Raw genomic sequence first — 72089 nt, forward strand, 5'->3', positions numbered from 1 at the left:
CTGGGCTGCACAGACGTGCCTTCTTGGCACAAACGCGCCTGCACATCGCAGACGCGGCCGCAATTGACGCAGACGCGGGTCTAGACATAGACGCGCCTGACACAAACATAGACGCGCCTAGCGAACACAGACGCGCCTGGCACCAATGCAGACGCGCTTGGACATTTTTTGACACTTTTTGGACCCTAGTCTAAGCGCATTTATTACCCTATTCGACATGCATTAATGACAAAATTAAATGCGTCAAAGTACGATGAGGTTTGGTGGTACTTACCGGCTCTCCTGCCTCTGCTGGCCTCTGAAATCAACGAACGCGGTCGAATCTGTGAGTGAAGGCCATCGCTGCTGACTGCTCCTGCTCTATTCTCGCTTTGCAATATGCTCTTGTGGACGTGTGGATGACAATGAGGATGTATTTTCCCCCGTGGTCTATCTTATAGACTACCCCTAGCCCTCGCCTTCGTTTCCCGAGTCAGTCTTCTTTGTCCCATGACTTTGTCACTTTATCCGGTCAGTCCATTCTAGCCTTTCTTTTTTATCGAGAGATTGTCTGAGATCTTTCCAGACATTTTCATCCAATCTCTCGAGGGGGCATATCATTCCCATTCTGGGGTAACTCTGTATCAGTTCATCTTATCTTCTTTGAAACAACGCGACAATCCGCATTGTCTCAAAGAGGGGCAAAATGTAGACACCTAAAATTGTCCAGTCTAATTAAATAAATATTTTATTTATTTAATTATCTAAGCCTAATTCTTCTATTAATTAAATAAATCCTTATTTATTTAATTAATTCATTTATCCTCTTCTAGCCTTATTTCTCATTTAAATAAATACATTTATTTATTTAAATTATCCTTTTCCTAAATTAAATAAATATTCTTATTTATTTAATTATCCCACTTCCTTTATTAATTAAATAAATCTTTATTTATTTAATTAATTCATTAGCCTTTTCTACCTATGACACGTGTCATTCATCTCTTAATTCATACACTACCTACCCCTTTCATTATTTTATTATTTCTTTTACCTACCCTCTAATCATAGCCGACCTCCTTTTACACCTCTCAATCTTATCCCTCCATTTCTTATTGTGTCTTCTATATAAGGAGATGCTTCCTTCATTATCAAACCCTAATGAGCTAATGATCTAATGACTTGATGAATTGACTACACTACGATCCTACTTGCAACCACATTTCGTTCTTTGTTGAGCTCTTGTGCACATAAAATCTGAGAGCAAATATATCAAGCAAGATCAATGGAGATAGGAAGAATGGAGATCAAAACCCTATTGGACATGTGATGGTATAATCTTTGTGATTTCATGTGATTTGCATTGTCTTAGGTAATCTTCATATGTTATGGTGGATCTTTGTTGATTGTTAGGCTAGGGTTTTGTGGTTGGATTCATTTAGCCTTTCAATATTGTTATTATTGTTATCCATTTTCACCATATACAGGAACCAGACCGGTTAAGGTCAGACCAGTTAAAGTCTTACAATGTTCTTTACCAGAACAGATCCTGTTAGGAATCTCAAGCTCTGTTAGGAGATAAGTCCGATTAAAGACTACCTTGCTAGAGGATTTTAGATCCACAGATGTGAACCACCTTGTTAGAGGATTTACAAAAAGCTTTTGGGCCTACCTGGTTAAGGGCTACAGACTTGTCAAAGATGTGAGTAATCAACAAGTGATTGATCTAGCTACTAGCACAGATTGCTTGATTAGATCCTTGATAACTCATTCCTAATGCATTCCAGCATTACTTCAGTCTTCTACACATTCATATTCTCTCCAACTCCTCAACCACCTTAAACCCTAGCAACAACATAAACTTTCGCAACAACAACCTAAAACCCTAGACATGATGTCCTTATAAAGGAATTTGATTTCATGTCGGTCCAATAGGATTACAATCCAATTCCCTAGGTACAATGAACCTGGACATACTTGGTAACACGACACAAAAAGCACCGTTAAAGCGTTGACACCGTCAAGCAATCGGTGGATGGTGACTTATCACAAAATGTCGGTTGGTAACTCATCATAGAGTATTACCGATTCATACAAAATGTCGGTTCAAGCAAAATGTTGGTTGTTGGTTTGACAAAATGAAGACTGGGAAGTATGTGTTCTGCCGCTCTAATCCTTCGTACCGCTTGAGATCCTCGAACCGCTTGGGGTTAACATGTCGCTTCAGACCGGTAAACACATTCTGCAAAACACCAATAGTCTAACGACTATAATACAACATACCGGTTGCAACATATTCCGGTTGAGCTTAGGCTCATACATATAAAGAAGATCTCAATGCAAGTGTGTGTCCATCAATGACAATCACATCATGAACATCAAAAATGCCAACAATCTCCCCCTTTGGCATTGATGGCAACACTTAGGAAAATAAAATTTTGACATCTAAGTGTTTTACAAAAAAATCATGCCATCAGCAAACTTGCTCCCCCTAAGCATATACACTATCCCTTTAACAATACAATGTATAACTATTTTGCACATAGAGATATCAGAGTATACAGCAAAATTTTTAAATACCAGATACTTCTCCTTCTTAGAATACTTCTCCCCCTTTGCCAGCAATGACAAAGTACAACTGAACAACCCCTGTTTTCATTTGGTATTAAAATAATAAAAGTTTATGACAATAAGGAATAAAACTTGTCAAAAACAGATTTAAAGTCCTGCAAGAATTGTTTCATAGATAAAGACTGGGACTCAAGTAGGGAGGTGGCTACTTCTTTCTCTGTCTGCATCTGGGAGACCTGTTCTTCCATGGCATCAATTGTGCTCATCCCCTGTGTCACTATTAAGGCATCCAGATTTAGATAGCACTTCTGAAGAATTTGCAGACATGGGACTAGAACCAGTTGTAGCTCCTGCAAATCTCGAGACCGGGTGCTGATCTCATGCTCCATTTTTGCTGTCTGGATGTGAAACCGGTGAACGGTTTGCCCATAGGCTGTAAAGGAGTCATAAGGCGGCTTGAATGTGCTCATGTAGGACTGCAAGTTAGATTGAAGCTTTTGCTTCTATGCAAGCACATCGTCACAGAACATATGGGGTTGGCAAATCTTGCTGAGTAGAAGATTCCCCTCATCCAGAGCATCCCTTATATCCTTTTGTGCTTTTTGGAGTTCAGTCCGGAGCCCATTTAACTTCTTCACCAGAGCAATATTTAGAGCCTTTTGATGCTCTTTCTTAGCATTTGCCTCTGCTACCTCTTCTAAGCTCTGCACTTGATCATCTACTACTATGCATAGGAGCTTTAGTTGTGCCAATGATGATCCAGTACTGGGGAGGTTTGTACCGGGTAACAAACCGGTAAGAGTGTCCACCGCAACTTGGATCACATCTTCCTCCTTCTTCCTCCTTAACACCTCAAGGTGTTCTTGAGCAACCTTGATGCTCTACAGTAGCTAAATTTCACTTGCAGACTGGAGTTCAATGGGACTGGTAAGGTCAACCGGTTTCGCTTGACTACCAGTTGCCTTAGGTGTCTCCATCTGTGTGCTCTTTTCCGCTTCTCCTACCTTGTCCTCCTCTGTTTTCTTCTTTGCCGCTTCTCTTCTTTTTTCCTCTTCCTTCTCTTCCTCTTCCTTCTTCCTTTTCTCTATTTCCTTCCGCTTTTCCTCTTCCTTATCTTCCTCTTCCTTCTTCTTCACTGCTTCCTTTCGCTTCTCTTCTTCCTTTCTCTTTTTCTCATCCTCTTCCTCTTTCTTCTTCCTTGCATCTTCTTGTTTCTTTTTCTCTTCTTCCTCTTCTTTTCTTTTCTTCTCTTCTTCTTTTCTCTTTTCTTCTTGTTTCCGTTTCTCCTCATCTTCTTCCTTTTTCTTCTTCTCCTCTTCATCTTTCTTCTTCTTCTTCTCCTCTTCATCTTTCTTCTCCTCCACTTGCTTCTTCGCTTCCTCCTTTTTGTCCTCTGTTTCCTTTAGCTTTACTTCCTTTTCTACCTGCTTCTCCTATCCTATAACTTCCGATGGTGTAACCTGAGCAGCTTCTTCTTCATCCAGAGCATTGACATCAATAGTGTCGATAGGTTCAACAACCGGGTTTCCTTCATCATCAAATGCTTCATCCGGTTTTGTTATTACTGGTTCTTGCTCAGCCTTCCGGTTGGCTTCAACCACTCGATGCATTTTCAGAGCTTCTAGAGCAAGGGTGTGTGTATTCTTGAGCACTTCTTTACCCTTCCCTTCAAGTAATAGGAGTCTTCTTCTTCTCATGAAGAAGAGGCCTTTGTATTTGTTCATCACTTCGAATAGTTCCGAATTTGATACATCAGGAAAATGTTCAGCAAAATTTTTTTCTCTCATTTCCTGTTCCTGCTCTATGGCAATGCACCATTTATTGTCTAAGGATTTATACAAAGAATCTGGTGCCTCAGATCTAATTTATGAAGGCGACCAGTCATTAACACATAAATACTAAATTATTTCTTTTTCCACCGCTTCCTTTTTATCATCATTAAAGTCATCAAAACAATCAATTAAATCATTCAATACTTTTCTCCTAATGTTTTTTATAGTTCTTTGACAATGTGTCAAAGGTTTGTAAGAGGATATGTCAATATTTATTGGTGTTGATGATGCCGGTTCATTCTTTGTCTTTTTCTTTGCTTGACGTGTCTTCTTTGGTTTTTCCTCAGACATAGTTTCTTCTGAGTCTGGAGAGGTATTCCTTGTCTTCCTCTTTCTCTCGAACACTTTAGCAGGTGCTTTTTCAGGTTTCTTTTTAGCCGGTGACCACTTGGTCACTATAGGACTAGCTATAGTAGCCGGTACCGATGCTGAAGGCACTGTTTTTACCTTCTTCACTGAAGGTTCTTTTCCTTTCTTTGCAGAGGGTTCCTCAACCGGTGTTATCCTTTCTAGGTAGGTGCCGGTTCTTTTTGCCTTTGGATCAAGCGGTGAGGCAATAAGGGTAGAGGCATATCCTTCCAGCATATCATTCATTACCTCATAGCCCATAGGCTTCACTTCCTCCTGTCTGGGCTCAACAGCCTCCATTATGCATTGATCCACTTTAATGGTGAAACAGATATCATCTTCATATTTCTTGACAATATCACCTGATATTCTCACCCTCTGACTCATTTTGTGTCTGAACTCATCAAAGTACTTGTTTAGAACTTCAGGGTAACCGGTTCCAACTACTTTAATGCTTTCCTTGATTTATTTGGTTACCGGTTGGTCAGCAGATCACTAGACATCACCTACTCCTGGAAAGTAGCCTTGGAAGTAAAAGAATAGACCAACCAGTAGTTGTCCAAACTCGAACCTTAATGCATTATCCTGTTTGATTGATTTCAGATTCAATAGGAGTTGCCTTTGCATACCGGTGCATAGGTCAAATGATGCATCCTCCTTGATCATCCGGTAAGCGGCATTTACCGCTGCAGCAGATACATAGTTGATTTTATTGGCTAAGAACGTCCGGTATCCAATCACCATACATGCATATTTCACCAGATCGTCCTTGATAGAATTGACGGTCATACCTCGTGAGTCGCTCACTGAACCAGTGAGCTTGGACATTTTAGTTTTGCTTACCGTCCTTAGGGCTAGCACTTCCCTTGTATTGCAGAAACCGGTGACGACATGAATTGCTTGTGGTGTTATATCATGCATTCTTTCCAGGTACATCTTGTCACCATGAACTCTGCTCAGAATGATCCTAATGTGATCATCTGTGAAATCCTCTAGGAAATAAACAACATTGTAGAGCTTTTTCTTCTCCAAGATACTACACTCCAGTTTGATCTTTTTATCTTGTCCACAGAACAAACCTAGCTGCGAGTGAATTGCTAGAGACCCTAGGTCTTCTATTTTACAATCTATGTAATCTAAGATTCCCTCTTCTACTATCACACCAAATGGAACTTGTGATAGGGCATTATATCTAGACTTGCGTTGAATAAAGCTTGCTGAATCTACAGATGTACTAGAGCTAGTATGGGATGCAAAAGCCATGATAGAAATTGAAAACTCAAAAAATACCTTTCGAAAAACGTGAATTTAGGGCTTTCAGATTCTTCTCCACCTCGCACTCCATCGGTTGCAGAATCACCGCTTTGCGTTCTTCACTTAACCGTTTGCAATTTGAATTTGAATCTCCTTCAAGGTTTCTTAAATTCTCAGAATCGCAGCACAAATCGCTTTGTCATCGCTCTGCACTCGAAAACCTCCTTCGCTTCGAAAACTAATAGTGAGAAATGATTTGAAAAATCCTTTTAAACATATTCCTCACCTACCGCAATTAATGCTCCATAATTAGGGCGTAAATCCTAATTTGCCTTTTACCATTTTCGGTCTTCCGCCTATTGATAGGTATCGTATACCGGTTAAGGTCTTTTACTGGTGTAAATAGGGGGTTTGAAACATTTCGCTGTTTGCTCCCCCTAAGCTTTTCTGAAGCTTAGTTTGTCGGTTCCGTGATTTCCACACTAGGTGCAAAAACCGGTTCCTCTTGTAACACCGGTAGTTTCTTCTTCCAGGTTTTGTTCATGTCCGCTTGAACAGTGTCAACATCAATGTTTCCCTCCGGAGTGACCAGTATATCATCAGATATGTTCTTTCTTGATCTACAGAATCTGGCAATGTGACCCGGTTTGTTGCAGTGATAGCAGACCAATCCAGGTGCTCTCCAAGGTCCATTATTCATGTTGTCGTTCTTCCTTCTGCATGTTGCAGCAGTGTGACCATGACCATGACAGACCATACAATTTTCTCTCCATCTGGTTGCCACTTGATAGCCACCGCTTCTTGGCTGATGATTGAAAGCATTAAACCGGTTGTGATTCCGGTTCACAAAAGGTTCAGGACCAACTCCTTGGGTCCTCTGAGGATATCTTCCAGTGTTGTTCATAACTGACCTGCATTCAGATGCTCTATGCCCATACTTGTTGCATGCATAACAGTTACCATTAAATCTATAGGATCTAGGCTTATCATTTAGGAAATAAGGAAAATTGTTGTAAGCCTTACTCCTACACACATTTGCAGTATGTCCTTCTTTAAGATAGTTAAAGCAAAGAGGTTTAAACTTTTGCTTACCTTTATCCTTTGATGTCGGTTGTTTCTTTGATGTTCTATCATTTGTACCAGAGGTCTCACCTTCCTCATGACCGGAATAACCAAGTCCATTGGTATTCTTAACCGGTTTGGCAAATTCAAGCTTTTGCTCTAGCTTGATAGTACTCTTGTTGAACTTAGCAAGTATTTCCTTTGACTCAGAGAGTTCTTTGGAAATAGCAGCATTTGTTTCCATCAGGTTTTCATTCTCAGAGATGGCAATGTTCAGTTCACCTTGCATGTCTTCCTTTTTTGCTTTGCTCGCATGGAGTTGAGCAGTTAGGGCACTGATCTCTTGCTTCAGCTTGGAGTTTTCATGATCTTTGTCTTTGACCAGATCTTCAGCTTTCCTCTGGTTCTCAAGCTCTTGGCACATTCGAATAGTCAGTCCTTCCAATTCTTTTCTTAGGTTGGAATTGGATTCATTCAGCTTTTCTACTTCTTGAATCAGGGCTTCCATGTTCACTTCATCAGAGGAACTATTTTCAGATAGCTCCATCAGCTTTTCTGCATGTTCTCTCCTTTTTGCTTGAGATGCCTTGTATTTGAACATAAGTTCATCATAGGCTTGCTCAGACTGAGTGAGCTGATGAGTAAGTTCCCTCAATGTGTATTCCCCCATATCTCTTTCCAAGTGGTTAAACTTATAGAAAGGCTAGCTCTGATACCAATTGATGAATACTAAGAGGGGGGGTGAATTAGTATGCCAAAAATCTTTGCACTTAAACACTTTACAAGACTGATAGTAAACCAGTAAAACCATTTAGCAGACAAACCGGTTAGCACACATGCAAACCAAATAGCAAATAATGCATTCACCCACAAAAGCACAAACACCATAATACATGAGATTTTGACGTGGAAACCCAAATGGGAAAAACCATGGTGAGATGGAACTCACAAGTAACTATCTGCAGAATAGGAACCAGACCGGTTAAGGTCTTACAATGTTCTTTACCAGAATAGATCCTGTTAGGAATCTCAATCTCTGTTAGGAGATAAGTCCGATTAAAGACTACCTTGCTAGAGGATTTTAGATCCACAGATGTGAACCACCTTGTTAGAGGATTTACAAAAGGCTTTTGGGCCTACTCGGTTAAGGGCTACAGACTTGTCAAAGATGTAAGTAATCAACAAGTGATTGATCTAGCTACTAGCACAGATTGCTTGATTAGATCCTTGATAGCTCATTCCTAATGCATTCCAGCATTACTTCAGTCTTCTACACATTCATATTCTCTCCAACTCCTCAACCACCTTAAACCCTAGCAACAACATAAACTTTCGCAACAACAACCTAAAACCCTAGACATGATGTCCTTATAAAGGAATCTGATTTCATGTCGGTCCAATAGGATTACAATCCAATTCCCTAGGTACAATGAACCTGGACATACTTGGTAACACGACACAAAAAGCACCGTTAAAGTGTCGGCACCATCAAACAATCGGTGGATGGTGACTTATCACAAAATGTCGGTTCAAGCAAAATGTCAGTTATCGGTTCGACAAAATGAAGACTGGGAAGTATTTGTTCTGTCACTCTGATCCTTCATACTGCTTGAGATCCTTGAACTACTTGGGGTTAACATGCTGCTTCAGACCGGTAAACACATTCTGCAAAACACCAATAGTCTAACGACTATAATACAACATATCGGTTGCAACATATTCCGGTTGAGCTTAGGCTCATACATATAAAGAAGATCTCAATGCAAGTGTGTGTCCATCAATGACAATCACATCATAAACATCAAAAATGCCAACAATGCCATAATTTCCTTTATCATTCACACCCTCAACGAATATAGTGTTAGAATCAGTAAGATCTTAAATCGCATGTTTCAATTTATAACACTTCTCAGTATCATGACCGACTTGATGATGGTATGGGCAAAAGGTTTTGGGATCAAAGGAGGTTGGTAAAGACTTAGAGGTATGTATGGGTTTGACAAGAGGAAGCTTCATGAACTTAGTATTTATCAAACTAAGTATGATACTATGAAATGATTCAAAAAGATGAGTAAAATTACGACATGTAAAGAATTATGATAAATGGCCCACAACTGATGTTACAATTGCCACTTGTGTATCAATATGATTGGAATTATTATTATTGATCTTGATAAAATTCTTGTTTTGTTTTTAACATTTTTGGAAGAATTATGAGCTTCTTCATTCTTATCAACCAAAGCCATTTACGAAGATGATTGAAATCGAATCACTTGAAGATGAAAGTATGAAGTGATGTGAATAAGTGTGTGAAAGAAGCATAATTATAAAATTAAATCTTATCTCTTATATCCTTTTGTAAATTATTAATGAAAATTCTTTGAACGTCACCATCAAGCACAAGATAAGCAATTTGTGAATGCAAATGCAAATGTTTGTATCTATCAATGAAATTTAATCACTTTTTCTTTAACTCCTTTGCTTATAATGCAAAAAATTAGTTGAAGTAATTTGAGGACCAATATTATTTTGAAAATATTGCACAAATGGATTGGACAATTTATGAAAATAATCAATTGAGTGAGGAGGCAAGGAATACAACCATTGCAAAGCTTTATCTCTTAATGTACGAGTGAATAGTTTTTCTATGAGTCTATGATCATGCAAGATGTCACTACACAATATTTGAAATGTTTTCACATGAGTTTGAGGATCACCTTTTCTATTGCGTGTCTTCAAACATGGAACCTCTATGTATTGTGGCACAAGGATACAAATGATGTCATCAAAAAGTGGGCTAGCGGTATCACATGTAGGAATATTGAATTTGGATCAGGTTATATAAGCCAATAGTTGTTATATAGATGAAACACTTTGGGTTAATTTGTATATAGTGGATTCAATGAATGAATTGGAGTTGGACATATTTGATTGTGATGGAGGTGTAACATTATGATAGGTAGGTAGATTATTGGAGTAAGAAGGTGGAATATTATGATAGGTGGGTAAAGGAGATGGTCGATAAACAAATGAAAGGCTAAAAAAAGCATGCATGCAGGATTATTGATTGATAGGATTCCCCCCATGACTAACATGTGTAGCATTAAAATTTTGTGTAGAGGCAGCCATGATGGAAGATGTATATGCAAGAACATTAGACAAAGATGTAGGAATTGAATGCTCAACTAGATTTGTAGGATTTAAGAATGAAGTACTTCGACACAACTTTTTAACGGAATAATATTAGTGTCTAAAATATAAGAAATGTCATGCAACACATTCACACCATGTTTATCAATTTGAATCAATCTCCTCAAACCCTTAATCAAGGGGACCACCTCTCCATCCAGGTCTTCTTGACTCATACATTATTGATATTTTCAATTTCTTGTCAAGTTTTCCCAATTGTTCAATAGGCACTTGAGTTAAAAAATTCATCCTCATCATCATAATCACGAGGGAAATGAATCTCCTCAATATTAGATATGTCTTGTGTGGGAATAGAGGACTCACCCAAGTCCCCATGAAATAGGCTATTCAACTTAGGCTCAATACCCCTTGGTATTTACACTTTGGAAAGCCATAATTCGATAAATTCTTCTCTGTGGGATATTGGATTAAAAAAAAAGGGTCATGAAACTTATACAAAGAGGGAAAAGCTAATGAAATAGTTTTGTACTTACAATGCCTCTCATACAATTGATTATGCAAGCAAAATAAGTGATTAAACATACAATTTCCCAATAGAAAGATCAATTAACCACTTAATTAAGAAAAATATAAATGATAGATTTGAACAAAAAATGCTTCTCAATCTAAAAATGATATGCAATAACAATCAGATATGAGCATATAAATAAAAAATTATGCAATGCACAAGTAAAATTCATTAAAATATTTAGGGATTTTGTGAGTTAGACTTTTAATATAAGTGCATAAATGATATATTTTAGAAATTATTGCAAATATAAGTCAATAAAATACATTCACATCAGATCCGAGATTAAAAATCAAAATTTAATGCAAGCATAAGACATGTCAGGTTCACCAAAAATGTAATGTTGGGAAAAAAGGGTTCACTAGTTTATGCATGCAAACTTGGGAATTAAACCCATTTCACAACAATCTCATTCAGAAGGAGAATGAACTCAATAGGGTCAACCTCAAACTTATATGGAAAGGGATGAGCATAAGGTGGATTCAGTACTCCTTGATTGAGTGGGCATTGATTACTAAAAATATGTGAGTTGATGCAAGAACTAGGGTTGATGGTGTAAAATTGACAATGATAGGCATGCACACACATTTTAGAATGGATATGTAGACATAAAGTACAGATTTGGAAAAAGTAACTAGAGAGGAACTTGCAAATGAAATCTAGACTCGAGACAAAGATGCTAGGTGTCCATGTCCCAAAATTATTCGATGTAGACAATGAAAACAATTTTGGAATCGAGATGTCACTCTAAGTATCTCCCTAAAATTTTGTTAAAAAAGTGTTAGACATTGATGCTAGGCAGCCTTGACCTAGTGTTTTTACTTCTTCAAAATTATGTCCTATGTGTCTCAGTTTGCTCTTTTCAGATCTATATTTTTCATCTTCAAATCCCGCCCCTTACAAACACAAGAGGGAAAAAAATTGTTGGGTTGATAGGGGTTTTCCTAGGTCAAACCTTGGGTTTGGAACTAACTTTATGATGAATTGAAATGAAAAAGGAAAGTTGTCTCGATAGGGCAAAGGCTAGGTCTAAAATTGAAATTCTTAATTGAAATATTATACCTTTATGAATCTTATTTGTCTTGAAGTATTCATGGAAAGGTTGATATCGTAATGTGGGAATTAATGGATGTATTCATAAGAACTTGATATTGGATGCCATCTTGAATTCTTGAAATTTGAATACTTGACCTCTCCTTCATTGCTCTAATGATGCTTGATTACTTGCTCACTTGAATTTGAAAAATTGTAATTAGAAACTTGTGGAGAGATGATTGAGAGATGTTTCAAAGGAGGGGGTAAGAGTTTCCTTTATACATATCCTCATAAAACATATTGAAAATTATGAAGATGACCAACACGAGAAATAGGTTCCTTCTCAAAATTTATCGATCGTTAGAGGGTTAAGGGCGCTAGGTGTCATTGTCCAAGAGGACAATGGTGCTAGGAACCCTTGTCCAGTCCATTTGGGTTGAACAAAGTTCCAAAGATTAGAGCAGGATATGAGGATTGCAAATTTGGAACTAGTGTGAGCAGAATCAAGGCATAGAAGGTAGAAATGCCAAAGTGAGTATGAAACTGTATACAAACACAATCTATGATGCTACATCTTTGAGTTTCAAAAGTTACATTAAATTTGAAATCATTATATTTCCTTTGATACTCGATTTTTTTCATCAATTTCCTTTTTTGTGATGTTTTAGTTGGAACTAGGTTCTTCTTGATACTTCTATGTTGTAGTTTTTGCTTCAATAGCTTGATCATTTTATTTTAATTCTTTTACAAGTCATTTTCGATCTTCTGTATTTGCATCATTGTATCTAGATAATGATATGCATTGTTTCCTTTTATGAGGGATTTAAAGATTACTTTCAAGTTTAATATTAATAATCTACCTTATAAGTTGGTAAAATCAAAACTATAATACCACTTTGATGGCTTGTAATTGTTAGAAATTGGGATCTTAGGATACTAACCATTATAAACAAGACATAAAATAAATTAAGTGACAACCATACATGCATAAATGTACACATTACACAAGATATACATGGGAAAAACCTTTTGGGTAAAAAACCCCATAAAGCATCATTACGCTGAGAGGCGTAACACTACAAGGGCACCCAAAGATCTTATCCATGTCATTTTTTGAAAGAGGAAAGTTTCTAATTCATTAACGATGTAGTAGATTATTAAGTTGGTAACATTCCATTTTTGAATGATTCTTTTTTATCTATAAGTATGATTAGGCTGGGGTCCCATGGGAGGGGCTTGGGATCTATTTTTATGGAAAAGGCGGTCCCATGGAATTTTTAGTTTTTTTGGCTACAGGATTATTTGGAATCTTCTCCTAAAAAGTAGAAGCTCCTACTTTTTAGATTTTCATTTTTTAGCGGATGCAAATGGGGTGGGGTTGGAATTAGGGCTTAGGGATATTTTATGCCACTTGTCAATTATAATTCAATAAAAAACTTATTGCTAAAATTGCACATTACAAAAATAGACACAATTAATCCTTAAATTTAGGAGCTAAATTTTTTAAGCTGAATTGCACAGTTCATGGGACCACCAGCTTCCTTCAATTTAGGAGCTTAAATTTTTAAGCAGAAGTGCACTACAAATTTTACGGGACCACCCACTTAAAAAAATTCCTAAAAAATCTGTGCAACACCCGCTCTATTTTTTAGGAAGCCCCCCCTCCATGAGACCCCAACCTTATTCTTTAAAAGTAATTCATTCCATATGATTTGGCAATGTTTTTTTATTTATTTTTAAGTTTCTAAAATTAGGACTAAATTCTAAAAAATATATTTTTAAATCTACATTTAAAAGAAACTTCTATTTTTTTTTTATCTTTAAGTATGATTATTCTCATGCATTCAATATGATTTGGCAATATTTTTGTTTTCATTAGTTTCTAAAAATAAGACTAAATTCTAAAAATTATATTTTTAAATCTAGATTTAAAAGAAACTTCTAATTTAAAAAATTATGTTTTTAAATCTAGATTTGAAAGAAACTTATAATCTAGAAAATAATATTTTTAAATCTAAATGTAAAAGAAACTTCGATTTTTTTTTGGCAAATCATCATATTCTAAAATAAGACTAAATTCTAATAAATATTAACCATATGAGATTAATTAATCTCTGCTAAAGGTAAAGATTTCTTAAATTTGATATCTCTCGGCATCTTGTACATAAATTTTATTTATAAAATATAGGTATGCTAGTTTTATTAAAACACTTACAAATGTAGTCTATTATGTAACATAGACTAGAATTTGGGGACACTCCTCCAATACTTCCACATGACCAATAATACCTCTTGTACATAGTGATACAACTCGCCACAAATCTCCAAATTCACACTCCTCCCAATTGAGAGAAAACCTCCTTAAAATATAGGAGGAAGGGAGACTTCACTAATCACAACTATTCAATAACCCCTATTCACAAATAATTAATAATCTAATAATATTAGATTATAATTATTTCAGATGGGATATGCTTGTAAAGCATATAATATATAAGATTTTATAACCTTATATTAGACGATTATACGTAAATGTTATAAGGATGTGACCCTTAATTACATTATGTTCTAACACATCCCCTTAATGTTAATAGGGGATCACATGTCAATTTCCATAAAAGAAAAAAATGAAGTACCCTAGTAACGTAGGTCTTCTTTGATAGTGATAAACAAGGACACAAATATATGCCAACATGAAGATCATGCATTCCAGACTACATAAAATTCATCTTGTCATAATTTATAATCCCAATATTTTAAAAATGATGTTATGAGGTCTTAAAAAATTAGATTGGAGTCGTGGTCCCCCCAAATTAGCCTCTCCTCGGGTTCATTACATAGTGTCATAGGACTTAATAGAATGCTTTTACAATTGGAAGATTTAAAAGGAGAAGAATTTGCAATATGCATGTAGGACTTACTAATGACTACCTGCAATATTTCAAACAAAAAGGACTTACATATGCCTACTGGTAGGCTTACTTACTAATGCCTATATAGGTCTTATTCCATACCTATTAGAACATATGCCTAACCATAGGATTTAAAACTAGGATTTAGCCACTAGATGGTGCCATTGACATGCACACTCCCCTTCAATGGTAGCATCTAAGGCGAAGCATTATTTGAATTTGGAGCATATAATGCCTAAAGGTCATATGCCTATTAGGTCTTACATCTAGGATTTAGCCACTAGGTGGTGTCATCTACACCCCCTCAAATGACATCACCTAAAAACCAATCACTACAAAAAGGATTTCAAAGTGATGGCTATGATTCTGATATATGAAATGTGCCCATAATCTTCAATGTGATTTTATGATGGAACCGGAGAGAACTTTTATGATGAGGTACTTTCACTTTAGTAATGTACCATGATCTTCAATGTTCATTTTGATCTTTAGAATGATATTCTTTGGAAAGATTAAAATATCTTCAAGTGAACCTTTACATGTATCCAACTATAACTTTTCCATAAATCTTCAAGGTCATATTGATTCTTCAAGAGCTACTTCCATATTTCACCCTTTTGATTCAAAGACACATAAAATATAATCTTTTTATTAAAGTATTGCACCATCCATGTAATATCATCTACACCATGTGTTTTGAAGGTATAATCTCACCATAGGAGAAGCACTATAGTTAGTAACGTAGTAATCAATTAAACTTGATTTTTGGTGCAAAGAAAAAACATAATATTATGCATTTTCCATTTGCCAAAGATCATATATTATTCCTCATAAATGTAAAATAAGTCCAATAATTGGTATCAATGAGATCGATATGTATTTTCATGAGAATAAGCATGAATAATTAGTTGTCTTGTTTAAAATAAAAATAGACATGCTACTACATATAGTAATGATCAAAAAAAAATTAGGCAATGAGTGAGCTATCCTTTCTAGGTTTGCTCTCTAGATAGTTTTATAAGGGCAATAGCCACCCATTATATTGATCAATATAAGAGGTTTACTTATCACGACAGTATGGTTTTGATGAAATATAGAGCAACAAATCTCTTTGCAAGTATATGTATACTAAAGTTAGGGTATTCAAAGCTCATCAATAATTTCACTACATTTTGAACAACCATTTGATTAGAGATATGTATATCACAATCTCAACTTATTGATCTCAAAGAAGGGATGATTATATCATTATCATAAGTTATTCCAACACCACCCATGATTTATCAACATATATCATAAAATACTATAATAAAGAATAAATTAAAGTTGATTTTTAATAAGAGTAAAATTTCTTAGGCTCCCATTGGGGACTGAGATGATGCAAGCCTTGCTAGATGCCCATGCTAATGATATTATCAACCATAATATTAATCATAAAGGAGAAAAATGATCCAATTTGTGTGAAACATTTATATAAATTACCCTAAACAATTCGGGGTTTGTTATTGTGTTAGACATGAATAGAAAACTATCACACATACTTTTTTTGAAATTTCAATTCGATTAGAAATGAATAACTATAAAATACTATTTTTATTTAAAAAATTATAAGTCTCCCTTATCTCATGCTTTGTATGAATTGTGATAACCTATAGGGATCTTACATTTAATTTTAATTGGATTAATGTTGTCAAATTTATGGTGTGAGTAAATCGTGGAATCTCAAATTCAAATCTTAGATTAACTTGAATATGTTTTGCTTTTCAAATCCATCTACAATGAAACATCTTCATGTGAAAAATGGATATTATATATTGTCAAAAACAAGACCCTCTTGAAAATACATTAACACTTTCCAAATTGAAGTGAATAAGCATCTAGTCTAAACAACATCCAAACATACCAAGATTATAATGATAATACTTTTAAGAGTTACCATGATTTGCTATAAAAAGTTTGATAAACTATAATTTTTGCTTAGATAATCACTTCATTCAATAGAACAAATATTTATATTTTAACCTAATAAAATCTCTCACAATCCAATCACCATTCTAGAGATTGAGCTCAAGTTGAAGGCCAAACATGAGAATTAGGAGAGTGCCAAGAAAGAGCATAAATGACACAAACAACTATATACAATATGGACCTTCAAAATTCAATCTTTCAATCTCCTCCCTATCATGCAATTGAAGATTTACCACACTTAATCATAGAATTATGGTTGAGGGAGAGAGTGGACAAGAAAGTGGTAATAGATTCGTATCCCATAATTGTGATGATTAGAAAGCATGAAGCCTTTGCTCAACTATAGTTACAATTTTCATCCCAACATATTCTCCTTTCTCAGGTACAATTTTCATTAGACAACCTACCATAAAGCTAAAAGGGTCATCATGTGCTAATTTGATTCACAAAAAGACTCAAAATGGTTACAAATTTCAAGAATAATTTTTTGCAGATTACATCTGAATTAGTAGGTTTGGTCTTTGATAACTTTAATAGAATAATGAAACTTGTTTATTTATTATTAACATTCTAAGGTTGTGAATATTTAGTTTCTCTTTGATGTGTTTAAAAAAAAATGTTCATTCAACTTTTATAAAGACTGTCACAACCCTCCTTTATCACTTTTTGATTTGATACAATTCTATTATATTTTTTGGTTGAGCTATTGAAAATGATTGAATAAATATTATAAAAGAATAAATAATGGACCCACATACACACTTGGAGAATATAATTTAAATAGACATTATTTATTTATTCTTTTTCCCATTCCCAATTATGGCATATGTTGTAGGAGAAATTAGAAGCTTCTAGAGGAATCTTCAATACCTTGCATGTAACTCCCCCACTAGGATATTAATCAATTTTGCATGGGTCCAATATTGGAAAAAGAATCTCATTCTTAATTAATTTCTCTAGATAGTGGAATTAAGGGATTTTTCCTATATATTGTATGCAAGTTTTCAAAAGAGGGAGTTGGTTATTCTTTGAAGAAAGTTTTCTCAAATAGTTTGTTTTTAGTAGTCATATTTTCATTTGGAGAATAGTTAAGGTTGTTTTGAAGAAATTTTTCCAAGCTTGCAAGGAAGGATCAAGGAAGGCTAGGCTTGAAAATTTGGAGAGGATTCAACATCAAGAGATTTGGAGAGGATTCAACATCAAAAGGCTTCTCCAGGTTCCCTCTTTGCATTTGTTAATTCCTTATGTAAATTTTTCTATATTTTCAAGGGAAATATCTCCTCTTAGATTCTTTAGTTTAATATAGCTTTCTAAAGGAAATCTTTTTTTTTAGATAGATTAATTAGAAAGGAAATCTATTTTTCATTTAAGAAATGCATTGATAAAAGTTTCTTTTCTTTTTAAAATGCAAATGCAGATTTCTCTTTTATTTGATCTATTTAAAAGAAAGAAATCAGATTCTACTTTTCTGTTTTTTTTAAAATCTAGAGAAAATCTCGAATCTGGAAATAAAAATAAATAAGTCATGTTTTTCAACACCTCTATCTTTTTTTTGAAAAACTCAAATTCTTTTATCTCTGTAGATAATTTCTCTCTCTATGCATAAAATCACTTGTATTGAGAAATCTCGCTATGAGAAATAGTATATCAAATATGAATTCTTCTTATTATTGTTCTATTATTTATTTATTCCAGAAATCTCTCTCTATGAATATTATTTTCTTGAAAATATCTCAAAGAAAGTTTTGCTTATCTCAACATAAGGGCAAAATTGTTGGATATGCTCACTATGGAATCAAAATTTAAGCATTTACCTATCTCTGTGATAATTTGGTTATATGTATATTGCTGAAACAAATTTCTCTATTTTATTTCATCCCTGTGATTAAATTCTTATTCTCATTTTTATAATAACATTCTTTTGGTACATACATACATATATATGTGTGTGTGTGTGTGTGTGTGTGTGTGTGTGTGTGTGTGTTATTAAAATTTATACAGAAAAAATATATATATGCAAAATAGTACGAAGAAGTCCGAAGAATAAATTTCGTCTTTTTTTATGTTGCATGGATTAATGGGCCAATGCAGGGGGGCGAAGTTATTACTACCGCCGGGAGTGGTACCCTCCACTACCCTGCGGTCACTGTTACGACAGTGGCCGCAGGGGAGTGGAGGGGACCACGACAACCCCCTCATCACTGCGGGCCTGCACCTGCAGGTCCGCAATGGTGATGGGACCCATGGCCCCCACTCCCATTTGGCTTTAAAAAGCCACTACATAACATTTAAATTTTTGGCAATTGGATTTTGTAAAAATAATAATTTTATTTTAGTTTAATAAAATTCAACTTAGGTAAATTTATAATTATCTTTAGTGAATTTATAATTAATTTATCTTTAGCAATTTATAATTGTAAATTAAATTATATCAAATTTTATAATTAGAATATTTCAATCTATTTAAGATGCATTGGGTCACTTAGTTGGCATTTTAGATTCATTAAAAGCAATTAATTCATATTAATATGATTTGAACCAAAATTGTCAAACGTCTAAACTAATTGCTATTTTTGGAACCAGTGACTCTATAAGTGATTATTCTCATGGTAGAAATAAAATATTGCTTAACCTTGCATGTAACCTACACTATTCTTGCATCATGCGAATTACTTTACATTATTTGCATTTATTGATGACAAAGTTACATTTTCTTCATCTTCATGCAAGTTACACATTTAATTATTAATATGCGAGTTTCATAATTGTCATTATTATGCAAGTTATATTTCAAGTTTTGAATATTAAATAATTTAGTTATGGTTTTTATTCCACGTGGTTCATCAAGTAGTTATTTCAGTTAATTAAGCTTTGCAATGTCTAATTATGCACGTTCAATTCATAATTGTTTTCAAGCATGATGTTTTTCATAGCTTCTTAGTTAAGAAAACTAAATAAAGGAAGTCGGAAAACCAAAACCTAGCAGCGTTCGGTATTTACGATGCCTCTGGGTCACGCTTACGGGTAATGTCGTCATGTTGAACTAGTGCACTTAACGCCTAATAAAGTTGCATCAACGACGTCTGTGGCATTGTCCCTATAAATCGTCGGGGAGTAATAAGGGACACTTGGAAGTTAAAATCCAAGGGGGGGTAATACCCCTTGGATCGATAATCTAATAAGATAATTCTTAAATGATTTTACATCCGCTGAGTTAAATCATAGTAAACCCCCTTTAGGGTTGATTGAGTGAAATGCTTTTATGAAATTGATTTAATCTCAAAGAGTTGTTGACGATTGACAATTGGGTCAAGGGTGACGCTTATGATAGGTATTGAGATCTAGTTGTTTTAGGCCACAAGCAATAGGCCATCTTGAGCCTTTGCTTAAGTGCTACCACTGTGGGTAGCAACCACAGAGAAATTGTCTGGGACATTGACCCTAGAAAGGGTTGTGTATCCACTAATCAGTTTACATCAAACCATAGATTAGAAAATAGAACTACATACTTTACGCCTTGATCCCGTGCCGAAATGGGTATGTAGGCAGTCTAGGGACGGAGTTGTCCCTAGTACTCAGGCGTTCGTGGATGAGGTCTAGGTTTTGGTAAGAAGAAGGATTGAGAAGAATCCTAATTTGAAAGATAAGTATAATAAAAGGAAAAAGTAATTCAATGCATACTCGGAAGGAATCCCGTATGGATTCGCTTGACTTCCCGAGGCTTTAAGCCAAATTCCAAGGTGGAATTCAAGCTTGTATTATGTTATTTTGATTTCTCCTAAGGACGATGACCTCGATGCACTCCTATTAGAGGAGTGTAGTACTTAGTGAGTGACTCAAGACCCGAATGGTCCCGATGAGTCTAAGTCTCTGGCCAGAGCACCTCCTATCCCAATTCGATAGATGCCTATCCCGTATTGGATAGATGAAACCTTCTGCTCCGTATGGACATATGCCTAACCCGTATGGTTAGATGCTCATCCTGGATGGATGAATGCCTAATCCTAATGGATGGATGCCCAGAGTATGCGATTGAATCAAACACAAATGATTAAAGTAAACAAACAAAAAAAAAGTGGTCAAATTTTGTTGGGTTAAGTAAAGTGGGTTATTACAAAGACTTAGTGACTGAGTATTTTAACATTTGTGAGAACATGGATAGATATATAGACACTTTATCTAAAGAAGGTTTATATATTAAACTTGTCTTACAAAAATGACTCAAAGTATAGGTTTTATATTAAAAAAATTACTAATTTTTTTAGAGATTTGAATAATTATTTTTAGATAGATTTGATGTAAATGTTTTCATTTTTCATGTGAAAATAAACTATAAAGCTAATTATATATTCATACACTTTTCATGCAATTCTATAAAAGTAAGTTTCATGTCTCTAAATCAACTTAGATGAAATTATAGAAATGGTATTTGATTGACTTTCCATATACAAGTGAACTCCATTTCCCTTTCACTAATTTAAAAAATTATTTTTATAATGACATGAAATTTACTAAAACTTCATGACTTTGAATTTATTAAAAAAAAAAATAGAACCAACAAAATTGTAACCTTAATATCAAGCCCAATAGATTACTTTTGACGAACACAAATCTCACATACCCTTCTAAACAAACATGACATTAAATGTTGTAGACTTGATCTAGTAAAAGAAGCACAACTTGTTATAGAAATGACACTAAAAAAAGGTTTTCTAATAATGTATACTTGGAATTTTATACATATAAAAGAAATCCCCATTTGATTTATTCAAGTCAATGGTTCCTTGCCATCAAACTTGTGCATTCTGTAATACCCTAAAAATGGTCATCTAAACCATGAGCCCCTAATCTCGACAACATCACCAAGGTCCTAACCAAAGGTAATTAAATCAATCTTGAGCACACAATTAATTCTTTAATCATCAAATGTCACATGGCAAAATCAATCACTCAATATTAATTAAATATTTATTTAATTAATTAATCATTCCAAGTAAATCATTTTAAACAATTATCTTATTTATTTTAATTAAATATCCTAGCATATTTAATTAAATAAATCAAATTGCCATAAATCTTCAAAAAAGGAAACAAATCAAGAAAGAGGAATTAATTCAATTAAATAAATCAATTGAGCACAAATCTTCAAAAATAGAAATAAATAAAAAAAAAGGAATTGATTGACCAAGAAAAGAATTAATTGAGAAAAGAAATCAATTGGAAACAATCTTGAAAAAACAAATTAAAAATTGATAGATAATCTCAAAGAAAAGAATTAAAACAATTAAATATTAAAATTGAATGAAATGGATAATAAATCAGTTTTTTCTTGATTTTATCTTAATTTTAGTTCAATTTCCTTTAAATCAGTTTTTTCTTGATTTAATCTTAATTTTAGTTCAATTTCCTTTAAAACTGAGAAAAGCATCCAATCACATCAATTCACTTGGATTGTGCTTCCTCTTGGAAAATCTTGATCGCTCATCATCATTTGATCTCAGCCGTTGGTTTCTTTCTGAATTTTCTATAAATTCAGGCTCATCTCTCATTCAAAGAGAGGTTGGAGAATATATTGTTATTATACTATTTTTGCTCTAGACTCATTGAATATTGCATATTAATTATTTCATATTGATTAAATAATTTAGTTTAATATTGCAAAAATATTGTTAGATTAATATTGCATCCATCTAGCATTCATCATGTTCATATAGATAAAATCCTTCGTCTTGATGTTGTCTAGTCACTGGTATTGCTAAATAATCTTAGAGCAATCTTATACTCGCATCTTTTAGAATGCAATGGGTCGATTTGTTATGGTTTATTTATTCATTGATTATATCTGATTAACCATGCATGTAATGACTTGATTGAAGTGTTGTGTATTGCAGATACAGATACATGTCCACTTTTCACACACCACACATTCTACCTTTGATCTATCAAGTTCTTAGATCCCATATGAGTGTTAAAAATTGGATCTATATTAGTTGACCCAAATGATCTACCTTGGTTGCTTAAAAAATCCATTAGTGATCCCGATTACTTTTGAATATAAACATTGATAATAGAGAATTCACTATGCATGCTTGATATATCTCCTTTCAAGTGATGTATATCACTTGTCTTAGCCAACCATTGCATTCTCTTTATAATAATTAATGAAAATTCATCCTTCATCTTTGTTGGTTTATTTTTTGATTTGTTCATTTATAAATTCATTGTCATTATGAACAATCTCTTAATTTTCACATCCTCATTGTTTGGAGAATTTTTTGTTGTGAATAAATTCTTTTTGCCTCTTAATGTAGGCCCTACCATGATGGAACAAATAATTTTACAATAGATAACACAAAAAAATTCAATGAATCTAAATTTTTTATTGTAACTTACTAATGCCAAGATCTTAGTTCCCCCCCAAAATTCCTTTGAATTCATTGATTGTAACCTTTGGAGTGAATTTAGGTTCCTCCCATAGTTTATTGGTTAAGTGGTGGTGTTGTTGGTGTACCCAACAAGGTTCAAACCTCTGTTGAGCCATTGTAATCATGAGCTTGTGCCTTTGCTAATCCAATGTGCTTGTGGTTTGAGCCTCAACTTTGTTAAATGGGGATGAGGTCCCCCTTTTGTGACCTCACTAGTTCATAGCTTTGGGTTAAAAGTGTTCCACATGGTACCGGAGGATGTATCATGCAAATATCACTGGTCACTTTAAAAAGTTTACTCGATATTTATACAAAAAACCTTGGGAGTGAATTTGTTGGAAAGCCTATTTTCATAATAACTCCTTGAATTTTGCTCCAAATGACCCTATTTTCAAAATAAATCTTGGCTGTAGTAGCATGAATATATTCTTGATAGAGCATCTAATTATCGTATTAAAAAATCGATGATTCCTAGCTTCTAGGAAGAGGGTTAGATGAAAACCTTACGATACTCCTAATTCTTTAATAACTCCTCAAATTTTACTCCAACTTTATATTCAAATGTATATTATAGTAAATTTAATGTGACCTTGAAAATGTTGGAAATATTGCATCATTTATAGGAGGCATATAATAACTATTTCTAAGTTTGTTAAATTTTATTTAACTACCTATCATATTAGTGGTACGAATGTTGAGTTGTTGTTAAAACAACTCAACATAACAAGGAAAGTAGTTCATGAAGTTTCCTATAAAATAGGATTCATGAATCCTATAAACATGTATGAGATTTATTGAGAAAATAAGAGAGATGGAGAACGTACTATCTTGTGCAATATCATTGTATCTTCTGTATGTCTTTGCCCATATTTTTTTTATAGAAAAAACCTTTAAAAATCAAGATATTTTTCCAAAGTCAAAGACATATGTGCTTCCTAAAATGGCCTCCAAAATTTTAAAAAAATGGCTCACCTTCATACTGCCAAAATCATTCTTTGATACCACTTGTAATGAAACAACTTGCATAATAAAATATTATAATAATAAATATGCTACAGATACTTGATAATAATAGAGAACTAGCCACTCCGAGGGAGCAAACATCCAAATATCTTCGACGAGAATACAATTTAGAATCTAATGATCAAATAACGCCCACTACTTCCAATATATACCCTACTTATACCTTAAGTATCACCTAGGCCAACTTAGATACACAATATAACACATAGGCTAGCCTTATTAACTAGATAATAATTAATGATCATATGACTTAATTAAGAGTTAATATAACCATAAGTCATCTACTCATAACCTTGTACAAACTATAAGATTAATGGCATATCATGACCCTTAGTTAAATATATGGCAATATATTTTATAAACAAAAGTGAGATATTCATACACACATGCTGGAACTATTTGTTCAAATATTCTTTTTTTCAAATGATTACAAGGATTATTGAAATATTTTTTGATAATAAAAATTACAAATTGTAGCGTCGTAAATTGTACGCACTTGCTAGGGTGGTACAATTTCACACCTAGTTTAGCACCCGCCTTGGCGCATTTTGCATTTTGCATTACATTTCCCCTTTAGCACTTAATTAATTAAATTAATTAGGTCTAAGGTTCTATTTTATCATCTCCCACATCATAAAGTTGGGCCCTTTCATTAAAGTGTGCCCCTTTCATTTTATTCTTCCAATACATCATTTAATCAAAAACCCTAATTAGGTCCTATTTTGAACTTGGGGGCTTGATTTCGGGGGTCAAAACATCTCGAAATCAGCTGTAACTTCGGGATTCTCTCTAAAATCATCATATCCGACGGCCTTGAAAATTTGGTGAAAAGTTGTCGGGACCATGGCGCCCGGCGTGCACATGGTCCCGGACATTTTTCCTGAAATTTTAGGAGCGCGATCCAATCATAAAATAAAGCTTAACCCCAAGAAATTGGCGGGAGATTCAATCTCTAGGTCGGCCAAAAGTTGAAATTAAGACCTAGGGTTTCATACATAAGAGCTCTCTTTCTTCATTTGAAGGGATCGGAATTTTGGCTTTGGAGGACCTTCTATGCAGCGAAAGAGCAGATCTTTGAAGACTTCAATAACATTCAACATCCATCCATCAAGCATTCATCAATTTCATTCATTTAGGGCTTGGGAGACATTGAAGAACAATAGGAGATTACCGACTGAAGATTGGCTTGTACTCCTCCCTTGAGGGTTGGGTATGATTTCATGTTGTTTTCATGTCTTTGCATAAGCTTCAACATATCCTTTATTCATGCTTTAGATCACTTTGCATCTTGATTTAGAGCATTTACATTATCATTTATGAGCAATTAGGGTTTACTTTCTAGGTTGCTCTAGTTTGCTTACTTGCATCTTAGGACCTTGCACACACACTAGGTCTGCACACACAATACATTTTACAATACAACTTGGCTATTCGTGGAGGTGGAAATCACCGAAGCGGGGGTTTGACTAAGGCAAAACCCTATATAGCCGCCCAAACATCTTTTCAGATATAAGTGCAGGTTTCGGGACTCGGACGACGCCGCAGGTTACAGATCCGGAAGAAGCAGACGGAGACCAAACAACACACCAAATCTCAAAGCAAAAGACCAGGACAGGGGCGTGGGGCGCCCTGGGCGCGCTGGTCCTCCTGACAGACAACATTTTCAGCATTTTTGACAGCTTTTCCAGAGTGCAAAACAGCAGTTTCCGGAGCAGTTTCAGGGGTAGAATCAGGACAGTGGCGCCCGCGCCCCCGTCCCGAACATTTTCATTCATATTTTAACACCAGGTACACATTTACATTCTTGTCTTGTCCTTGTGTTTACAGCTTTCCATCATTTAAGTTCAATTCTGTAATCTTGTTATTAGTTCATACTTGCACTTTGGGGTTAGGGATTGAACTTGCATCATTTCATCTTTCAATTGCAACAAAGGAATAGAAATCCTAATAGGTAGCCCGTGGCTCTCTCTTCCACAAGAAGAAGTAGCCAATTGTGTGATACCTCTAGGCTCTTTCGTATTCCACAAGTGTGTGGTTGAAAGTGAGATTAGGGCATGTTTGCTTAGTGTCACTTTTTCTCCCACACACAAATATATTCTCAAATACCCAAAATGCTAAAATCCTTCAAACTTAAGTGCATATGCATCCTCCATATGAAGTTTCCTTTAATAATTCAAAGGGGTTTCATCTTCCAAATACTGGGAAACCAAAGGGGTTAGATCCATCGATCTTCATAACCTAAGGATTTTTGTCCTCAAACCAAATAGGTGAATACATGTGTTCAACTATGCCCATTTAGGGTTGGAGTTTATTTGATTGAATAATAAAAGATGTAAATTAATGAAGCTACTTGGCTTGAATAGAGTTTGAAATTTAGTTGGAGCCAACATATGCTAAGAAATTTAAAAAAATCATCATTTCAATGCATTCATTTGAGGCCATTAATGGAATCACTAGTCAAGCATGGTGGTAGTTGAAATCCTTTGTATGAATGGTGGGGATTTGAAGAAATACATGCTTAAAGGATACAGTTTGTAAGAGGGATTAATGAATTGTGAGTCAAGATGCCATTTTGATGATTTTCACATGGTATTTTGGTTTCAAAATTTTCAAAGCTTTGAAGTTAGAGACGTGAGGAATGGGATACAAGGGAAGGAAATGCTAACATGTTGAAAAAATAGGAATGCTATGACAACAAGTGGGGATTGAATCCAAGAATTCTTAATGTAGGAAGGAGCAATGACAAGGATTTGGAAATACTTGATTCAAGGAGTAAAGATCAAGATTTAGTGATACCTAATGTAGGTAAGGTTAATGATTGGGATTCAAAGATATCTGATGCAATAAAGAGAATAGGTCAATATTAAAAGATTTGGTGATACCTAGTGTAGGTAATATTTGTTAGGTCCCGGAGACAACTGAGGGGGGGAGGGGTGTTGAATCAGTTGTCAAATAAATTCAAACCAAAACAACTTAACAGACTTCAATGCTTAATACCGGTAAACCAGTGTTTTATGCCAGTAGACAGTTTTACCAGTTAATTACAGTATCGGTAAAGATTAATGCATGAAATAGAAAGACAATAACATCCACAACACATAACACCAATATTTGTATGTGGAAACCCTGTAAGGGGAAAAACCACGGTGGGAAACCTTACCCACAATCAGATGATACTACTGCAGATAGTATGTGTATACAAATGGGGCCTGGACATGCAAAAAGGCCAAGCGACTAGAGCTCACTGCTCAAACACAAATAGGAGTCACACTGACTACAATTGGATGGTTAAATCCAATAAGGATGTACTGCTCAAATTAGCATCTTTTTATGCTGGATTCAGCACCGGTGTAGTTATGATTGTCTTCACAAAAATCCTCCTTCAACCTTCAAATGATGTCTGCATGTATAGCTCTGCTTATTCTCGCATGTACCTTCACACAATTCTTTTTTGCATTCCACACCGATCTTACAAATAAGATCTTACATTTATATCATAACCTAAGACCAATTTTAGTAGGCCGGCTCTAAAGGATATTACAATAAAATTAATTTACAAATAAAACAATGTCCGATGCAATAACTGATTCAACATGTCGGCTTGATGCATTTACAATAATAATAAGACATGTCCATAGCGTGTCGTGCTGATCTGGAATAGAGAAGCTTGTCGGTGAGTGATCTGGACCTATTTGCCGGTAACAACAAATATGCAAATACGAATATGCCAATGAATGAATCTCCAAGACAAAGTGTCCAAACGATGTCTTCGACATAACCAGGTGTTTTCCATGCCATTCCAAGTGCCGGTGAACATTATATCCTGCCAGTGTACTAGATATCGGTGACTGTGCATAAGTCACTTGCTTGCCGATGAATGTTGCTGATTCTTCAAAGTGCTAGAGTTGATAAGTGTTAGTAGGTGTTGACATCAATGACAAAACCATACCAAAATGCCAACAATCTCCCCCTTTGGCATTTTTGCAACACAAGATGGAAAAACCATCAAAGTGCCAAAACAAAAATGCCAAATACCAAAAACCAACAATCTCACAATCTCCCCAAAGTAACAATCTCTCCCCCTGGGAGTGACATGTGTTTTTCTTGTGTTTTTCCATACCAATCTCTCCCCCTTTGACATCAAATGCCAAACTCAATACAAAACCAGATGTAAATACAAAATACCAACCAATTCGGTATACCAACTACTCCCCCTAAGAAGTAGCTTTCTCATCAAAGCTGGAGTAAAAGATTTCTCTATTAATTCTGTCGGTTGATGAGTATCATCAACTGTCTAAGTCTCTACTGGTGGGGGTATGACCCCAAGCTGTTCTCTAAGATATTCAAAAGTCTCCTTAGGCAGAGGTTTAGTGAAAATATCTGCAATTTTTTCTTTAGTATTCACATAAACCAGTTTAATTTCTTTTGCTTCAATATTTTCCCTTAGAAAATTCAGTTTGATAGAAACATGTTTGGTTTTAGAATGTAATACTAGATTCTTAGATATGTCAATTGCTGCAATGTTATCACAATAGATAGTAATAGGTTCCTTGCATTTTACCTTTATATCCTTCAACATTTGCTTAAGCCATAGTACTTGTGTACAGTTAGTTGCTGTTGCAACATATTCTGATTCAGCTGTTGATAAAGATGTACAACTTTATTTCTTACTCAACCAATTAATTAATCTGCTTCCAAGAAAAAATGCTCCGCTGGTGGTGCTTTTTCTGTCATCCACATCTCCTGCCCAATTTGCATCTGTGTATGCACATAATTCAAAGTTTTCATCTCTAGGATACCATAGTCCAAGATTTGTAGTGCCTTGTAAGTACCGGAAAATCCTTTTTACTGTCGATTCATTATTTTCTCTAGGATTACTCTGAAATCTTGAAACAATACATACTGCATTCATGATATCAGGTCTTGTTTGTGTCAAATATAGTAAACCTCCTATCATAGATTTGTACCTAGTTAGATTAATAGGTGTAGATTCATCCCTTAGTGATAATTTGTCATTTGTAGTCATAGGTGTGCTTACCGGTTTAGAGTTCTCCATCCCAAATTTCTTTAATAACTCCTTCAAGTACTTGGATTGACTCAAGAATATACCTTTATCAGTCTGTGAAATCTGCAATCCTAAAAAGAATTTTATTTCTCCAATCATAGACATTTCAAATTCTTGCTTCATTTCAGTAGAAAAGTCTTTGCATAATCCATCTTCTCCTCCAAAGATTATATCATCAACAAAAACTTCTATAACCAAGATGTCATCATTAGTCACTTTGTAATATAAGTTGCTGTCAACATTACCTTTTGAAAATCCAATCTTCAAAAGATACTTATCCAATCTTGCATACCAAGCTCTTGGAGCTTGTTTCAACCCATACAAATCTTTCCTTAACCTGCAAACCATATCTTTGTTATTTGTCAAAGAAAATCCATCAGGTTGTTCAATGTAAACTTCTTCAAGATCTCCATTCAGAAATGCACATTTAATATCCATTTGATATACTTTGTAGTTCTTGTGTGCTGCAAAAGCCAAGAATAGTCTGACTGCCTCAATTCTAGCTACCGTGCAAAGGTTTCATTCTAATCAATTCCTTCTTTCTGAGAATATCCTTTACACACTAGTCTTTATTTATTTTTGATTACCTTACCATCTTCATTAAGTTTGTTTCTGAATACCCATTTGGTTCCAATCACATTTTTGTCTTTAGGCCGAGGAACTAATATCCAAGTGTTGTTTTTCTCAATTTGTTCTAGTTCCTCTTCCATAGCTTTAATCCAGTGGTTATCTTCACATGCCTCATTAATTGATGATGGTTCAATTTGAGAAATAAGACATACCTCTTCATTTGCCAGTCTTCCTCTTGTCATAACTCCTTTATACTTGTTCCCAATTATGTGATTTTCAGAGTGATTTAGTCTTACATACCAGGGTGTCTTCGTTTGCTGTTGTTCCTTAGTTACTGTGGAATTTTCAGATGATACCGGTGTAACTGGATCTTCACTCTGTACCGGTGGGTTTAATGTAGATTCATTTGTCATAATTTCTATTGTCGGTTCAGAGTCTATATACCTTGAAATTCCTCTGAATTGTTCATCAATCTTCACATTTGTACTCTCAACAATTTTCTGCAATCTCTTGTTAAAACATCTATATGCCTTGCTCTTAGATGAATAACCAAGAAATATTCTTTCATCACTTCTAAGATCAAATTTTCCAATATACTCATCTCTTCTAATATAGCATTTGCTTTCAAATATTCTGAAGTATTTAAGAGTAGGAGTAATACCAAACCATAGTTCATGAGGGGTCTTACCGGTTTCTCCTTTGATGTGAACTTTGTTGAAAGTATAGACCGTTGTGCTTACTGCCTCTCTCCGATACACATGTGGTAGATTTGCTTCTGATAACATAATTCTAGCTGCATCCAAAATAGTTCTATTTTTCCTCTCTACAACTCCATTCTGCTGTGGTGTCCGGGGTGCTGATAGCTGTCTTCTGATTCCATTCACTTCACATAATGCATTAAATTCCTTAGATGTAAATTCTCCTCCTTGATCTGATCTCAGGCATTTGATTTTCTTACCGGTTTCATTCTCTACCATTGCTTTGAACAGTTTGAACTTTCCAAGTGTTTCTGATTTTTCTCTGAGAAAAGTAACCCAACACATTCTAGAGTAGTCATCAATGATTAGCATGAAATATCTATCACCTTGCAAACTTTTAGTTCTAGCTGGACCACATAAATCGGTATGAATTAAGTCAAGAGCATTATTTGATTTTTTTGGAACTTTTAAAAGTAGCTCTAACTTGTTTTCCAAATTGACATTCCTTACATACTGTATTGTGAGGTTTGACAATCTTAGGTAAATCTCTAACTGCCTTTGTAGTACTGATTTTTACCATGCAATCAAAATTTGCATGACAGAGTCTCTTATGCCATAGCCAACTTTCATCAATATGTGCAATCAAGCATGTCTTTTCACTGTTATTCAAATGAAAGGTATTACCTTTAGTTTGATTACCGGTTGCAATTTCCAAACCAGTTCTATTCATGATTTTGCATTTTCCATTCTTGAATTGTAACTAAAATCCTTTCTCAACTAATTGACCAACACTCAAAAGATTATGCTTTAAACCTTCCACATAGTAAACATTGTCAGTATTATGCTTACCATCAAGAGATATTGTACCTTTGCCTTTGATCAAACAAGCTTTATCATCTCCAAATCTCACTAAGCCTCCATTATATTCCTGAAAGTTCAAGAATTTGCTTTTATCACCAGTCATATGATGTGAGCATCCTGAATCAATGATCCATTCATCCTTAACTTCAATTTTAGCTACCAAGGCCTATTCTACCGGTTGAATAGTAGGTGTCGGTTGATCTTCTGTTATAGCAACAAAAACCCATCAATTGTCTGTCGGATCTTCATTAGAATCATCAGTCACTCCTTCATCAACAAGATAACAAGATTTATCTTTATTCTTCTTAAATCTGTATCTCTGATATTCAGGGTTAGGCTTGTATGTTCTCCTAGCTTCTTCTCTTAGTCTAGCATGTCTATTAGGGCATCTAGAAGCCATATGACCAATCTTATTACAGTTAAAGCATTTAAAGGGTGCTTTACCTTCATACTTACTTCCAACTGGACCTTTAGGCATTTTCCTTGCAAATAGTGCTTCAAGTTCTTCATTTTCTCTCCTGCTTTCCTCAAGTTCTCTTGCATAAAAGGCTTTCCAATTAGACTTTTCAAATGATGGTGCGGATGATGTTGATGCCTTAAAAGCTAAATCTGTCTTTATAGTAGCAACAGGACCAAATTCCTCAATTTCAAAAGCTGAAAGTTTTCCAATCAATGTATCCCTAGTTACCGATGTATTAGGCATTGTTCCTAACTCATTTATAACAGTAACCTTCATTTTATATGCCAGTGGCAATCCTCTTAAAACTTTTGAAATAATTTCATCTTCACTTAAGGTTCCTCCACAATATTTAATACCCAAAATAATTTCATTAACTCTTTCCATAAAAGCATAAATCCTTTCATCTTCTTCCATTTTCAAATTTTCATACCTGACTCGGAAGCTTTCAAGTTTTGCAATTTTGATTGTGGAATATCCTTCATTCAATGTTTCTAGATGATCCCAAATAGCTTTAGCAGTTGATCTATCTAATAATCCCATGATTTGTTGATCTGTTAATGCGCTCAAAAGTGCTTCTCTTGCTTTGCAATCATTTTCTTCATATTTAGCCAAGTTTGGTGGATTAGGCTGACTGGTTGTAGGAGTTGTATAGTCATTCTTTGTAACATCCTAGATGTCCTTTCCATGCAATTTAGATGTATCTCCATTCTGATCTTCCATATTCCATAGTTGGTTCCATCAAGTTTAGGACTGTCCTTCCTAAAATAGTTAGTAGACATTGGATCTCCTCAAGCTATTAAATTTTTGCAAAAAGAGGACTAGGCTCTAATACCAATTGTTAGGTCTCGAAGACAACTGAGAGGGGGGGGGGGGGTGAATCAGTTGTCAAATAAATTCAAACCAAAAGAACTTAACCAATTTCAATGCTTAATACCGGTAAACCAGACAAAGTGGACATTTAGGGAATGAGGAACTAAGGGAAAGTGCAATAAGGTACCAGAAATCTCAGAAACCCAGAGAAGACAAATGATAAACACAGTGGGGTTATAAGGGATTAAAGAAAGACATGACAACATGATAAAACTTAAAATCCTATCCCAAGCTAGAAAATGATCAAAACACTCAAAAATAAATTAAGTAAAGGGAGAGATTATAGGAAATTGAAATATTAAATGCTAATTATGAAAACTATGTGTGAGGGAGAAAGGTACTTAGCTCTAGATTTGAAGAAGAATAATTTTGATATTGCATTAAAAATTGAATATCTCACAACTAGAAAATAATCCTCCTTGTCATACTCTACCTAGGATTTGAAATAGTGTATAATGTCTAAGGTAGATCAAGGTTGTAGGTTTGGCTCATGTTGTAACACAAATTTGATCTTCATATATGGATTTGAGTTGGTACAGTGCGCACTCCTATTTCTTGTTTCAAATAATTCATTGTTGTCTTAACTACTACGAGAAGTAGGAATATTTAAGAATAACCTAAGATGTTTGTTGGATCACTAGGGTACATGTTCTCCTAGGTCAACCATTAGAAAAGATGGACTTTTTCTCTCATACAAATAATTAAGGACAACCCTAAAAAATGTAGATGCTTTAAGGTGGATCTTGAGATTTTGATTCATTTTAGTGCATCCATAAAATTTTTCCTAGCACACTCCATCCTTAAATGCAAATGATTTTTCCTTGATGTTCCATGCTAATGAATAAATGCAATTAATGCCTTTAAATACAAGTACATAGCAATTAGTTGGGCATATGTTTGCTTAGTTAATTGTAGGTGAGAAACGAATGGTAGGAGTTGACTTAAATTTTATAAAATTAGAGGTTATATCCACATGTGTGGGATAGATCTTGTTGACTTGAGATATCAAATATTTATTGGGATGACTGCAACAATAGATATTATAAACAAGGGATTTATGGAAATATGTGCAACTAAGATTTGAATGAAAGACATATGAATATGTGTAAATAAGTGAATAACAATCTAAAGAAACAAGATCATTGTTTTATTTTTTTGTGATAGGGTCATAGAAAATTGTATTCTTGTATTTATTTAAAATGGCCTTTTCTCCAATTCTTAAGTTCTTAGGGCTTGATGTGTTTGAGATGTCACTCAAATTTCAAATCTCAGAGATAGAGATTGTAACCTTCTTGATCCCTGCATTCAAGTTGTCTCACTTGATATTATTATGACATCAATTATATGAGTGCCTTTGATTTGTCGATATTCTTCTCGATGGTAAATCCCCCTTATTATACAAAGTCTATTATCACAGGCTCAGGTCTCCTCTATAATCTTGTGGGGTTTTATCAATATATATGTAGTCATCATGGATATGATTGAGTACTTTTGCATTCTCTTCAATGGAACCAGGGAAATCCTTTTGTACATTTAGCTTCAAACAAAAGATTTGATAATATCATGGAAGGTATTCTTTGTGCCTTCACATTGATGATGTCTTGTGGGGAGACTCGAAGGAAGTGTAAACAATTTCAATGAGTGAAATTCCTCCATCTTTTAAATATAATATGTTAGCTAGAATGAATGATAATATGCCCTTCTATTTGACCTCATAGACTTGAGTGGGTAAATTTTATACTTAGGGCATGAGTTCTATGTAGCATCAATGTGAGTTAGAGTGACCATCTCTAATTTGCTCTAATTATTTCTTCCGTCTTAGTGTTATCTTGTAATTTTTCTTCCATTAGGTATCACACAATTTACTTTATTTTATCTATGACACAAACTTATAAAATTTCTACAAGTTTTTCCTCACTTTGGTGCTAATTTTATAGATTTTTAACTATTGTTTTCATGCACTTATTTCATCTCACCTACCCAATCCTTCTTGCTAGTTTTACCATTGGAGTAATTTTAAATTCTTTATTTTCATGGTTAAGTTAGAATATAGTACTTTTTCCTAATTATTAGTTCTCAAGTTCCTTTGTGATAACATTTTAATCTTGCATCATTAATGCAAGAGCATCCAAGTGAACGAGTGATCAACATCACAAAATAAAAATGGGTTCTATTTTTTAGTTTTGGTTCAAATTTTATTTGTTTTCGTTGGCTTTGGTTTTTTTGATTTCAAGGAATTTATGGATTGAATTTGGTAATTTGAATACATCACCTTGTAGAGAGGCCAAATGGGTATTTATAGTTCAAATTTGGATGTTATGCCAAATCAGAGGTTTGGACCTCTTCAAGAACTAAAGAGGAGGTAAGGAGGGTCCTCAAAATCCTAGGAACCCTAAAAAAGTTATTGTTCCTATTTTAGTTCATGATGGGTTCCTAAGTTTCAATAATTCTTGTCCTTTGCCTTATTAACAATGGAGAGTTCAATACTTAATATTTTTGTACTTTCAATTGATTCATTATTGTCTTATTTACTACGAGGACTAGTAATATTTAAGAATAGCCTAAGATGGCTATTGGATCACTACAGTGCGTGTTCTCCTAGTTCAACCCTTATAAAAGATTTACTTTTACCATCATACAAATAATTTAGAACAACGTTGAAAAACATAGATGCTTCTAAGATGAATCTCAAGATTTCGATTCATTTTAGTGCATCCATAGAAAAATTCCTAGCATGCTCCATCCTTAAATGCAAGCAATTTTTCCTTAAAGTTACATGCCAATTAGATACAATTAAATGACTTTAAATACACGTACATAACAATTACTTGGGCATGCGCATATTTAGTCAATAGTTGGCGAGAAACAAATAGAGGAGTTGACTAAAATTTGAATTTAAATTTTAGAAAATTAGAGGTTATATCCACATGCATGGGATAGATCTTGTTGACTCGAGAGATCAATCAAATCAAGATGGACAAAAGAATGTATTAGGATGATTGTAACAATAGATATTATAAACGACATATTTATGAAAATATGTGCAATTAAGGTATGAATGAAAGACATATGAATATGTATAAATAAGTGAATAATAATATAAAAAAATAAGATCATTTTTCATTAAAAATACATCATTTATTGATATATAACTACATTAAACCATTTCCTCAAAATAAACACAAATCTAACCATATTCTACCTAATAAAAACTCTATTCTTTAGACCTTATAAAAAATCTTTAATGATCAGCATAAACCTTGGTATGTACACACTAGATATAGAATCTAAAGTGTGGGGATCCACATGTTCCCGCTCTAACCACTATAGAAGATGCCACACTGCCCATTCAAAATTTCATCCCAAATGAATGGTCCTTGTGGGAGTGGAATATCAATCACCACCAAGCCCTTATAAGACAATATTATAAACCAATACCATGATAAAATGATTTTTCCTAGGCTTTTCACCCCCAAGAGAATCTACTTTTCCCTGAACTTTTCACCCCGAGAGAATCTACTTTTCACTGCTAAAAGATAAACTGAGTAGAAGATACCAGACGCTTAGACAGCTCCTTTGGTTTGATTGTCCTTTGGGTTAAATGTGTCCCAAAAGATAGGGGACCATCACATAGCTTTAAGGGCAACCATGTCTCAGACATACAAGGGACCATCACATAGCTTTAAGGGCAACCATGTCTCAGACATACAAATACTATGACAAAGAAGACGTACCTGGTGCTGGTGCTCCTCTAGTAGAAGAATGAAAGTTCTTGCACAAGAACAACAGGGCTTGACATGTGAAGTGACTGGTCACGAAGAGCTCTGACATTATTCTAGGGTGGAATCTCCAATTTATCATTACCCTATATATCACATTCCAGATAACAAATTCAAAAAGACCAATGGTTTGGAGGGCATAATCCTCCCATGTGAATACCAACGAATTCTCTTACTAAGCATAAGAGACAAGGAATAGATTAGAGGACACCTAATAGTTCACTTTTAAGGCCATATCTTTCTTGTATTTTGAATGATGTACATGCTCATACCTGTTCATTGCTCTGACAGATTTGTCCTTTAGTACATCTGCAATTTGTTCCAAAATATGTTATTTTATACCATAGACTAATGCAAGTAGGAATGTATAATAACGCGGACAATTTTTAACTATTGAAAGTTAAGGTAAAACTATAGAATATAAAAACACTTAAGCCTTGATTATGGCGGGCTTAAGTGTTCTACATGTGACTCTTCGTATGACAGTCAAGGAGTTGGAAACCGTTTTGAATGACACGAGTAGTGTGTGCTTTGGGTGTGTGGGTCTGGAGTCCATTTGTGACTTTTGAGAACCTGGGCATGTAGATCATGAAAAACCCACTTCATAAAGACAGGAAAAGGATCATTTCATGGCCTGTGGAAAATACTTAATATTGGATTCATTTGACGTTCTTGTTGTTGTAATGGGAGTTAGTTAAAGGCAGGTTGAGTAGAGGAGGAGCATTAGATCAGTTGAGGAATCATATCCTGACTGGATGGGGAGAACACTCAATTTTTTTGACTTCAGTGGTGGGAGAAGACAGTCCAGTACTAATGGTGAGACACCCACATGCTCAAAATGCATTTTAATTTACATTTTGTGGGTTTTCTTCATTCTGTGTTTTTTGGGTAAGTTTGAATATTTTGTTGGTTAGTTAATCTTTCAAAAGAATGCTTTCTCACTGCACTGTTTAGAGAACTGAATCTTAGCAGTGGGGGTCTTGGATAGTTACATTAGCGCTAAATCTAAGCAATGTTGGGATAAATCATGTTATCATAGGTAAATCCTAGAAGTGCGGTGCTAAATATATTGTGACGGTCAAATCTCTGCAGCGCTGTTGCTAAAACATATTGTGACAAGGAAAATCCCAGTAATGCTGCGCTAAAACATGTTATGACAAAGTAAATCCTGGCAATACTGTGCTAAGTCATCTTATAAAAAGGTAAATCCTAGTAATGTGCGTTAAATCCTGTTACTTCAACAGACAAGGCAAATCTCTGTACTATCATCTCCACAGACTGTATGTTAAGATACCGGCCTTATTGCTCAAGTAAATATCAGTACCGCTGCGTTCACAGACTGCTCTGCAACGTTAAGGTTCCGGCTGTGACGTGTAAATCTCACTTCTTGTGGTTCTTCAGATGGCTGAGGTATTGGTACTGTTCTAAGATGAATCGCAGTAGTTGTGTGCCCATAGATTGTAATGTTCTGTTAGGAGACTGCCCTGCTATGTTAAGGCAATCTTAGTACTAGTGTTCGCACAGACTCTGTTAAGGTACTGACTTTTATTCTAACAATTACAGCGTTTTTCTGACTTTAAGCACTATTTGTGGATATTTAATTATTTGGCTTACCCCGTCGCCGTTCTTGAGAAATGATATTAAAGAGTCAAAGAATTAAACAATTGTGGCTCATTGCAATGCTTGAAGAATGTTTTGCCCTCCGACAATGCATTTTGTTCTGTGGTGGATTCCTGCAGCAGGTTATTTGGAGTTAATACGTCCATTATTTACTGAATTTGTGCTGCATAGGCGTTTCAAATGGGAGCACCAGTTATCTTATGTTCAATTTCAGTAACAGTGTGAAAATTAAGTTGGATTTGAGAGGCGGCGAGATTTGTAAGCCACACGGTTATTGTAATCTGAATGTTTAGTACTATGTGGATCTCTGTACCCACTGTTCAAGTATTGCCCTGCTAGAGGCATGGAAGAGCCAAATGTGAGGTTGCTTTAGTCTTCCAGTCTGTGGAGCGTTTGCAGTTCCCATGGGTATGTTGGTCTAGAGAGTATAGGCTGCAGATCCATTAAGTTGGTTTGCTTCTGACATCCGTTCAGCTCTCTGGCTTAAGAGAGAGGCTCAATATGATTTATCTGCAATAATGATGATTTTGGTTCAGAGGACTCCTGTAATAAACTTTTGGGTATGGCTTCTGTCAATCCACTGTCAAAATCCGTTTTCTCTTTTCCTTGACAGATGTCATTTTGACTCCAACCCTGAAGTGTTAGTCGATTCTACTGGCAAGGTGTCATGCACAATGCATCTTGTGGATCACAAGTCAAATTTGCATTTTGCAATCCTCACATCTTTGGTAGTACACCAGAAGAGTAGTTTACCAGGTGAATGTAGATGGGATTTCATTTTTGACAACTTCAAACCTCTTGTGATTTTGTTCAGATAAGATTTGCTTAAATATTCTAATCTGCACGTATCTATGCCCTATCATGGCCCTATATGTGATTAATATGCCCTTTTAACCCTCTTCACATGATCCTCTTTAAGTAAAAGTTGTAAAACCAATAGTGATTATGCATTAAAAATCTGGGTACCTCAGTAGGTACATACTGTGCAGTCATCGTCTAGTTGACTGTAACATGATAAAAGCCTATCTACTGGGTGTCTGAATGTCCTAATTTTAATTCTTTGTAGTGCCTATCTACTGGGCATCTGAATTTTCTAACTTCAAATTCTTTGTAGTCTTAATATTCTGTAACTTAGGGGTCTATTGAGGGGTGGTACCAGATCTTTCCCAGCCATTGTTCTGAGGCAATCTGGGAACCCCTTACACTAATCTGATCCCATGCAGTTGATGAAATTTCTTTATTATTGTTGAAGAGAAAAATCAGAAAGCTTTACAGGAAGTCATGGGGAATGACAGATTAAGAAAAAAGGAATTTTAAAAACCAAGGCCACTTGGAAAAAGAGATGATAAGGATGTGGTTCCATGGAAGGGGCTCTGGCTTCTAAATTCATGGAGAGATAGGTTCCTGTTTTATTTAGAAAAAAGGTCTTTGGGGTTAAATGGAATCTCTTCCTGTAAAATTGAAGCCTTTATTTTTTTGCCTGCAGATTTTCAGTGGTTGCTTGTGGGGTGGGGTTGAAACTTGGCCCACCAGTTAAGCAGTTTGGCAACGTTGCAAGGGCTTGGCATATAATAGGATTTTTGTGAGTAGTTTTTGGTTAACTTTTGGATAGCTGAAGAGTTCATAGAACCAGCAATTTCCTGTAATTTCTCATCTTAACTTTCTCAGCAGTAATTATTTAAAATGATTACAAAATCCGTGATGCTGCCTGACTTGGAAAGGCCCATAATTTTTCTCAGCAGCATTTGTTAATTTTAGGTGCCCCTCTACATGGGGCCATAACTTAAGCTGGCTAGGGAAAGCTTCAGCCCCTTGTCAAAGACTGCTACATGTTTGCTACAAAAAATTTGGCCTTCCTCTCTCTTTATCTTGAGACTTTTTTCTTCCCTATATTTGTTTTCAGCAGCTATCATGGGGTTCGCTGTTTAGAACTAGGAGTATCAACCTCTTATGTGCCATTTTTTCATTTGTTTTGTTAAAGGATTTATTATTGGTCGATGGGATACTACTTGTTTAGTTTGCTATTTGAGTCTTTCAGGTTTGTCAGGGAGTCAAAGACCAAATAGTGTCTCTATACTGTTGAACCTATCACCTGGTCTCTGTTCCATCAGAGATGATGGACAGTCGTCAAACCTGTAAGAAAAATCTGGCTGGGGTCTAATTTGCAGTGTTCCACGGGGACACGTCCCCCCCACTTTTTGGCCTTGTCTCAGAGACGGGGACGTCTCCGGGACGGGGGGACAGGGACACGACGTCCCCCGCTGTCCCGCCACTGCCACCCAAGCGCCGCTGGAGACGGGGAGATGTCTCCGCGTCTCCCAAGGAGACGTGGAGACGTCCTCAAGTCTCCTTGGGAGACGTCTCCACGTTTCCACGTCTCCTTGGGAGACATCTACACATCTCCTGTCGCCCCACGTGAATGCAATGTTGTAAAATTAAAATTTAAAAAAAAAGGAGTTCGCAGATGATTAGAGGCGTCCATTAGCTACATTTTGAGTTTTGTCATTTTGTCTTTGACTCTAGTCTCTTTTGTAATGCTATTGCTATTAGTATTTGTATTTGGCTACTCATTGTAATGATGAATCATGTAATCATCTTTATTATTATAGACTTTGCAATGGCATCAGATATTCATATTTTCCTTTTTCGATATAATAGAAATCTCCAATTTGACAATTTCATTTGTCAAATTTTATTTAGCAATTAGCAATTAGCATTGAAGAAATCTTGGTATTTAGATTTAGTATTTCAAATTTCCTATAGTTTCATTTGAAATGTAATTCTTATGCTGTTATACTGTCATACATCTTTTCAAAACTAGTTTTTCAAGTACTATATGTATATGTATAACTATATCAGCACCACCACCCTGCCACCCCCCCCGCCGCTGTCCCCCCGCCGTCCCCAAACCCATCTCCGCGTCCCCAACGCCGGTGGAACACTGCTAATTTGTAACTGATACCTTGTCTTGCAATATTCAGAGGTCATATCTTTTGCATAGATGCTCCAAATTAGTTGCTGTTTTCTATATTTTTGCAATTGTGTAACTTTTCAAGAGGAAACCAAACATGTTAAAATTTCAAACTTCAGATAACCCACTTATGTTGATTTTGATTTTGCAACAAAACTGCACTTTTGCTCTCAGTAGTAAACAATATTTGAGTCTTTAATGATTTTTTTTGGATTTCTATATTTAGCTAATTCTGATCGTTTTAATATTTTTTGAAGTGCAGACAGCTTGCAACTCAACAGTTGCAAATTTTTGTAATTAGTATTGTGTAAACTATTTGACAACTTGTTTTTGTTGTCCTTCCTAGGATAACTTCAAAGTTTAAGGAATCCGTTGTTCCAAAATATTTGTCATTTGAAAGACAAGAGAGAGAACTTTTGAATCTATCATAATTCATTTCATTGAAACTAGTTTTTCTGTTCATGCATAATCTGTTTTCTTATGCTTGACACTAGTTTCTGATAATTCAAATGGATATTGTATCTTCTAGTTAATATGATTCATTGGGAAATTTTGATTCAAGAAGGCCTCTAAAAATTAACACTGAGGGTTCTTCTCGGGGGAATCTTGGACATGCTGGAATTGGTGGAGTTGGTCGGGATAGCTCTGGTGATATTCAATTTATTTTTTCGGTTTATAAGGGCTTTCATACCAATAATTTTATGGAGGCTCTTGCCATTTTGTATGCTATAGAGCGGTGTTGTGCTCTTGGTTGGAAGAAGATTATGTGTGAGTCTGATTCTTAGGTGGTGGTGACTTTGTTAACTCGGCAACAACTTGAGGGGGTTAGTTGACACTTAGCTTTGGTTATTAAATAGATTCTCCATGTTTGTAGCTCCCTAGAATCTGTTACCGGTTCGGGTACGGATTTGGCAAAAAAAATAAATTCTTGGGTACGGGTATGGGTTCATCCGTACACACACACACACACACACATTAATTATATATATACACACATATTATATATATGTTCAATATATACAATCTATACAAAAATAAAATATACAATGTGACTTTCCATACATAAATGATAAATCCATAATTGCCAATGCCAATAAATATTCATATATCGCAAATGTAAACAGTAAACTAATAACTAAAGTCTAATATCATTTTCATAATTTGCGAAAACGATAATATTCAAGTTTCAAGTCTTTTTTAAAAAGTCATAAAGGGGCGAATTAGGGTTTTATTATTAAAAAACTATTTTAAAAAGTCTTTTTTTATTGTTTTTTATTGTTTTTTTGACCCGTGGGCCCTGTTTTTGGGAACCCACGGGCCTGGGTTCACGCGGGTCCTCCTGGGTTTGACCTGGGTTCCACCCGGGTCCTTCCTAGGTGGTCGGGTTCCTTGTGGGTCCTACGGAACTCGGCCACTTGGGAAGGACCCAGGTCGAACCCGGGCCGAACCAGGACCGGGCACGAACTAGGACCCGGACCTGGTGCATTTTCAGGAGAACCGGTAACTTAGCTCACATTCCTAGGGAGTGGAACAGTGTTGCTGATTGTCTGGCCTTCGGATCAAATGCAGGATTGGAATATTGTGGATACGGGGCAGTTACTTCCTGATATGATCCTTATGCTGGATCAGGACAAGCTTCTGTAGTGCTTTTGGGCACTCTGTTATTTTGTATTTCTTTTGTGTTTGAATAAATTTTTACCCCTCCTTTTAGTTAGTAGGGGTCATGTAGGGGTCATGTTCAATAACAAGACAAAAATAGGAGTTACCAATTCTCTGAATTTGAGTTGATTCTAATAGACTTATTTCCAATTTAATCCACATTTTGGCTCTGGTGTTTCTCAGTTTGCTGGAGGATTATAGACATGATCTACATGTATTTTTTAAAGGTTGAATTGTCCTTGTGCAAGTTGAATTGATCAAGTGATTCAAACTGCCAATTAACTAAATTACTCTCTCTCTCTCTCTCTCTCTCTCTCTCTGATTTGCAGAGAAAAAAAATATAACTGAAAACAAATTTGATAGTGAGACAATTGAGGACTATGTACTCCAATTCTGCTCAGCTGAAGAACAACTTGCAATTAGTTGAGATTGGAGGCAAAATCAATACAACATTTGCAATTACAAGTATAATATATGTCTATCAAAGAAAAGTAAGAAAGTTAGAAAATTAAACCTATGAATATGATAGAACTTTGATTGCAAGACGCTGCAGTCAAAAGACAACTTCTTCTTACAAGTTTTCTTTTCCACTAATTTTGGCCAAGACTCCCACTTTAATATGCTATTCCTTTAACTAAAGGATGAAGTAGCACAAAGGTTACAAAGATAAAATATTCTAAGGATTACAAAAGAAAAGAGCACAAGGGTATATCATAAAACCATGTAAACATACAAGGTACTTGATAATACAAAGTAGATATCAGAAAAGAAAAAGCTAGAAATGATTACTTGTTGAAATCAAAAATATATATTCATGGTGTCTGATAGGGTGTCGTGGTTTTCTCACTAGAACAATCCTCTTAGTTTCATTTCATGCATTGGACGTGCATCTAACACTTAATGCAAAGGGAAGAGAACTGTGATGTTGAAAATAAAAATTCTCTGAAGCACAATTGGTGAATTGCATAGATGCTCTACCTTGATAAATGTTCCATCAAACTCCATAGGTAAATCAAAGAAAATATTTTCTTTATGGATGACGATGAATGCTTACATAATTTTTTATTTGTTTGTGATTCTTGAATGGATGATCAATAAAGTCACGTGAGACTGACTTGATCTATCTAAGTTACCTGGTGACTATTCAAAATTAAGTAAATTAATAGTTTAGATGGGCAGTTTTGACTTTGTATTTTCTAAACTTTGGGTTTATTTTTTGACTTTAAATTGAATACATTCAAGTGTAGGTTCCAAATAAAAATCAATGTGGATGCTCTACATAGATATAAATTACATTGATTTTGTGGTGTGGAGTGTTTAATATTCAACTCATCTTTCAGTGACCATTCCTGACTGCTTCTCATAAATGGTCATTTCTTCTGTGACCTTTCAATCATGTAAATTTGTAATAGTCACAATGCTATGGGATTTACTTGTTATTAGGTAATTCTAAACCAATTCATTCAGGTTTGGCCATTGAACATTATGAGGTAGGAAGTTTAGTTGAACTGAGATTTGAATGTTATTTTAATAGTGGATGCTTTTTTGAATTGTCATGTTCTCACATTTATGTCAAGAATCTTTGTATTGATAGTTATCTTTGCACAGTTCATTTCCGCGATCCTTGGATTTCAGTGCTAATATTGATAATTATCAGTTGTTTTTGTTTGTTTGTATGGTTTGGTTTGTAAGAACCTTGCTCTTTGGAGATTAAAATAATATAGTATTGAAATTGCTTTGGAAGCTTGTATTGGGGTTCAATTCCATGAGTTCCACAGGGGTTTGTTATATATTCAGTTGTATTAGAGCATTACAAATTTGTGATTCTATCTCCATGACATTTTGCTCCTGTAGTTTATCTATCACATGAATTTCTAGAGAGGGATGGCAGTTGTATTCTGACCTTTTCTGTTTTGTATTGAATTGTAGACTTGAAGGCTCCCCGAAATTGTTCAGATGTCTCAAATGAGACATCAACAGGACATATGAGCAGTAACATCAACAGGCAAGAGAAACAGGTAAGCATATTCATGATGCTTTTGGTATCTTTTACAATTATGCATCCAACAGCAAAGACAATAAAAAATAACAGGGAAAGTTAGCAAAACAAGACATTCATAATTTAAGTTTATTGATGAATTCACGCTTTGTTTATTAATCTAGAATGATGCATGCTAAAGCATGCCTGAAAGAATCTAGTTACTGGGTCAGATAATATAGGATTTTCAATTCATCCAATTTTCCAGTGGTATTATTAGCCTAGCCACTTTGGAGACAACTAAGTACTTCCAAAATTTGGATCGCATGCATGTAATAGTGGTTTGTAGTCTCCATGTTAGAATGTATATGGAAAATTGCAATGCCTAGAATTTATGAGTATCTTTACCAGTAAATTCTGTTTCTTAAATCCACAGGATCATAGTTGGTAGTTGTATTTTTTATGTAGAGATTATGCAAATTTTGACTTTTGTGCTTGGAATATTCAGTTTACATACGAAATGACGAAGGCCTCTACTGCAAAAAAGAAAGCTGTTGGCATGCCCATGAAAACATTGATAGCTCAAGAAATGTCAAGAAAAGAGACAGATTCTAAGTGCCGTACACCCAGTGTTATTGCTCGTCTTATGGGACTTGATGCATTGCCAACAGAGTCACTTTTAACAAATCAAACGAAAGAAGCAGAAAATCATACAAAAAAGAAGCAATCCTGGAAGCAGCAACAACAGTCTAAGTCAACAGTGGATGTTAAAGATTCTTTACAGAAAGCAAAAGATTTGGAAAGAAAACGCAGTCAGCATATTTCTTCTGCCAAATCTCAGCAATGTGCTGTTGATAAACCAGATGGTGAAATGGTTCCCCAAGATAATCATTATTTGTATACTTCACATAAAATGCAACAACAAAAGTTCAAGAAAGATTTTGAAACTTGGCAAGCCTCAAAGTTTCGAGATAATCCAGTTTCCATTGAGACAGAAAAACTAAATATGCAGACAGTTGGCAACCAAATGCTCAAGTATGAAAAATTGAATGAGGAAACGAGGGCCCTTGTACGTAAAAATTTTATGGATGCTAAGCGCCTTGCAACAGATGTGAATCTTCAGAGGTCCAAAGAGTTTCTTGATGCAGTAGAAATCTTGCAATCAAACAAAGATGCATTTCTGGAATTTCTTGAACAACCAAATGCATTGTTGGCAAAGCAAGTTAGAGATTCAGAGTTCACTTCACAGTCTCAATCCCAACTAAAACAAATTACTGTATTGAAGTCATCTAATGCAATAAGAACAAGCCAATGGTTGAAGGAGGATACTAATAGGGAAAAGTCTCTCAAGAAAGGGGTACCAAATGAGAAGCATCTCAGAAAACAGAAGGGGCAAAGGGATATTGGTGAAAAGAAGGAAACACGTGAAGTATGGGGCTTACCTCCATCAAGACCTGCATCAGTGTGCTCGCTACCTGATCAATACAAGCAGTCACATTCAAATGGTAGAAACAGTTCTGGATCTTTGCCAACTAGGATAGTTGTCTTAAAGCCTGGTCCCGGAAGGGTACAAAATGTTCAATCTGATTCAACCCCAAGCTACTCTCCACAGTATCAGACTTGCACCAAAGATCCAAAAGAAATGGAAAAAACTAAAACCCAAGATTATCTGCAAGGAGTCCGTATACGCCTTGAAATGGAGATCAGAAAGAATAGTAAGGATAAATCTAAGAATATCAAGAAGGATGTTGAGAAACAATTTGGCAGTGAACCCATCTATCATAGGGAAATTGCTTCAGATATTGCACGACATCTGAGGCAAACTTTAACCAGAGATGCAATGAATGATGCACCTGCAGAAGTCTTAACATCATTGACTGATTCTTCTGGAAATGTTTCACGGAGCAGATCAGAAAATGGCTATGAAGATGTGGATCAAGAGGTTTATACACCTGTCTCAAAGCTTTCATGGGACTCTTCAGATAGATTCAGTCTTCCATCACCTTCTGTTAGTGCACCGTCTGATTCTTCCGAGTCTACTGTTAACAGAGAGGCTAAGAGGCGTCTATTAGAGAGGTGGAAGTCAACGCATAGGAATGTAGAGGAGCAGCAGCAACGAGTTTCAAGCACATTGGCAGAAATGCTTGCTCTTCCAGAACGAAAGAATCAGGTGTCAGGTTCGAAAAGCCTCAAGGAAAATGGTAAAGCTATTATGTCCGCCGAAGAATGTGAAGTTTATGAAATGCTCAAATTAGAAAGGAAAAATAAAAAATCAGTGAGACATGAAGGAGCTGCAGAATGGGAAGGCTCATTGGTTCAAAGGAATGAAGATGATGATGGTAATGTGTCATCCAGGAATTTTCAGAGATCAAGGTCAGTTCCAGTGTCATCTACAACTTATGATGGAGGCATCATTGAGATGCAATGGAAGGCACCAATTCTTGATGCTAGAAATACACATGCCATTGATTATGACAGGTCAAGCAGCAGTCTTTCTGCATCATCAATTAACTCCAAGAATGATAAATCCATTTCCAAGGGAAAAGTTTCTAGTATAAAATGCAACTTTTTAATGAGAGGGAAATGGTCAAACAACAAAAAATCTAACTCTCTGGACTTTATGCAATCTAGTCCTAATCTTCAGTTGCAATCAGATAAGGAGCTGTCCGTTTCCATGGAGCAAAGGGCAGAGGAAACATACCAATATAAAGAGATAATGGGATCTTTTAGCTCTCTGGCGCAACAGGAATCTTGTGAAGTCATGAGAGATGCTCCAGAAGAGATTACTGAAACAGATGATTGTTCAGTAGGTGCCATAAGTGAAAACTCAGGCTTAGATGAAGATGGTTATAAACAACCTATTTTTGAATCATCTGTCAAGGACCCCATTCCTTTTGAACGCCAAGAAATGTTGTCTTGCATTGGTGCTGGTTACAATACAGGGGTAGGCGCAATTTTGTTTGTTACTTTTGTATCTAATTTTAAATGAAAATTTTGCTCACCTTTCTAGATTTGCATATATGTTTATAGAATTCATTAGAATTGTCTTGCACGAACATACTTAATTCACATTCATTTGCTGTGGTTTCTGATATTAGCTCATTGAATTGGTTTAATGTGATTCTAGGCAATTTCATCAGTAGTGCAACCAGAATTTCCTTCACCTTGCAGTCCAATAAAGAAATTGCCTGTATTTGAGAACCATGTTCCAGAAACCAATATTGATAAAGGTGAACATCCAAGTCCAGTGTCCGTTCTTGATTGTCCTTTTCAAGAAGATTTTTCCAGCCCAAACGAGTTCAAAGAAATAAGCTCAAATCTTCATGGTATGTGAGATTTTGTCATTAGCTTAATGTTTTTCCATTGAAAATTAGAGTGTCTCATGTAATGTAGACATTTTGAATTTATATATTCAGCAGTTCTGATCCCCATGCTTATGTTTCAGAACTGCGTTTACAACTTCATCTACTCAAGTGTGAAGGGTCGGAAAGGCCCGTGCAAAGGTCTGAAAATCTCTTACATGGGGACAACTTACATTTCAAAGATAATAAAATTGGAGATGAGGATGTTGTAAGGGAAAATAATTGCAACACGCCATCAGAGGCCGAAACACCCCAGTCCAAGATTATATTTTCTGCCATTGGAAAGTTTGACATTGAATCTCTAAAAATGGATGGTATTTGGTGTTCGGAGGAGCAGTTGCCTGATCTACTATATGTCAGAGATGTACTTGTTGCTTCTGGTTTCATTGGGGATTGTAATACAATTTTTGCAAGATGGCATTCCCCAAGCAATCCATTGGATCCCCATTTGTTTGGCAAATTAGAAGATTTGTATAAGGACACCACACAATCTGAAAGAAATTTCAGTGACTTTGAATTTGCTGAGGTAGGTGCATCCATGGGAATAAAGGCTCACAGAAGCAAGTCAGAACGACGTCTCCTATATGACTGCACAAATGAAGTACTGTTGGAAATATTAGGATCATTTCTTAATCGCCATTCCTGGGTGAGACCAACAAAAATGAACCTTAAGCCTATGGCTGCTGGTAAGCAGCTATTGAAAGAGACATGGGCAAGAATTTGTCATCACCTTTATCCACAGGCAGAAGTTCGCTACACTTTAGAAAACCTTGTAACAAATGATTTGTCTAGAGAAACTGTGTGGATGGAATTGAAAGGTGACATGGAAATCACAGGACATGAATTAGAGAGGGCAATATTTGCTGACTTAATTGAAGGTATTCTTTGTGATCTTGTATCATAGGGAATGGGCTGTAGTTGTTACTTATATTGTCTATATTGTATTTTTCTTTATATTGTGATATAATTGACCAATTTATTCAATGAGGGCTGTATCCTCGATGTTGTATTAAAAGAGATTTAAAAAAAAAATGATGTCATAGCAGCTAAGCTGCACGCATCTGAGTATGATTAGAGGGCCTTCTTATTTCTTAAATGAGACGCTTTGAACAAAGGTTTAAGAGTTGTGAGTCACCGAATAAAATGAATCAGTTTGATTTAAAGCAACAGTTTTGCTTTCTAGAACTTACCTTATTTGTGGGTTGAAAAACTTTGAGCATATGCTTAGCTGGGGTAAATAAATGTGTTTTTGCCTTTGCAATTGTTGCCTGTTGGCCCCATATTTTGACAAATTTCTACTCAAAGTAACCTGTCATTTACAATGGATAGGATGATAAACGTTCATTGTAACGCCCTTTTTGTATATAAGAAGTTGCCGAAGAGTTTGGTATTCACATGGTTCACAGGCCTGTCTTTAAGATATACTTAAAGAATAATCATTTATTTTATATAAACTACAAGCCTGCCTGTTACCAAAGACTGTTATTATACCTTAGCTGTCATATGATCATATTGCGATATTGATTCTTTCAAATAACTGATCATGCACATACCTTATGTATGTGCGACCTTTTCAAATGTGGTGTTATTAAAGCCTGGAAACATTAGCACGGTTACTTAATTTTGTTAACGTGTGATTCCTCAAAATTGAGCAATCCTCTACGCTAAATTAATCATTTTTTGATTGGTAGCTGAATTTATTACTTACGATGAAACTAATCTTCTTTGTAATCTAATTTCTAATATTTTGTGTTGGGCAAGGCATATTTTATGTTGAAGCAAACTCAAAGATTTCCTTTCTTTTCCAATTTAGAACTCTGACATTTCCAAAATGGCATGTGAACCTGACCGATTGGGGATATTACTATGACTATAAGTCAAGGGGCAGTTTATTTGTATTGGTTCAACATCTTTGAAAAAAGGCAGGGCAAGACAGGACAATCGTTTCTCGAGAAATGTTTATGGCCTGCGTTCTGTGCATGGAAATTAGTGCCTCCGTATTCATAGAGCAGACTATGGGCAGGGGCAAACTGCTGGCTGCGTAGCCAGTGCCCCACTTATAAGGGTTCAACGAAAGCAGTTCGTAGCTTGTCCTCAGTTACACAGGAAATTGTTGCCGGAAAAACCTTTAGCTAAAGAGCATCTCTCCAAAACCAAGCAATTTTGGCAAAATTTTGCTTTAGAATACTGAATTCATAAGTGAAGTTGAGAATTATACTCATCATATGTCGCTTCGCATTGTTTCTTCTCTAAGAACGCAATGGCAGACGATCTTATTGTATGCAAATGTTTCTGATCATTGAGGTCTTTCAAACAAGAGAACCTCATCGGGAAAAATGAGCAATAAAGAAATCGAGTTTGACTAAATTCAAATTCAGCATTATATATATTACGGACAAGACAGTTGCAATCGATAGAATGAATGGAGGAATTTTAATGATGTCCATGGGACTCAATGGTGAAAGAGACCAAGATTATCAAATTAGTCTGGTTTCAAGTTCTTTTTCATGTTGGTTCGTCTTTTATGAATCTTGAGTAAGAGGCTCTTCAAAAAGTTCCTTCGGATTGTTCACCTTTAATTTGTTATCAAACTGGTTATGAATATCTTCATACGTACATGCTCCTTGATGAAATGTCATTCTGTTTCTATCGCCCTCTTGTTGAAAAAATGCATGTCCTTTCTTCCCAGTCTTTGGGCACCTTCCATCTACCAGTTTCATATCTCAAATGATCAAATGATGAGATGGAACAGGATGAAAATTTTGTCACAACAAACTCAAACTAAATAAAATGGGCCTACTTTGTTAGGCCAGGATTTGAAAAGCAGGGCAGAATGAAATTTGCTTTATTATTGCATATAATTTTATATTCAAAGGGATGTTATACATTCTTATCTATATGTAGTGAAGAGCAGTTTAAGTGTCATTAAAACATGAAACTGAAAATTGAATGGTTTAATTTGATTAACTTCTTGTCACATGAAATTGCATCCTATTGGCCTAGGTTTAACATTCCAATAACACAATGGAAACAATCTCAAGTTGTGAGACCTTTATGAATGAGGTTGAGTCTTTGGAGGAGGTTGACTTCCTTTCTAATCTAGATGAAAGGTGTTGATCTATCTCAACACCAAATAACCCTATAACTAAATCTATTCTATTAGTTTGTCGAAGGAGAGGGTAAGAAGAAATGCATGAAATGAAATAGGCCTGGTGATGCACCAAGATTTAGAATATGTTCTTGTCCACATCAATGAAAACAACCATAAGAACTTACACAATTCTCTAATTTACTATCTTCAATTTATAGGTCAAGCACAAGTAAGATAAGAAATTGCAAATAAGGGTTTCAACCCTAACTCTATTAGAACTAACAAAAAATAGGAAAACAATCCAATTGCACACAATCCGATCACATAAGTGCGGGGAATATCTTCTTTGGCACAAAATAGTGGATTGCCATTAAATTTACTAGTTGAGATCAACAATCTTTCACAAATATTTGGCTTAGTGATCCACTAAGACATTTTGTTAGGCATAAAGAGTCCTCTAGATCATAAAGGGGCATATTTGCATTCCAATCTTCTCCTATAAGGGCATGGGGGATGAGTAGTAATGTTGTTCTACAACCTTGGGCCCAAGAAAAATTCGTTGGGGGCGATAAAAGCATTAAATTTTGTTCTTCTTGTCGACCTCTATTGCAGACAAAGTGAATTGTCATATTTGTTGGAAAGTTTGAATCTTGGTCGTTGGCCAAACTATTGGCTGGCTATTGGATGACTATGAGGGCTCTCCAATCGAATTTAAAACAGAGTAGTCGATCAAATAAATCGATGACCATCACTTCACTTAAGACATCCCCGCTGAAAAGTCGATGACAGTGAGGAACTACCATGGTGTCAAGGATGGCACTTACCATAAAAGCATGCCATCGCACTTTGGAGGTGGGCTAGCCTTCTTGTCTGTGTGAGGAGACACAAAATTGCCACATGGAATGCGCTATCCTTCATCCTCTAGACCTTTTCCTCCTTTGGAAAGATCACGTGGAATGAATGAAGGTTCTTGAAACCTCGTTGGTCCTCGAAGAGGTTGCAAGAGCCTCGTTTGGAACCAATAGAGGTTTTAAAACCAAGACTGCTAACTGCAATGTAAGAAACTTCGATTTTCAGGAAGGTGGTTGAGAACAATTCCTTTCAATTATGGTTGTGATTATGTGGTCAACCTCTGACAAGGTTGTGAGTACCTCATTGGCCTCCAAAAAGGTTGCAGGGACTTAACAAAATTGACACAACTAAAGAATGATTAACCTTTTCACAACATAAGAACTTTGTCGGGCCTCAAAGAGTTGTGAAATCCTTGTCAAGACCCAACATGGGTTCAAAAATCTTGTTGGAGAATGACACAAGTTTCAAAACCAAAACAAAAGACCAATGCAAACTTAAAAATTTTCAAGGGAAGGAATAAAAACCACCAACATGTTGGGAGTCAAAGGAGTTTTCAAAACCCTATTGGGACCTAACATGGTTTCAAAACTAATTGTAATTACCAACAAGACTAAGGAATTAGCTTATTTTTGGACTTTTTTCAAGTGAGTTTTTTAATTGAAGCCCAGGGGAGGACCCATGAAGATTTCTCAAATCGGTTATGATTGGAATAAAGGGGGGCATGAAATGTCAACATTTTGGTGACCTCTGTGGGTTGTTTTCTTGGTAAAAATGGACTCCATAAACCTTATTAGTCCATTGGGCACAAAGGAGCTACAACAAACCAAGACCTGCTTCCAAACACAAAAAAAAACCCAACATGTGCAAGTTGGCATTTGGAGGAAATTGCTAGAGCATACATTCCCTTAAGGAGAATGTAGGGTGTGCAACAACACTTCTTGGAAAGCAACTCTTACGAGTGAAAGCAACAAAAGAAATTTTCTATTAGCTTCTTAAGACAATAACTATTAACTATTTTTATATTCAATGACACAACATTTTGTGTAAGATGAAAGCGATGCTTGAACTTAAGAAGTATACTTCCCTTTACATAATGTTTTTTTTTTTACAGTGAAGCTTGGACATATTACTTTTTTCTAGTAATGGTTGAATATGAAAAAAGGATGATTGTTAACCTATGAGTCTAACCACGACTTTAATAAATAACACCTTAGAACAAAGGGATGCAAAACAATAAGAGATTAACAAAGCTCATATTTAACCTAAAATTTGTAGCATGGTAGAATTTGGGTAAGTATGATATGGAATTGTAGTGTTGTAAATTGTATCCTTATACAATTTCATACTCACTTGGGCCTCATTTTGGCGTTTATGCCCTCTATACCCTAATTATGCCTGATTTTGCTCATAGAGGTGTAAAATTTGTGATCTTTGTTCTCTGCTTTGACTCCTAGACCTTGTTTCAACTCAAATGGACTGGAATCTAAGGTAACTAATGCTTTTGTCCTCTCGAGCTTGGGCACTAGGTGCCATAGGCCAGGCCAAAAGGTCCCATTTTTTAACCCTCTACCAATCGAGAAAAGTTGAGTTAGAAATGATTTTTGATGATAGCGTTCTTCATGATTCTCAACAAGTTTCATGAGGACAGGTATAAAAGAAAGTCTTATCTCATCATTTGAATCATCTCTCAATTACAATTCCTTAAGTTTTCAATTCAATCCAAGTGAGCAAGCAATCAAGCATCATTAAGGCAATGGAGGAAAGGTCAAGTATTTATATTTCCAAGCCTTCAAGATGTCATCTATGATCAAGTTCTTATGAAAACATCCATGAGTTCCTACATGACAACATCAACCTTTTTATGAAGACTTCAAGGCAAAGGAGATTCATAAAGAAGGTATAACATTTCAATTCACATTTATTTTCAGATTTAGCCTTGCCATATAGGGGCAATCTCTCTCTCTCTCTCTCTCTCTCTCTCTCTCTCTCTCTACCAAATTTTAAAGAAGCAAAAAAATCTAGACATTGACAATCGTTGAACAATGTCTAACACTTTTCCAATGAAATTTCAGAACATTTTGATCTTGAATTTGTTTCCAATATCTGCATTTGACACCTTCAGAACTAGATTGCCTAGCCCCATAGTCCAACATTTTCAAGCTCAAATTTTAGGCACATGTCCCTCTTTGACTCCCATTTCCAAATATGTGCTTAGAGTCTACACATATGGTTTAAATTTTTTTATTTATGTTAGTTACTCTCAATTTTGCATCATTAGCTCTAGTTATTACATCCAATAACTCTATCTTATCTAATTGCAATAATTCAACAAAAAGGTGAGTAAATTCAATAGTATGCCCAACTCTTTCCAAAAGGTTTGAAGTCGGGCCTATTGGATTTATTTACCTTAATGCGATGTTGTTGTGAATGGTTTTGATTCCTAGTTTGCATGTTTAGACTAGTCAACCCTATTTAATCACCCTACATTTTGGGGAACCCACCAAGTTCATTGCATAGTTTTTGATTTGTATGCTCAAATCCTATTTTTATTGCGTATTATTTTTAGATTTAGAAGCATTAATTGTTCAAATCTATCATTTCTATCTTCCATCTTTCTTTATTAAGTGGTTAATTAATCATTCTATTGAGAAATTAAATTATTTAATCACTTTTGTGTCTATAATTGTTTGCATTATTAATTGTATAAGATGCATTGTGAGTACAAATCTATTTCATTAGCTTTTCCCTCTTTGTGTATGAGTTTCATTATGGGTATGTGCAAGATCAAGGGGGGCCAAAAAGTGGCAATAGAGAAAAAAATGCGCTTTCAACCTTTCCAAACACGCCAAAATCTGCTTTGACTTTTTGTTTGGGTCAGGCGAAATTTGAATTTGGTTTGGTAATACCAAACCAAATATCCGATTTGTGATGTCACCATTGTGATGTCACTAGTGTGATATCATACTTTTCAAATCGGATATCCGATTTTATCAACATAAAAAATATAGTTTAGTAAAATGGCCATAACTTTTGCGTTTCTTATCGAAATTTTGATTTTTTACAGGTGTTGGAAAGGTAATTCATAGAACTATCAAATGGATGAGGTAGTTTGATGATGTTATAGACCAAAAATTAATTATAATCATTTAAAGTTAGTCCTTCAATTTTAAAACTTTAAATACTCACAAATTTTGCATACAAAGTCTCATTTTTTTTTCCTATCACCTCCTTTATCTATCACTTGTCTATCTATACTTATATAATATATTTTATATATCTCTTTGTTCTCTGCTTATGTCACTTATTTTCTCATTCCATGTAGATAAATAAATTCCCAAGTTACATGCATCTCTACATATATCTCCATCTTTCTATCCATATCTCTTCCTCTCCCACTCCATCATTGTCACTCCTTATTTCTATATTTATCTCTAATAATCTCTCTTCTCTCTATTTATCTCCCTCCTTTACCTTATCCTACCTATACTTATATATTACTTGTCTCTATCACCTCCTTTCTCTCCCTATCTTGTCCCCTCTCTCTCTCTATATATCTCTATAGATCTATCTTCATGTATATTTATATTTCATTATCTCTAAATCTCACCTATTCACTCCATCTCTCCCTCCTTTTATCTTACTCTCTCTATCATGTTCTATCCATATATATCTCTATCTCCATCTTCACATCTCCATCTCTTTCCCTATCAATATCTCTTTTTATAAGTTCCTCTATCTTTATATATATTCCTCTATACATGATTAATCTACTTCTCTTTCTCTTCCTCTATCGCCCTCTTGAAGTATCTTTCCCTTTTTCTACTTTTATCTCTTTATTTACTCGATCTTTATATATCTTTTTCTCTCTCCCCACATCCTTCTCTATAGTGCCTTTATATATCTCTATATCTTCCTCTTTTTCTCTCTCCCTCTCTATCTATCCCTATCTATAATCTCTAACTCTCTTTCTCACTCTCTTGCACTATCTATATATCTCTATCTATCGATATTTCTCTTCCTTTATATCTCTCTATCTCTTCCTTTTTTTATCTCTCTCTTTACCCCTCTCTGTCCATTTTTCTCCATCTCTTCATATATTTATCTTTGTCTTTACCTCTCTCTTTCTCTATATCTATTCACCTCCCTCTCCCTTTATCTTCATCTTTTATCTCTATCTTCCTCTCTCCTTTTCAATATCTAGACATGTCTACCTCTTTCTATCCATCCTTCTCCTTTAGTTTTTCTCCCTCTCACTTCATACTCCTTAATATCTATATCTCTATTTATGTCCTTGTCCTTTAGTTCTTTTCACTCTCTTTAGTTCTTCATCTCTCTTCATCTCTCTTCACCTTTATATCTCTCCTTATTTGAAAATTAGTATATATGGTCTCCTAAGGGGTTATATCGTGTCCTAAGGGGTCATAGAACATCATATGACCCCTTAGGACACAATATGACCCCTAACGACACCATATGGTCTCCTAAGGGGTCATATGGTGTCATAAGGGGTCATCAAACACCATATGACCCCTTAAGACACAATAAGACCCCTAATGACACCATATGGTGTCGTAAGGGGTCATAAGACACCAAATGACCCCTTAGGACACCATACAACCCCTAAAGACACAATGTGGCGTCCTAAAGGGTCATATTATGTCCTAAGGGGTCTTAGGACACCATATGACCCCTTAGGACACCATACGACCCATAGCACCATATAGTGTCCCAAGGGGTCATATGGTGTCTTAAGGGGTCAAAAAATGTCATATGACCAATTAGGACACAATACGACCCATGATGACACCTAAGGGGTCATATAGTGTCATAAGGGGTCATAGGACACCCATATGACCCCTTATAACACCATACGATCCCTTCCGATACCATATGGTGTCCTAAGGGGTCATATAACACCATATGACCCCTTATAACACAAGAAGACCCATAACGACACGATATGGTGTCCTTAGGGGTCATATGGTGTCAGGAGACACCATATGACCTCTTAGGACACAATATGACCCCTAACGATACCTAAGGGGTCATATGGTGTCCTAAGGGGTTATATGATGTCCTAGGAACCTTTAGGACATAATATGACCCCTTAGCACACCATACAACCCCTAATGACACCATATGGTGTCCTAAGGGGTCGTAGGACACCATATGACCCGTTACGACACATTATGACCCCTAACAACACCTAAGGGGTCATAGTGTGTCCTAAGGGGTCATAGGACACCATATGACCCCTAACGACACTATATGGTGTCTTAAGGGGTCATATTGTGTCCTAAGGGTTCATAGGAGACCATATAACCTGTAACGACACAAAATGACACCTAACGATACCTAAGGGGTCATATGGTGTTCTAAGGGTTCACAGGACACCATATGACCCCTTAGCACACCATACAACCCCTACTGACACCATATGGTGTCCTAAGGGGTCATAGAACACCATATGACCCCTTAGGACACCATACGATGCATACTGATACTATATGGTGTCCTAAGGGGTCATAGGACACCATATGACCCATAACAACATAATATGGTGTCCTAGAGGGTCATAGAACACCATACAACCCCTTAGAACACCATACGACCCATAACGATGCCATCTAGTGTCTGGAGGGGTCATAAGACACAATATTACCCCTTAGGACATAATATGACCCCTAACGACGTCATATAGTGTCCCAATGGGTCATAGGACACCATATGACCCCTTAGGACACCATACGACATCATACCACCCTTTACGACACCATATGGTGTCCTAAGGGGTCATATGGTATCCTAAGGGGTCATATAACACCATATTACCCCTTAGAACACAAGAAGACCCATAACGACATGATATGGTGTCCTAAGGGGTCATATGGTGCTATGAGACACTGTATGACCCCTTAGGAAACAATATGACCCCTAACGATACCTAAGGGGTCATATGGTGTCCTAAGGGGTTATATGATGTCCTGGGAACCTTTAGTACACAATATGACCCCTTAGCATACCATACAACCCCTAATGACACCATATGGTGTCTTAAGGGGTCGTCGGGCACCATATAACCCGTTAGGACACAATATGACCCCTAACAACACCTAAGTGGTCAAATCATATCCTAAGGGGTCATATAACACAATATGACCCCTTATAATACAAGAAGACCCATAACAACATGATATGGTGTCCTAAGGGGTCATATGGTGTCAAGAGACAACATATGACCCCTTAGGATACAATATGACCCCTAACCATACCAAAGGGGTCATATGGTGTCTTGAGGGGTTATATGATGTCCTAGGAACCTTTAGGACACGATATGACCCCTTAGCACACCATACAACCCCTAACAACACCATATGGTGTCCTAAGGGGTCGTAGGACACCATATGACCCGTTAGGACACAATATGACCCCTAACAACACCTAAGGGGTCATATTGTGTCATAAGAGGTCATAGGACACCATATGACCCCTAACGACACTATATGGTGTCTTAAGGGGTCATATTGTGTCCTAAGGGGTCATAGGACACCATATGACCCCTAACGACACAAAATGACACCTAACGATACCTAAGGGGTCATATGGTGTTCTAAGGGGTCACAGGACACCATTTGACCCCTTACCACACCATATGACCCCTAATGAAACCATATGGCATCCTAAGGAGTCATATGGTGTCCTAAGGGGTCATACAACACCATACGACCCCTTAGGACACCATACGATGCATAATGACACTATATGGTGTCCTAAAGGGTCATAGGACACCATATGACCCCTTAGAGGACCATACAACCCATAATAACATAATATGGTTACTTAGAGGGTCATAGAACACCATATGAAACCTTAGAACACCATACGACCCATAACGACACCATGTGGTGTCTTAAGGGATCATAGGACACCATTTGACCCCTTAGCACACCATATGACCCCTAATGACACCATATGGTGTCCTAAGGAGTCATATGGTGTCCTAAGGGGTCATAGAACACCATATGACCCCTTAGGACACCATACGATGCATAATGATACTATATGGTGCCCTAAAGGGTCATAGGACACCATATGACCCCTTAGAGGACCATACAACCCATAAAAACATAATATGGTGTCTTAGAGGGTCATAGAACACCATATGACCCCTTAGAACACCTTACGACCCATAACAACACCATGTGGTGTCTTAAGGGGTCACAGGACACCATTTGACCCCTTAGCACACCATATGACCCCTAATGACACCATATGGTGTCCTAAGGAGTCATATGGTGTCCTAAGGGGTCATTGAACACCATATGACCCCTTAGGACACCATTTGATACATAATAACACTATATGGTGTCCTAAGGGGTCATAGGACACCATATGACCCCTTAGAGGACTATACAACCCATTACAACATAATATGGTGTCTTAAAGGGTAATAGAACACCATATGACCTTTTAGAACACCATACGACCCATAACGACACCATGTGGTGTCTTCATAATATTACCCCTTAGGACATAATATGATCCCTAATAACGTCATATAGTGTCCTAAGGGGTCATAGGACACCATATGACCCCTTAGGACACCATACGACCCCTTGTGACACCATACCATCCTTTACGACACCATATGGTTTCCTAAGGGGTCATATGGTATCCTAATGGGCCATATAACACCATATGACCCCTTAGAACACAAGAAGACCCATAACCGCACGATATGGTTTCCTAAGGGGTCATATGGTGTCATCAGACACCATATGATTCCTTAGGACACAATATGACCCCTAACGATACCTAATGGGTCATATGGTGTCCTAAGGGGTTATATGATGTCCTAGGAACCTTTAGAACAAAATATGAACCTTTAGCACACCATACAACCCCTAACGACACCATATGGTGTCCTAAGGGGTTGTAGGACACGATATAACCTGTTAGGACATAATATGACCCCTAACAACACCTAAGGGGTCATATTGTGTCATAAGGGGTCATAGGACACCATATGACCCCTAACGACATAAAATGACACCTAACGATACCTAAGGGATCATATGGTGTTCTAAGGGGTCGTAAGATACCATTTGACCCCTTAGCACACCATATGACCCCTAATGACACCATATGGTGTCCTAAGGAGTCATATGGTGTCCTAAGGGGTCATACAACACCATATGACCCCTTAGGACACCATACGATGCATAATGACACTATATGGTGTCCTAAGGGGTCATAGGACACCATATGACCCCTTAGAGGACCATACAACCCATAATAACATAATATGGTGTCTTAGAGGGTCATAGAACACCATATGACACCCTAGAACACCATACGACCCATAACGGCACCATGTGGTGTCTTAAGGGGTCATAGGACACCATTTTACCCCTTAGCACACCATATGACCCCTAATGACACCATATGGTGTCCTAAGGAGTCATATGGTGTCCTAAAGGGTCATAGAGCACCATATGACCCCTTAGGACACCATATGATGCATAATGACACTATATGGTGTCCTAAGGGGTCATAGGACACCATATGACTCCTTAGAGGACCATACAACCCATGACAACATAATATGGTGTCTTAGAGGGTCATAGAACACCATATGACCCCTTAGAACACCATACGACCCATAACGACACCATGTGGTGTCTTAAGGGGTCATAAGACACCATTTGACCCCTTAGCACACCATATGACCCCTACTGACACCATATGGTGTCCTAAGGAGTCATATGGTGTCCTAAGGGGTCATTGAACACCATATGACCCCTTAGGACACCATTCGATACATAATGACACTATATGGTGTCCTAAGGGGTCATAGGACACCATATGACCCCTTAGAGGACTATAAAACCCATTACAACATAATATGGTGTCTTAAAGGGTAATAGAACACCATATGACCTTTTAGAACATCATACGACCCATAACGACACCATGTGGTGTCTTAAGGGCTCATAAGACATAATATTACCCCTTAGGACATAATATGACCCCTAACAATGTCATATAGTGTCCTAAGGGGTCATAGGACACCATATGACCCCTTAGGACACCATACGACCCCTTGCGACACCATACCAACCTTTATGACACCATATGGTTTCCTAAGGGGTCATATGGTATCCTAATGGGTCATATAACACCATATGACCCCTTAGAACACAAGAAGACCCATAACCACACGATATGGTGTCATAAGGGGTCATATGGTGTCATCAGACACCATATGACTCCTTAGGACACAATATTACCCCTAATGATACCTAAGGGGTCATATGGTGTCCTAAGGGGTTATATGATGTCCTAGGAACCTTTAGAACAAAATATGACCCTTTAGCACACCATACAACCCCTAACGACACCATATGGTGTCCTAAGGGGTTGTAGGACACCATATAACCCGTTAGGACATAATATGACCCCTAACAACACCTTAGGGGTCATATTATTTCCTAAGGGGTCATAGGACACCATATGAACCCTAAGGACACTTTATGGTGTCCTAAGGGGTCATATAACACCATATGACCCCTTAGGACACCATACGACACATAATGACACCATATGGTGTCCTAAGGGGTCATATGGTGTCCTAAGGGGTCATAGGACACTATATGACTCCTTAGGAGACCATACGACCCATAACAACATAATATGATGTCCTAGAGGGTCATAGAATACCATATGACCCCTTAGAACACCATACGACATATAACGACACAATGTGGTGTCCTAAGGGGTCATAAGACATAATATGACCCCTAACAACGTTATATAGTGTCCTAAGGGGTCATACAAAACCATATGACCCCATAGAACACCATATAACCCCTTAGAACACCATACGACCCTTTACGACACCATATGGTGTCCTAAGGTGTCATATGGTATCCTAAGGGGTCATATAAAACCATATGACCCCTTAGAACACCATATAACCCCTTAGAACATAAGAAGACCCATAATGACACGATATGGTGTCCTAAGGGGTCATATGGTGTCATGAGACACCATATGACCCCTAACAATATCTAAGGGGTCATATGGTGTCTTGAGAGGTTATATGATGTCCTAAGAATGTTTAGGACACAATATGACCCCTTAGCACACCATACAATCCCAAACGACATCATATGGTGTCCTAAGGGGTCGTAGGACACTATATGACCCGTTAGGACACAATATGACCCCTAACAACACCTAAGGGGTCATATTGTGTCCTAAGGGGTCATAGGACATCATATGACCCCTAACGACACAAAATGACACCTAACGATACCTAAGGGGTCATATGGTGTTATAAACGGTCATAGAACACAATATGACCCCTTAGCACACCATACCACACTTAATGACACCATATGGTGTCCTAAGGGGTCATAGAACACCATATGACCCCTTAGGAAACCATACGACACATAATGAAACCATATGGTGTCCTAAGGGGTCATAGGACACCATATGACCCCTTAGGAGACCATACGACCCATAACAACATAAAATTGGTGTCCTAAGGGGTCATAGAACACCATATGACCCCTTAGGAGACCATATGACCCATAACAACACCATGTGGTGTCCTAAGGGGTCATAAGACACAATATGACCCCTTAGGACATAATATGACCACTAACGACATCATATAGTGTCCTAAGGGGTCATAGGACACCGTATGACCCCTTAGGACACAATACGACCCCTTAGGACATAAAATTACCCTAATGACACTTAAGGGGTCATAGGACACCATATGACACATAACAACACTAAATGGTATCCTAAGGTGTCATATGGTGTCCTAAGGTGTCATAGGACACCATACGACCCATAGCACCATATTGTCTCCAAGCATATGGTGTCCTAAGGGGTCATACGACACCATTTGACCCATTAGGACACAATAAGACCCTTGATGACACCTAATGGGTCATATATTGTTGTAAGGGTTCATAGGCCACCATACGATTCCTTGCGATACCTTATGGTGTCCCAAGGTATCGTATGGTATCCTAAGGGGTCATATAATGTACTAAGGGGTCATATGGTGTCCTAAGGGGTTTTAGGACACCATATGACCCCTTAGGACACCATAAGACCCATAACGACACCATATGATGTCCTAAGGGGTCATATGGTGTCCTAAAGGGTCATGGGACACCATATGACCTCTTAGGACATAGTATGAGCCCTAACAAAACCTAATGTATCATATGGTGTCTAAGGGGTCATACGATGTCTTGTGACCCCTTAGGACACAATATGACCCCTTAGCACACCATAGAACCCCCAACGACACCATATGACCCGTTCAGACACAATATGACCCCTAACAATACCTAAGGGGTCATATGGTGTCCTAAGGGGTCATAGGATACCATATGACCCCTTAACACACCATATGACTTGTAATGACACCATATGGTGTCCTAAAGGCTCATAGAACACCATATGACCCCTTAGGACACCATAAGACTTATAACAACATCATATGGTGTCCTAAGGTGTCATATGGTGTCCTAAAGGTTCATGAGACACCATATGACCCTTTAGGACACCATATTCTCTCTCACATTATTTCTTTTCCTCAATTACCCTCGATCACCTCTCTCCTATGGGTTTATAGATACTTCCCTCTTCCCCTCTACCCACCCCCTAATTACTCTCTATGTCTCTCTTCACCTCTGTCCCCATATCTCTTCTCTCTTTGTTGATACTTTCCCCTCTCCCCCTCTCCTCCTACCCCCTAATAATCTCAAACTCTCCCTCTCATTCTCTCTTCACCCCAATCACCCCCTCCCTCTCTCTCTTCGCCTTCCACCTAATTACCTATAACTCTCTCTCTCTCTCTCTCTCTCTCACTCTCTCTCTCTCTCTCTCTCTCTCTCTCTCTCTCTCTCTCTCTCTCTCTCTTCCCCCCAATTAATCTCTCCTTCTCACCTCTCTCCCCCTCTCCTTTTTTTGATACTCCCCTACGTCTCTCCTTGTCCCCTCTGAATTTTGTTGCTAGAGATGAGAATGAAATGCAGAGAGACTAGTTTAGATCTTAGGGAAGAGAGAGTGACATAGAGGAGGAAATTATGAAGACGTATAAATATAAGCACCTTGTAGAGCTTGAGAGATTTAATGAGGTATTCATTGATAGTTAGAGATATAGGTCTAGAGAGATGTATAAATATGGACAAAAGAGGGGGAGGAAGAAACAAATAGGTGGTGTGATAGGTTTAGGAGAGAGAGGTGGAGACAGGAAAAAACATAGATAACATGGTTTATCAAAATTTATCGAACTCAATAAAATTCATAACTTTTCTATTATTAATTAATTACTTATTTAGTTTATTTTGAGATGATTGTTACAAAAATTCATGCAATAGGGAAATCATATGAAAAAGTCATGAGTTTTTTATGTTTTAAAAATGAAGGATGAATTTAAATGAATTATAATTATTTTTTAAATTAAATAATTGAAAATATACCTATTCCATATCATAGAGCTCTTAATTACCTTTCCAACGCGTGTAATCAAAATTTTGATATAAAACGCAAAAGTTATGCCCAATTTACTAAAATATATTTTTTTATTTTTTCAAAAATCGGATATCCGATTTTATCCAATAAAATACGATAGCCAATTTTATTCGATATCCGATTTTAAAACATAAATTTTTCCTCCATATTTTGGTTCGGGTTTGCTTTGGGATTTGGCTTGGAAGTGACAAGCCTGGAAAGTCAACTGAAAAAACATGTTTTTCAGTATTCCTTGATTTTCCAGACTTTACATTGGTGGCTAACGACTTTTTTAATAGCCAAAATTGATAAAACGAAAAGGGTTTTTTAAGGACGTTTTCAGCTTTCCAACATGTAAAGTGGAAAATCGCAATCGAACCCTAGTTGCTCTCCCCTCTTCCAACTCCAAGGAGAGAGAAGGGAGGTCACTAGGGTTGATGGTTTTCACTTTAAGGGAGAGACTTTACATTCAAAAGAGGGGTTGAAACCCACAAGATCCAATCCCACACAATACAAGATTGGATGCTAAATGCATTTCAAGGGTTAAGACAGCAAGGCTACCCTCTTTTGTAAAGAATGTTGATAGAAGAATTAAGCTAGGAATGCATAGAAAGCGACAAAGATTCGCTTATAAACTGAGATAGGGATATAGGATGAAGCCGCGGACCTGGAATTAGCAGTAAAATGTCGATACGGCGCTGTCCTGCAAATTTGAGCAAAAGTTGTCGGGACGATGGCGCCCGGCGCCACGGTCCTCCGAAAAATCCACGAAACGAAGGGGGATCTGTTCGTCTTTGCACAAGGATTCCAGATCTTCAATTTCAGCCGCGTATCTGCAACCTACACACAGAAAAGCGAAGACGATTGGGGGGTTAGGGATTAGGGGTTTGCCTTTAGGTCAAACCCCGGTTTTGGAATTAACCAAGAAATGAGAAATGCTGTAAATGTAATGTAAAACAAGTACTAATACCTTGTTGTAAGGATGTTTGTATCCTTATGTGCGAAGGTATAGATGTTGTTGTTTGTTGTATGTAGTAAGTGATCTCCTCTTCAATGGTTGAATCCTTGTCTTGAATGCAACACTTAGCCTTGAATGGAGACTTAGAATGCTCAATTGCTTGAAGGAATGCTTGAATGTTTGAATATCGTTTCCACGCCTTGTACACATACGTCCTTCTTACCCAAATGGGAGAGGCAAATGTAGTTTATATACCTGTCAATTAGGGTTAATAGACTGATTTTCCTGACCTTAGGCCGACCAGGAAAGTTAATTTCCAATTTGCAAACAAAAAGACCCGAGACCCCATAGGAGACCGGGGCCAAAATAGGCCCAGGGACCAGGGCGCTGGGCGCCATGGTCCTGGGGGACCAGGGCGCTCTGGTCCCACCTCCCGGGACAGCAGGGTGCAAAGGAGGTTCAGGCCAGGGTGCTTGAAAAATGCAGTTTTTAGTGTTGTAATCAGGTTTCGGGGTCTCCATTCAGGTTGCGTGTTGCATCGCCATCGTGAAGACCGAAATGCAGTCGAAATTGCAAGTGTCGCAATTTTAGGACGCTACACAACAATATAAGGCTTGTCTTATTTCGACTTTAATAAATAATTATTATTTATTTTCTAATTGAATTCTGACAAAAGTCCTAATTGATAGACTGATTGAAAAATACTCATAACTTTCAAACCGCATAACATTTTTTGAATCTGAAACATGCGTCACATCCTCTGCTTCGTCTACTATAGGGAAAAATTAAAAAAAAATTGAATTTCATAAGGTTTTGACCAAGTTAAGGTGGTCAGATGTAGGAGTTTCTGAATTTCTGAAAAACTGTAGTAAAAAATTCATAAATAATTATTTACTTTATAAAAAATAATAAAAAATATGTGTCACATCCAGACATGAGTCTAATACTTATATTATAAATCTTATAAAAAAATATTATGATTTGATTGTGATTAGGGTGGTTAGACATACACTTACTTCTTATCTTTTTCCTAAAATTTTTGTACCACTACATTGAAATTTGAAATTTTCATCAAATAGATTTTTTTTTTTCAAAAAACAACTAGTAGCTTAGAAACTACATTCAATTTTCTATAGATTCTCTTCTTACATATTTTAAAAATAATGTTCATAGATAATTCAATTTTTCATGTCAAGTTGCAAAACTTTGATTTTTTGAAATTTCATTGCCACTTAAGGGTCTGTTTTGGCACACCATGATCCTGCACATACCCTTATCCTTTGTCTCAAATCCAATATCTTGCTGAATAGAAGTTATAGACTTATGGCTTCCCAAAGTTTATATACTAAGGGCATCGAGCATGAGTTGACTAACTTATTCTCTAAGAACTTGGGTGAATCCTTTATTCCTAGGCAAGACATGCCTAAAATTATGGAGAATCCTTTCCTTCATTCTTCTCATGATGAGGATAACTCTTCAACTCAAGTGACTATTGAACAATTGGGGAAGATCGACGAGTAGTTGGAAGATCTTCAACAATTTATGAGTCAAGAACACTTGGGTGGTGTTGATGGTGTTTTGATGAACTATCGAACACAGAATAAAGTATTGAATACTCTATCCTCTCTTGAGTAAAGACTCTCAAATGTTGAAAATTCACAAAGGATCACTTGAGATGACTTCAAGGTTCTTTTATGTTAGGTCTTAATGTGTTAGATAGCTTCAATGGTGTTGATGTGATTTGTTGTGCATGCGAGGGGACTTACGTTGAACACCTGAATGCTCAAATGATGCTCGAACATTTTGATTTGATTAAAAAAAAAGAAAAAAGAAAAGGGTTGAGAAAGCTATTCTAACTCTAAGAATATAGGAGCAATGTATAATCTTTGATGAAACTCTAACTAAGTCTTGCTTCGACATGTAACGAACATCTCCACAAGGCTAGTGCGATCTTGTAAGGATAGCTTTAATAGGATTTTCAAATCACCACTACACACATAGATACTATCAAGTTGATGCATATCAATGAAGGAACGATAATTGAAGTTAAGCTTAAGTTGAATGATTCCAGTTGACTACGCAAGGCATGTTACCATCGACAAGGTGTTAGTAGTATGGATATATGAATTTCACCACTGATCACACGTAGTTCTTCCATTCATCTAAATAGCTTGAAATCAGATTGAGAAGTATAGAGACCATGCAAATTGTTGAATCAACACGTAGAATTCACCATTTCTTCAATGAAGTTTACATGCTTCTTGCAACAATGTCTTGGCAACAATCGTTGCCTTCTTCTACTCTACTTTAAAATGCTATCTATCTGACTCTATATTAACTATTTTCTAACTATTCCCCTTACAAATGAAGAAGTGGAGCCTTTTATAGTGCTCTCATTACATTCAATGGCTCCAATCAATTTGAGATCAATGGCCAAGATTACAAGATAGAAACCCTAATTAGGGTTTGTTTATCCCATTGCAAAGCATTTAATGCTTGACCAATGATACAATTACATTTGATGGGACACATGTCCTCCTTAGAAAATTCAGCCTATAGATGATGACAGTAGGTACATCGATCTTCGTGCCCATGTGGTAGATATCTTCTTGTTAGGTTTATTGAATCTAGACCCCTCCTTGTGAAATAATGTGATTAGATGTAATGATGACTAGGCACCACCTCAGCTTGTTCTTGTAACTCATCACAAGTGTGCAATTGAATGCGGCATATCTCTTGATACGAAAGTTGTTCAAGTTAGTGTCACGATATGAGATTTGGATTGTAAATAAATGATTAGTAATTTAAGCGAAGGGGCTTAATCCAAAAGACAATATTAAACGCTAAGTTACACTTTGAAATAATGATCACCCTTGACGATAGTTGCTTTATAAGAGCTCTAGATGATCGAAATGAAACAAAGAAGAATGTTTCTAAGTCTTCGGCTTAATATCAAAGCCAACTGATATACCAATGTAATCCCCTCAAAGGGTATTTTGATCAAACATAATGATAAAAAATACAAGTTCGTTGTCGTATGAATATCTCTAATCGGTGCTAAATGTGAATCGATGATTCTGAAAATAAAAAGTCTCCTCCACAATATGCAATCGCCTCTTGAAGATATCAATGAAATGAAGGCAAGCTGGAATCGATTCATATAAGGGATAATCGCCTCTGTCCAATTTGTTGCATATGGGGATGATGCGTTGCAATATTGGTTCCAAAATCTTGTGCAATTCCTCAAGAGGCAATCGGTATAGTTGCTATCAATGCAATCTCAGTTTCACTGGAATTGGAGGCAGGTTGATGTCGCAGTATGTAAATAATTTCAAAATGGGAATCATTGCCTTTGCAAGTTGATAAACAAAATCACTGAGAAATCGTCCTCCCTAATCGACTATATGGCTCCATGCATTAAATAATAGGCATCGGTGATCCATTAATCATGGCGTTGAAGTTTGGGGACCAAATACACATGAGCGCCACATTTATTGAATGCCTTTATCAGAACTTTGAACTCCATAAGTTGAATTGATTCGCTTTGTAATTGATTTAGAAAAAGAAATCGATACCTTTCATTAAATAGTATAGGGTAGCTCCATTTAATGATATTGTATTCATTGGTCATAGCCTAGAAGCCGATTTTTGTGAACTCCAAGATGTCGTAGCTGATTACTACCGTTGTTTTGCTCCGCATCGCGTATGGTTCAATGCGTGGATCACATCGTTGAACGCCTTCCCTCAGTCCTTTGAATTGCATCATCACAACGTTCACCACCTTCTTGTTTGAATAACTCAACACAGCATATATTAAATGATCGCCTCATATTGTGAAATCGCCACCTTGATCAAATAAATCATCACAAATTTGTGGCTCCCATACTTAACCAATTTTGAGACTTTATTGCCTCACTCATTTAATATTATCCGATTGACAGAATATGCAACGAACTTACTTTGCTCATTGTGCAATTGAACATTGAAATCGTTTTGTGCGACTCACATCATTAGAAGCAGTGATGAGTGATGCAAGAAAATGTGCAATGCTTTCCAGAAGCAATACTTTTAAATAAAGCGATGCCATCAAAAGGCAATGCTTAAAAGCAGTAATGATATTAATGGGCATTGCTTAAAAGCAGTAATCACATTGAGAGGAGGCACTGCTTGAAAAGTAGTAATGACACCGAGAGGCATTGCTTAAAAGTAGTAATGCTCTTGAGAGACATTTGCTTTTTTGCATTTTTGCATTTTTCAATTTTTTTTTTTTTGTATTTTTGTATTTTTTAATTTAAAAGACTCTAACCCTAAACTATGCTAACGAGCACACCATATTTACAACTATGATTAAAAAAAGGGGTCCCTATTTGCAATGGGGCAATGCGTGAATACGTCACAACAGGTGGAGAGGAAGGTCCCTTGATTGAGGGTTTGAGGAGAATGATTCAAAGTGATGAACGTGGCGTGAATGTCTGGTATAGTATAACTCATACTATGGATTATAATATTACGATGATAAAAAGTTATGCCCAAGTTCTTGGTCATTCAAATTCTACAAATCATGTTGAACATTCTATTCCTATATCTTCACCTAATGTGACTACATATACATCTTCCATCATTGCTACCTCTACACAAAAAGTTAAAGCTAAACACATTAATAATGGGGGGAATCCTACCAATTAATACTCCTACACACCTCCTTCCACTAGCCTACAATTTGTTTCCCAACCATCTCCATTACCCACCTATCATAATGTTCCACCTTGTTAGAATATTTGATCTTTACTTGGCTTAGGTTTATTTGTATTAGTTTAGGATATTCCTTTGGAATTCCTACATGTAATTTGTCCTCATGTACATGTGTGATGTGTGAGGACATGTCATTTCTTTATTTTCCTTTATTAAGGAATTTTAGATTTCTTCCTGAAGAGGATGTGGACACATGGCACACACATTTTATGTATGGTGACACTCATAGATTTGGGAGTTATTTTGTAACTCCTCTCCTCATCTCTATTTAAGAGATGTCTCCTCTCTCATTTCTTCTTAATGATATTATTGTAAAGAGCTTCTCTCTCTCTCTCTCTCTCACACACACATTTTAGACATTGCCTCATTCATAATATCACAAGGGGTTTTTCTTTGCTTTTCCCCTTTCAAAAGTTCTTGTGCCTCCTTCACATTTGGGTGATTGCTCCAAGGTTTCTGCATTTTTCTTGGTAATATTTACTTCATCAATAAAATTACTTGGATTTTGTTATTCTTTCCTTGCTTTTGTATTTCCTTTCATGGTATTAGAGTAGGTTTCTAATCTTTGTTTTAAGTTGACATTGATGAAGGTTACCATTATGTGGAGTTCACCTTCTTGGAGGCATTCTTGAGAGGAGAAGAAGTTATTTCTCTAATATTTTCTACTGTGCAAATTTTTTATTTCAGATTTTAATTTTTTTTTCAAACTTGTTAACAAGTTTGCCTGCAGGTTGAATATTCTTAGATTCTATTTTTTTAAAAAATAAGCTTTGGAAGACTTGCCGCCAAAGTTTCTTCTTTCTGGTTTAAAGTTGTGGCTTTGGAAAGCTTGCCACCAAAGTTTCTTCTTTCTGGTTTTAAGTTGTGGTTTTGGAAGGCTTGCCACCAAAACTCCATTTCTAACCTCTTTTCCTGCATTTTATAATTTATATTTATCAGTTTGGAGGGCTTGCCGCCAAAACATTTTGCACTATTCAATTGCTTCTCTGTTTATTTGGAGATTATAACATTTTATTTCACTTGCAGATTATAACTGGTTTATTTTTCTTTTCTAACTATTTCTGTTTGATTTAGATATATATATATATATATATATATATATATATATATATATATATATATATATATATATATAATTTTTTTTTTCTCTAACATTTCCTGCAGATTATTAGATGTATTTTCTAACAGTTTCTGTTTGATTCAAAGATATATTTTAATTTTTTTTCTCTAACATTTCCTACAGATTATTAGATGTATTTTCTAACAGTCTCTGTTTGTCGATTAAAAAAAAATTAGTTTCTTTCTGCTCTAATCCTTTTGTTTTTCAATATTGTTTCAATCTTATTGGGTTAGTTATTCTTTTACCTCTTCTTGTACTCAGTTCAAACATATCTTTCCATCGTATTATTCAATATATCGCATTTTGTATTCTATCATTTTCTGTGTTATGGATATTTGAACGTCTCTGCATTTTTCCCTGTAGATTCTCTCCAGATATCTCTATTTCTGCTTTTCATCTTTTGCATTTATGTGTGCCTTGTGTGTTTTGCATTTCTTAACAAAAAAAACGTGTTCTTAGTAACAATTTTCTTCAGTTTTCAATCATTTCTTTTGTCTTGCATTTCTTACGTTTTTTTTTTAATAAGCTTCATTCCTTACAAAAAGCTTTGTCTTGGTCACGTATAAAACAAGTTCTATTTCAAAATTAAAGTTAAGTTTAAATTTTTTTACTTCATCATAAATTTTAAAAAGTTTACGTCATTCCATATAAAATCTTAGTTTGTTTTAAATAAGTAAAAGTAAAAGTTCAGTTTACTTTATTTCAAATAAAAGTTTAGTTTCGTTGAATATTTAAATAAAATAATTAAGTTTA

General features: G+C 36.1%; 1 protein-coding gene across 1 annotated transcript; it reads left to right on the plus strand.

Annotated features, from left to right (window-relative positions):
• The first annotated feature begins 36824 nt into the window (after positions 1-36824).
• Positions 36825-49205, plus strand: LOC131057394 (uncharacterized). Its single transcript, XM_057991564.2, has 5 exons — positions 36825-37246; positions 44610-44698; positions 45167-47602; positions 47786-47984; positions 48104-49205. The coding sequence occupies exons 1-5, from the start codon at positions 37186-37188 to the stop codon at positions 48922-48924; spliced, it is 3606 nt and encodes a 1201-aa protein (XP_057847547.2). The 5' UTR covers positions 36825-37185; the 3' UTR covers positions 48925-49205.
• The last annotated feature ends 22884 nt before the right edge of the window (positions 49206-72089 follow it).

The sequence above is a fragment of the Cryptomeria japonica genome, chromosome 5 (genome assembly GCF_030272615.1).
Source record: "Cryptomeria japonica chromosome 5, Sugi_1.0, whole genome shotgun sequence".
NCBI lineage: Eukaryota > Viridiplantae > Streptophyta > Pinopsida > Cupressales > Cupressaceae > Cryptomeria > Cryptomeria japonica.

Excerpts from the sequence above, each read along its gene's own strand:
- LOC131057394 (XM_057991564.2), top strand. The coding sequence starts at position 37,186 with ATGGGGAGAACACTCAATTTTTTTGACTTCAGTGGTGGGAGAAGACAG. Across the intron at positions 44,699-45,166 it reads TCAACAGGCAAGAGAAACAG|TTTACATACGAAATGACGAA; the intron begins GTAAGCATATTC and ends TGGAATATTCAG. Across the intron at positions 47,603-47,785 it reads GTGCTGGTTACAATACAGGG|GCAATTTCATCAGTAGTGCA; the intron begins GTAGGCGCAATT and ends ATGTGATTCTAG.